The 71,787-nt window shown below is 42.8% G+C and overlaps 2 protein-coding genes, 1 long non-coding RNA gene and 1 pseudogene across 3 annotated transcripts; 1 reads left to right on the top strand and 3 right to left on the bottom strand.

The window, feature by feature from the left end:
• Positions 1–2,412: 2,412 nt before the first annotated feature.
• Positions 2,413–7,246, bottom strand: LOC150006538 (uncharacterized). The gene is made up of 2 exons (XR_016511949.1): positions 7,035–7,246; positions 2,413–2,884 (listed from the first exon to the last, which is right to left on the bottom strand). It is a non-coding gene; the product is annotated as an uncharacterized LOC150006538 (long non-coding RNA).
• Positions 7,247–11,804: 4,558 nt separating this feature from the next.
• LOC150006537 (RNA-binding protein FUS pseudogene) lies at positions 11,805–13,308 on the top strand (annotated as a pseudogene).
• Positions 13,309–28,109: 14,801 nt separating this feature from the next.
• Positions 28,110–36,434, bottom strand: PDCL3 (phosducin like 3). Its single transcript, XM_090281810.1, has 6 exons — positions 36,304–36,434; positions 34,263–34,392; positions 31,684–31,774; positions 31,255–31,398; positions 30,305–30,513; positions 28,110–28,470 (listed from the first exon to the last, which is right to left on the bottom strand). The coding sequence occupies exons 1-6, from the start codon at positions 36,307–36,309 to the stop codon at positions 28,328–28,330; spliced, it is 723 nt and encodes a 240-aa protein (XP_090137936.1). The 5' UTR covers positions 36,310–36,434; the 3' UTR covers positions 28,110–28,327.
• An 11,721-nt stretch (positions 36,435–48,155) lies between these two features.
• On the bottom strand, positions 48,156–62,678 carry NMS (neuromedin S). The gene is made up of 8 exons (XM_090280760.1): positions 62,603–62,678; positions 60,377–60,432; positions 53,278–53,301; positions 53,142–53,195; positions 51,767–51,841; positions 50,739–50,774; positions 50,151–50,192; positions 48,156–48,194 (listed from the first exon to the last, which is right to left on the bottom strand). Exons 1-8 carry the CDS (start codon positions 62,676–62,678, stop codon positions 48,156–48,158), a joined length of 402 nt encoding a protein of 133 aa, XP_090136886.1.
• Between the last annotated feature and the right edge of the window lie 9,109 nt (positions 62,679–71,787).

Here is a 71,787-nt window from a genome sequence, read left to right as displayed (position 1 = left end):
CAGCAGAAAGAAGGAACTCCTGCTTTTTTTGACAACATGGATGGAACTGGAGAGAATTATGCTAAGTGAAATAAGCCAGTCAGTGAAAGACAAATACCATATGATTTCATCTAATACAGGAAACTAATAAAACAAAAAAATGAGCAAAATAGAACCAGAGGCATGGAAACAAGGAACAGACTGAGAGTCACCAGAGGAGAGTAGGGAGGGGGAGAAGGGGAGAAAGAAGGGGAAAGGTCTAGTTAAGGAACTAGCATGAATGACCCATGGACATGGATAACAGAATGGGAACTGACTGTGAGAGAAGGAGGAGGTGGATGGGGTAGGGGAGAGCAATGGGGGAAAAAAGTAGGACAAATGTAATAGAAAAACAATAAAATAAAATAAAATAATTACAGTAATAATAACTTGTCCTCATATGTTTCTTCTTCCAGAGACCAGGCTCGGTTTTGTGCTGTGAACTGGGTGGGATGGTTTAGCATGGAATCACACTCATGACCAGGGCATGGGAACTAACGCCTCTCCTTACTCCCAGTCACCCTACTGTGTGCTGTGACTGGTTCTACAGGTCACCACAGATGCCTGGAGGTGGGCAGGAATAAAAGAGAAAGAGAAGTGGGGAGGTCCCCGCCTTCTCCAGCAGCTCAGAATAACTGAGAATTTGCTGGGGGAGAGACCAGAACTTCCTGCCAGATTCCCCTGTATTAGAGGCATTTAGAGTATGGCATATGTACCCAGCTCACAAAAGCCCTCAACTCCTCTGTGGTTTTCTCGCCTCTGCCCCCCCTCTTTGAGACCCCTACTGTATGCATTGGGTCACTTAGTGAGTAAAACCATTACTGGCCTAGGGGAATAGGAAGTGCCAGACAAAATGACCTCAGATTAAAAGAAAAATAATATCCACGTACACAGATGTGGCTTGGAAGTCAGCCCACCTCTGACTACACACAGGTCTCGAGAACATTTTAACATTATTTTAAAATAGCAATTCCTTTGACTTTATTACCCTTACCCCTGCCCACTGTCAAACAACCAGAGAAATAGAAAATGTCAACCCCTTGAGTTACCTCTCCAATGATACTAGAGTAGGAGCTGGAACATGAAGAATTACAGAGACAGGCAAGAGGTGGCTCCGTGGCGCAGGATGGCAGCAGGAGAAAGGGACAGAGTTCTTTTTGTCAATAGACCCTCCATCCAGCCCAAAACCGTCCCAGTGTCCTTTGAACAGTCACTGAATTTATCGTTGCTGGCAGGTTAAGTGGACTGCAGCCTAATTTGTAGTGTGAGGTCAGCTGAACTTCACTCCATAGTCCCGTAGTCTCCATTCTGCTCTGCAGATTCAGGTCTCTTCAGATGGTTTCACAGCAGTGAATTAAATTTTTTTTTAATAACAAGAAAAAAACACTTTATCCACAGAAGGAAAGAAAATAAATTATAATTGTCTTACTTAGAGAAGGGAGGACAAGGGGGAAGGTAGTGATTTATACATGACAGCAATTTTGGTTATGCAGGGTGCTGGTTTTGTGGTTATAATTTTCAAGTGAGTTAGGAAACCCTTTGGCCACTGGGATGGTTATGGGACACGTGCTTGGCTGATGGAAATGTCCCAAGCATTCGCTCGGCTGCCCTGCATGAGTTCCTGGTTTTGATAAATTAGAAAGCAGATGAACATACATAAAACCAGTGTTTTATTGAACCTAATCTATTTGCTTTTTCTGAATCCTGGTCATAATCACCAATGTCAAGTATCAATGTTTTGCCAATGGGAGCAGGAGGGGCTAAGGGTGAAATTCTAAGGGAGATTGAATTCTGATGCATTTTTATTACAATGAAAGTACTTGGGGTGAGTGTCTTCTTGGGTTGCTTGGATGGGTCTAGTCTCTGATGTCTCTGCCTCCACCTCACACATCTGCCCGCATTTCTTCCACTGCATCCCTCTCTGATTTCCTCTCTAATCTTACAAAATCCACACAGACTGACCATTCTCCATAAGTAGTACCACAGCCCTCTGGCTGGTCCTGTTTCTCCCCGGCAACCTGAAGGGGTAATAACGTTCCTCTTACTTACACTCCTGTGATTGACGTGCACACACAGACCCTCTCATGCCTCCTTGTCTGTTACGGACACGCCTCAGCTCATCAGCGTCACCTGTGTCCAAGGCCTCATCAGCTTCCTCCACCCTCTCAACACCCCTCAGTGGAACCCCTATCTCCTGTCCCAACACCTGCCTTCACTGTTTCTAGCTCCAGACTTTCCTGGGCGCCTTCATTTGCCTCTTTGTCAATCAACATCGTTTATCCCTTCTGAAGCACTTCATATTTTATCCCTAATATAATTGTACTTGGGATTAAACTAGCTGTTCGCCAGTCTGCCTGTCTCATCTAGTGTCAAAGGAAAACCAGAGCTGGGTAGTAAAGTGATAAAAACAGATTTTATTCAGGAGTAAAATAGGAAAAAAGAGACATTGGGACAGAACCAAGTTCAACTCTGAACACATCATGGACAAGTGGGCGCTTACAGGGAGGAGCAGGTGGGGTCAGTGGATGCAAAATCACTGAGGCAACATTGGGGTTAGGAAGATTGGGGTCAAGAAACCGAGCAGGATGCTTCTGAAGGCAGGCCTGTGGGGGTTAGCCACTCGATTAGGTATGGAGAGTAGTCACAGGCAGAAGATAAGTGAGTCCAGCTAAACCACTCAGCAGGATTCTTGCTGAAACTGGAGAGAGCAGACACAACACAGAAGCCTCAAAGTGGAGGTCTCACTGCAGGATGACGCGGCCTGACTATCATGAGGACAGAGTGCTGTGTCCCCTCTAACTGGCCACTGACCCCCGTGAGATGGGGGCTGTGCTGACTTCAGTTGGCACCAACGTCCATCAGGTTCCTGCAGAGCAGTTAAGCTTGTCTTTATCACCCAGGACCTGGGCTCCAAAGTCAGCCCTGGAACCTTCCAGATGCTGCAGCAGTGCCCTTTGTTGTAGGGGCAGGGGGAACTGGAAAGAGGGGCAGAGACCCTCAGGCTCCCTCCCACCTCTCCCTCTCCCAGTGGCTCCAGGAATGATGGGGTCCCCAGACTCAGGCTCTAACCCCTAGAGGTGAACACCTTACTGATATCCTCCTCCAGTGTTTTAAACAAACACACTAAACTGTGAGCCCTTCCCGGGATGACAAAGTGTTATTGGTTTTATATCCCTACTTAGCACGGTGCCTGAAGCCTAATATACACCTGCTGAAGGAATAGCTTCAAATACTACTTGACCATGACCCCATGTGACAGATCACATGTGCTCTATGATACACATCTGATAACATTTTCATAGATCCTGTTAAACATTTCTTAGTTAACTATCCTATAACCCATCTACAAGGCCCCCCTACCAACGGAATTTATTTATTAAAAATTGTGTATTTTATTCTTATATGTTTAAACTTCTGTCACCTTAAAGTACTCTCCATTTGATGCAATACACCTATTGACATGTTTTTCCCCACTGCTCAAACAGTTTTTTAACTCATCGATTTTGATGCCTTTTAAAGCTTCTGCTGTTTTTTGTTTCACCTCTTTCACAGCAGCAAAATTTTTTCCTTTGAGGGCCTTTTTCATCCAGGGAAACAAACAAAAAAATTCACTAGGAGTCAGATCAGGTGAATATGGAGGGTGGGGTATGGGGATCATGCTGTTTTTGGTCAAAAACTGCTGAACACTCAGTACGGTGAGGCCAGGTGCACTCGTAAATCACCCATCATGAAGTGGGCAAATGCAGTGAAAGAGTCTTAAAAAAAAAAAAAATTCACTGAAGCTGAATGCAGCCTCTCACAACAATTCCAGCTGATACTCTGATACAGATGGGTTCCCAGAACCCTCACCTAGTGGGGGAAGCCTGTACTACATGGGCCTGCCCTCCAGAGGGTAATTCCAGTTTTTTGCCCCACCCCCTCAATAAAACATCAGTTAAAAATAAAGATTGCTCAAGAACATTACACATATAGGGCACATGGTTTATTATGAGATATCTACCAGAATACTTAGCAATGGGCATTAAGTATATCATTCCCTAACATGCATCAGAATAGTAAAGACTAGAGGAGTTTCTCTTTTTAATGTCCAAAACAAAGTGAACACTGTGTATAGTAAGTGTCTCCACATAAAATATTAGGTAAAATTAAGTATCATTTGAGTTTTAAAACTGTAACAATATAAATTTTAGGATTGAAATTCTCTGTAAGTAAACTGCCTAATTTCAGAATGGACCAACCCCTACATATTTAGCTTCACAAACCACTTGAATAAGTTAAATAACATTTAATATATTTATTGCACTTTTAAGGCAGAAGATATAGCCACTTTTTAATGTTTACAAAAGAGTTGATTTCTATCCAAAGAAAATTGGCTTCACCTGACGCCTTTCATACCTGGGAAGTGACTTGTTCAATCTGAATAACAGGGACATATAGGGCTCAAACATATTTCTGAGTCTATAAAACAAAAATTTTATATAAAATACAAAGAACATACAAATGATTTTTTAAAAGATAATGCTAAATTTACTATTTTGGACATACTGTTTCTATCTAAAAGTCTGTAAAATCACCTTTAATGAGTAACCTTTTCTTCAGCCTCAATATATTCTATGAAAATCACAGATTAGTTTGGAGTCCAAGGTTTAAAAAGAAAAAGTATGACATTATTGAGGTCTCTTTTTTTTTTTCCAGCCCTTAGCCAGTACATAGTAAATTATAGTCCAGATTTTTTTCTTAACAGAACACACACATATCATTATAATTCAAAAAAGAATAGTCTAATGTTAAAATAATAGTAGAACCATTGGTTCACATTGAGTTCAACAGCTTTCCAGAAGTTTTGTTGTTAAAAATAATTTTTAAAAAAATGTATTTGGCCCTGGCTGGTGTGGCTTAATGGACTGAGTGCTGGCCTGCGACCTGGGTTCCCAGTCAGGGTACATGCCTGGGTTGCAGGCCAGGTCCCCAGTTGGGGGCATGCGAGAGGAAACCACACATTGATGTTTCTCTCCCTTTTTTTCTCCCTCCCCTCCCCTCTCTCTAAAAATAAATACATAAAATCTGTAAACAAAAAAATGTGGTTGTGGGGGATGTGCTTACTTGCCTCAATTCATAAATCCACTACTGCAGCCCACAGTTGGATACATACAGAGATTCAAAGAAGGAAGTGACCCCAGCTAATTCCCTTCTCAATATTTTAAAAATAATGTTCCTGCATTAAAGGAGTGTACCCACTACAAATCTTACCAGTTGCTGTCACCATTCACCTAGCCCTTCCTTCTCTGGGTGGCACGATGCTAGTCATTCCACATAGGTCATTTCACTTACTCCTCAGAGCAACTCTGTAAGAAACGTATTCTCTCCACTTAATAGTGAGAAAACAAAGACCGAAAGAGGATACCAGGTTGCAAAGTGGGAGAGCCTGAGGGCAAACCCCGGGTTGTTTGATTTCAAAGTTCATGCTCATTATATTAAGCTGCACTGTTTTGAGTTCCTCAAAGATTTATTCAGGCCTTGTTTAGGTTTCCCAGGCAGAACAGCTTCTCTGCAACAAATACAACTGTTTGTAGTAATATGCCTATCTACACTAGAAATCAATTCAGTCTTGTCAAAGGATAGGATTTACAAGGAGACTCCAATTCTTGTATCAAGAGAGAATATCAGAAAGTCTGTAGTTAACTGAGCTCATAGGCACTCAGGCTGATCTTTTCCACATCATATAAAAGTTCTAATATGGATACTTAGCCCAGAGTTTTTCCTTATTAATTTTAGTGGTATGAGATACATATTCCATCCTACGAGTCAAAACATAGTCACCTCAAGACCCCACCCCCAAATCATACTACAAAAAAAGTCAAATAGGTAAATTGATTTATACTCATATGCAGCATTCTTCAAAGGAAACTTGGATTTCTGCTCATCTTTTTTCCTTCAAGTCTTACTTATTCCCATTGCTCCATTAGTGCAAGAACTGAGTTACATGATACCTATTTTCTCCAATAAGGGCGCTGTGTTTGGAAATCATCCCTGCAGCCAAACCAGTGGGACAGCTAGCCCCCTAGTAAGGATTCCAGCTGTCATCTCAAAGGTGGAAGAAGCGCTGTCCTCTATCGCTTAGATCATTCCAAACGCACCCTGACCCGCTAAGACTGAGTCAAGGCAGCTCCTGAGCTCTAAATACAGATTGACGAGAATCTTACCGTCTTATTTCTTCCCGCAACCAACCAAACAACCACAGTTTAATAATCCCCCTTGTACTCAGTCACTGCTGTATAAACGCCATGTTGTATATGGGTTCCCGGGGTGATTTCCCTCCCAGGTACCCATTCTCTGGGCCTGGAATAAGCCCAGTCCCTTTCCTGCTTTTGTAAGAACCGCCCACACTCACCCCCACCCCCCAGCTTGAGGCAGGAGCCCTGGAAAAGCAGAGCCCACCACTGCCTGGCAGAATAAATGTGGGGCACCACCGCGGACTGGCTGGCGCTCTGTCCCAAACTTCCACCGTCAGCGCAGCAGCCACCAACTGACCTCGGCCCCGGGGAACGCGTGAAACCCGCATCCGAATGACAGGGGACAAGCTGCGCACCGAATTCGGGAAAGAGCCCGCACTGGGGCTCTTCCTCCTGAGAGGCGACCTGACAGAGCTTCTCAGTTCTCCCGCTTTCTCACAGTCCCACCCTTCGGGAAAGGGAAAGCGAGAGGCTGGAGTTAATCCTCCGGCTGCTCCCACAGCACAAGCCCCAGGGAAACCCCAATCCCCAATCCCCGATAAGCCGAAATTCACTCTTCCCGAGCCCCACCTGCGTCCAGAACGCCCGAACGGAATGAACCCTTCAGCTGTGGACCGCAGCCAATAAGACGCGGGACGCTGCAAGTCCGGCCGCCGACGGGACTAGCACACTCGCCCCCGCCCCCGCTCCCGCCCCCTCCCCGCAGCCGGAGGCGCGGAGGGACCCCGGCCCGGCTTTCAGGCGGCTGACCACGCGGGCGCAGGTGAGCAGGAGGGCACTCACCGCGATGACACTGACGAAGGTGGTCTTGCCCCGCACTGCAGCCCCACGAGCGTCAGCTCCATTCCTCCTTGCAGAAGAGCCAGCGGAACTAGTCCAGCGCCCGCAAATGAGCGCCAGCGGGAGGGCACACGGGACGCGGGGCGGACGCTGGGGCGGGGCTTCTCCAGGACTCCCCAACAGCTCCTCTGCCACACAACACTGGCGGGTGCGGGAGGGAGTGCGGCGGCAGCCAGAGCCAGGAAGCCCAGCGAGCTGTAAGGCTCGCACTCCCCACGCTCGCCCCGCGCGGGCTTTGGTACACGGGGCAATAGCCAGGAAATTTAGGGGCCAGGCGCGTCCGCTGCCTGCAGCGCCACATGGTGCGTTCGGCGCGCAGTAACGCGAGCTAGTGGGCTGCTCCTGGGCTCCTTTTTACCACGCCCTCCTTTGCCTATTAGCGTTGATTAATTCATTCTTTCCACTGTTGTTAATTGGCAGTCTACTTCCTGCAGAAAGACTCAAAACTTAGGGGTTCAGCATAAAAATCCCTGTCCTGCATTTGTGGTAATAGCGAAAGATGGAGGCCATACGTGTTTATCAGGGAACTGATTTAATTATAGCATGCCTCCTGAATGGACTAGTATAAAGCTGTAAAAAAGATAAGGATGTTCTCTATAAACTGATATGGAATGATGTCTAGGAAATATTTTCAAGGAAGAAATGTAAGGTGTAGCCTATGTATATAATGGTATTTTTGGTGTAAGTGGGAAAATAAGACTGTATGTGTACACATATCCAAATATGTGTTATATTTGCGTAAAGAAAAACTGGAAGACTAATAAAAATGATTTCTTATAGGAGTAGTGAAAACTGGACAGCCAGAGGCAGGAATGTCAGTGAGACTTTTCTAGATACTTTTTAATATAATTTTGACTTCCAACCATGTAAATGAACTGTTCAAAAGTTTAACGTAATTAGAAAGTCAATTAAAATATTTGCAAGGCTTTCACATTTTAAAACTTCCCTGCCCTCATGGAGCTTACATTCTAGTCATGAAACATGTAATATAATAAACAAAATATGTACTGTCACGTAGTACTGAGCTTTATAAAGAAAACTAAACAATACGAGACAGGAGTGGCTACTGTTCTAGTTAGGGTCAGACTAGACCTCTTGGCGGTGATGGCCCTGGTTTGGGAAGAGGGGAGCCAGGCACACATCTAGAGGGAGCCTCTAGAGGGCGCCTGAGGATGGACAGTCCTGCCTGTCCTCAGTCCACTTGCAAATGAGCTTCCTGTGACTTTACCTTTCACATCCATGGTTGGATCCTCTACTTGCTTTTTCCCACTTAGTGTTGATGCAATTCCTGATTTGGACTAGAACACTACAAGTTCCTAATATTTAGTCAAAAGAAACCTTGATAAGAGAAGCAGAAAATGTTTCCTTTTTCTCTAAAGCAAGGCAGCCACTGTCCTGGGGCAGGAAGTGGCCCTGGCAAGTGCCATATGTAGACACCCAATTTCAGTGGAGTGGTGGTTGCTATGCCTAGGAAAGTACTTTCAATCTCTAAGCACCAGGAGTTCTGAGGGGCTGTGTCTGTTCCTGACCCGGACTCATAACTGAAATGAGCATGACCTCTGAGAAAGGGGCATTTGGGGGTGCCCTTTAGTAGCCAGGGTGGGATGCTGGCCCTTCTCCCACATACAGTAAGCTGGTGACACTGCAAGATTTCTTAGCTCAAGGAGGAATGTTGAAGTTTGTATCTCAATGAAAGGGGCACAGGAAGTGAAAAAAGAAAACCACAAGGCCCAGGCTGTAACAGCAACAGAACTTTTATAGAATAATATTGAATCTGGCCTTTACTATTGTCAATTGATGGCCGCTGGTGCCAATTCAACTGTAGTGCAGTGAGAAAGTGAACTTGATTCAGTGCAAACAGCTGAATGGTGTTTCAGCTCAATTATGAAGCTGCACAGCATGTCTATGAGGCAACCCTGGGGCCAGGTGGCTCTGGGGCCAGGCCCAGGCCCCTTTCTCTCTGGCTAGATAGCTCTGCTCCACTCTGCTCTCCATGGAGACATCTTCAGTGTATTAGCTTTAGTTGTGGAAATGCAGCCTTCAGTGGAAACAAAAAGTGTGCTCTTCAAGCCAAAGGGAAGCTGACTTCTATAGACAGAAGTCTGTGCCCCAACTCCCAAATGAGGACTCCAGATCCTTGCAGTTTGGTCCAAAAAGCACTGTCCTCATGGCGGCACGCTGTGGAAAGAGTGTGCTATGAGCTTGCACTAATTTCAAGAGCCTTTGTAAGTTCTTTGTGATAAGTTAGGTTTCCTCAGTAAGGCAGGTTTGCACATTATGTGATCTAGTCTCATAGGTCTTCTGGTAATGATTTAAAAGGGGACAACTGAGAGTCCTCGAGGCATGGATGCTCTGTGGTGTTGGAATCTTTTTTTTATTTTTATTTTTATTTATTTTTTATTTTTTTAATGTGTTTTATTGATTATAATGTTACATGTGTCCCAATTTCCCTTCCCTCTTCTCCCTTCCACCCGGTGGCCCCCCTCCCTCCAGTTGTCCCCCCCTTTTAGACCAGGTTCATTAGTTGTGCATATAGTTCTTCTCAACCTCTCTCTGTCTATTCCATTCCCTCCTACCATGCTCCTTAATTCCTATATCATCTCCCTCCCTCTCCCCCTTCCCCCTCCCTGCTGACCTCCCCCCAATATGCTTCCCTTACCTATAGTTCTTTTTCCACTCTCCTTGCCTGTTTAGTTTGCCTTTGTTTCAATTCCCTAGCTTCTGTTGTTGGTTCTTGTGATGCAGTTTTCATTTTAGTGTTCATAGTTTTGATCCTCCTTTTTCTAAACCAGTCCCTTTAACATCTCATATAACAGTGGTTTGGATCTAATGAACTCTTTCAGTTTTATTTTGTCCTGGAAACACTTTCTCTGCCCTTCTATTCTGAGTGACAATTTCGCTGCATAGAGTATTCGTGGTTGTAGGTTTTGGATTTTCATTACTTTGAATATTTCTTGCCAGTCCCTTCTTGCCTGCAGGGTCTCCCTTGAGAAGTCAGCTGATAGTCTAATTGGGACCCCTTTGTACATGATTCTTTTCTTCTCTCTTGCTGCTTTTAAGATTCTCTCTTTATCTTTAACTTTTGACATTTTGATTATAATGTGTCTTGGAGTGGTTCTCCCTGGGTCCAGTTTTTTTTGGAATTCTCTGTGCTTCCTGGACCTGTAAGTCTATTTCCTTCCCCAAGTTTGGGAAGTTCTGCTTTATTATATTTTCACTTAATTTTTCAATTTCTAGTTCATCTTCTTCGCCCTCTGGCAAACCAATGATTCTTATATTGGGCCTTTTATAGCTGTCCCAGAGGTTTCTGATCCTCTCATCATTTTCCTTGCTTCCCGTTTTTTCTCTCTGCACTGGTTGACTGTTTGTTCCTTCTTTGTGTTCTAGTTTGTTGATTTGAACTCTGGATTTTATTTCTTCACCATCTGTCTTGTATGTGGTTTTGTTCCTTTCAGTATGAGTGTTTTTCAATTCTTTCTCATCTTTTTCCAGATCTTTTGTTAATTCTGTAAGCCACCTGATAACAATGGCCCTGAACTGAGCCTCTGACAGGTTTCTTATTTGTTCATCTGTCAGATTCTTCATCTGTTGCCTGGTGAGCTGCGCCACTGGGATTTCTATAGTTGTCTGCCTCATTTTGACAGATGCGTTTTGTTTTCTTGGGCCGGCTGTAGGGGGCAGTGCCTGTGTACTCGTCACGACCCAGCGACCGGCGGCGATCCGCAACCTTTTTCGCTGCGCTGTGGCCCTTTGTGGTCACTACCCAGCGACCGGCGCCTATCCGCAACCTATTTCACAGCCCTGTGGCGCTTTGTATGGGGGCGGGGGTCCAAGATGGATTCACACAGTTATTCCGCTAGGAGACCGGGATCCGTCCTCCCGCCCTCTGGGCCTCACTGTTCAAGGCGATGTGGTGGCTGCTTTCCCCAGCGTTGGGGTTGCAAGCTGCCGGGGGTTCGACTGCAGCCGGGATTGTTCTCCCTGCCGCTGGGATTGTTCTCCCTGCCGCTGTCCCTGGTGCGACCGCAAACAGCACCACCCACTTTCGCTCTTCCTACCTGCCCAAAGGGCGCCGCTGGTTTATAACTTCATACGTTGGGCTTCCGTGTAGTTTTATTTTCTGGAATTTCTAGTTATCTTTTGTTTTGAAGTAGTTGTATTCCTTTCTAGTTGTAGCGGGAGACCGAGCGTGTCCGTCTAAGCCTCCATCTTGGCCAGAAGTCTGGTGTTGGAATCTTGCTGCGCGTCAGCCTGTACACACATGCGCCAACATCAGAGGCGGGTTTAATGGTGGGTGCACCGGGCACACGCCCTGGGTCCCAACTTCTGAAGGGCCCTGCAAAACCCTAAATTTACACTTTTCTATTTATTTAAAAATATGGTTAACATGTATTTTTGTTTTTTCTGCCTCTCTCTTTTTCTTTTTTTAATAATTTATTTGTTTATTTATTTATTTGTAGAGAGAGGGGAAAGGAGAAAGAGAGGGAGAGAAACATCACTGTGTGGTTGCCTCTCACTCGCACCCCCAACTGGGGACCTGACGTGCAACCTAGTGATGTGCCCTGACTGGGAATTGAACCAGCGATACTTGGCTCACAGGCCAACACTCAATCCACTGAGCCACAGCAGCCAGGGCCTCTCTTTTTCTTAAGGGAACCAATATTTTCTTCTGCGCCTGGGGCCTCAACTGACCTTAATCTGCCTCTGGTCAACATGGTCTCAAGTGACTATATCAAATAAGTAACCCAAAGCTATGGGGCCTATCCCACCTAGCCTGGACAAGGCTATTTCAGCAAGCAATTAGCCTTATGGACAGCAGAGTTCTGATGGCCCTAGCAAGTCAGGGGACATTTCAAGCTATGACCAGAGCATGCATGGTTCTTATGAACAGACCCAGAGAACAGGCTATGGCACTCAGTCAGCTCCCCGAGAACATAGCTCCACTGGTGGCCATGACGGTGGCCAGAGTTCTCAGTTGTCTTATGGGCAGTGTCTTGCCCTAGCTATGGCCAGCAGCCAGCTCCTAGCAGCACCTGAAGGAGTGATGGTAGCAGTTCTCATAGCAGCAACTAGGGGCAGCCTCAGAACAAGGTCCGTGGTCAGCAGCCTGGCTGTGGTGGACAGCAGGCTAGCTATGACCAGCAGCAAAGCTCCTATAATCCTGCTCGGGGCTATGGTTGGCAGAACCAGTACAACAGTAGCAGTGGAGGTGTCAGAGGGGGTGGTGAAGGTACCTGTGGCCAAGCTCAGTCTCCCATGAGTGGTGGCAGCAGAGGCAATTAGGACCACAGTGGTGGCGGTGGCGCTGACTGTGGGGGAGGCCAGCAGGATCATGGCGGAGAGGCCTGAGTGGCAGTGGTGGCTTTGAACATAGAGGTCGTAGAGGCAGAGGCAGAATGGGTGGACGTGATCAAGGTGACTTCAATAAGTTTGGTAGCCCTTAGGACCAAGGATCACATCATGACTCTGAATGGAGTAACTCAGACAACATCATCTTCGTGCAAGACCTGCGGTAGAATGTTCCCATTGAGTCTGTGGCTGATTACTTCAAGCAGATGGTATTATTAAGACAACTAAGGAAACAGGACAGCCCATGATTAATCTGTACACAGATAGGGCAATGGGCAAGCTGATGGGAGAGGCAATGGTATCATTTGATGACCTAGCTTCTGCTCAAGCAACTACTGACTGGTTTGATGGTAAAGAATATTCTGGCAATCCTATCAGTGTCTTATTTGCTACTTGGAGAGCAGATTACAATCAGGGTGGTGGCAATGGTCACGGTGGCTGAGTGTGAGGGGGACTCATGGGCCATGGAGGCTGTGCAGGTGGTGGAAGTGGTGGCATGGCCAAGAAGGGATCCTTCAGGGAGGTGGTGGCAGTGGAGGACAGCAGCAAGCCAGGGAACGGAAGTGTCCTCATCTTACATGTGAGAACATGAACTTCTCTTGAAGGAATAAGTGCAACCAGTGTACGACCCTTAAACCAGATGGCCTGGGAGGGGGACCAGGAGACTCTCCCATGGGGAGTGGCTGTGGAGATGATCATCATGGTGGCAGAGGAGGCAATGATCCCCCGGGAAGGCTACTGAGGCCAAGGCGGGGACCATGGGGGCTTTTCAGGGGCTGGAGTGTTACGGACAGAGCTGGCTCTGTGGACTGCCAAGGTGGACTCCAGGGGTAACCACAGAAAGGATCGCAGGGAGAGGCCCTATTAACCTTCCTCCTGAGGTTCTGGAGCAGCTCCCTTCTATGCCCAGTGTTACCCTCATTATTTTATAACCTTCCAACATCTGATCACCCATGTTTTTGTGTGTGTGTGTGTGTGTCAAACTATCTAACTGTAACCATATCTCTGGTTCCCATTAAAAAAACCATCATTTTAGTGAAAAAAAAAAGAAAGGTGGGGGTGGACAATCATGTTCACCAAATGGAATGGGTCTTCAGTTAAGCAATACCGAGGGAATGGCTTTAGGCCAAGGCAGATTAAAAGATTAAACAAGTTTTACGAATTGAATGTTAACTACTTTATCAGTTTGTTATATACAATTAGAGGACTGAAAATGGTAAGTGCAGTGGAAATACCACAATATCAACCGAATTTTGCACACTTGGTGGAGAATTTGTCAAGTAAAATGGGTTTCTTGATCCCTATGGGACTCTGTGGGGTTTTTCCAAGCAGAAAAACCCTTTTCTAGAAGTATTTTAGTAACTGCTGCAGCTGTAGCCCTTCAATGTGGGAATGCTTCCAGCCAATGAGAATGCATACAGATCAGCAACTTATTTTTATTCTTCAGGGGCCAACTGATTGAAATCTCCTTTCAAAATATTAAATAGACCTACTTAGTTTTATCAGGCCTTACTAGTTTCATTTCCCCCTTTTGTAAAGAGAGATTCCCTTATTTTAGTTACCCACTTAATCATCCACTTAAAAACTTCACAAGCATATATAGAAAGTTAAATGGTTATAAGCAAAATTTAGCTCTTTAAATATTAAGGTTTGGTTCACCTAAGCAATTAAAGATCTGATGATGCAGAGAAAGCACATAAAATCATTACTTTCCCATTATAATTTCCTGTTAAGACCATAGTCATAGTGTAAACTTTTGTCCTTTAAGTAGAGAGAAACCCAAGATGCAATACTGTACCAGTGGGCTTTAGAAATTAACTAAAATAAATATGTATGCTCAGTCTTAGTTACTTTGACCATACATAAGATTTCCTTTTCAAGATTCCTTTTCCATGGACCTTTCACAACATATACAAACTTTCAGCAACTTTCATAAACCATTTAGCTTTTGTCTTATCTTAGTCCTTTCTTATTCAAGAACAATAATTTACTTTAGGACAAAATTACTTTCTTTTCCTTCAATAAGAATGTACTTCCATGCCTCATACCATCTTTTGCAAACACACATCTTAGTCTCTCTACGCAATCATTTTCGGTCACCACGCTTTAGCAGTGTCTGGATCTTAATCCGAGGCACCTTGTGCCCTTCTAGCCTGGTGAAACGACACACTAAGGTCTCCAAACTTATTACCTGGGCTTCCCATCTTGTCTGTTGGCTCCAGACTTAGAGAGTAGTAGACAACTGCATGTCCTTAATTAAACCGGCGTCCTTAAATTAGTTTGTATTTACTAAAGGTTGAGCCTACATTATATGTACTCGAAAAGCAATTGCAATAATTTTGTTCTACTATAATTTGTATGAGTGCTCATTTGTTTTAAGCCAATTGAATAGGGCCCATTTACAATCTAAATTTGAATTGCCAAATAAGTTTTGACATACTATCTAGCAATAGAAATATACCATTGCCTGTAACAGACAGACAAAGACACACACTGGCAGATGGACTAGCTTGAGGGTTTGCTCAGATGGCCCAAATTTTTGCATGCTCTAAGAATTCCTTTCAAGATGTTCTTATAGCTCAGTTGGTTAGAGTGTCATACCGATACACCAATGTTGCAGATTCAATCCCCAATCAAGGTACATTTACGAATCAACCAATGACTACATAAATAAATGCAACAAAAAATCAATGTCTCTCTTTCTCTCTCCCTTTCCTCTCTCTCTGTCCCCACTTTTCTCTCTATGAAAATCAATAAGTAAAGAAAAATCTTTAAAAATTGTAACTTAAACAAAGATATTTTTTAAAATCAAAGAATGCATTTCATTGTCTCAGAGGTTTGAGATTCTCTCTTTTCCAGTTTCTCCTTAAGGTGGACTTACCAGCAAAGACACAAAAAGAAAATGGAGAGCACATGTGCACAATAAAGTTGGAAAGTTCAGAAAGTAGAGAGTGGCTCCAGAAGGCCTGAGTTTGAAAAGGGGCAGATTTTTCTGGGAGGGGGTGACTGAAGAAAGGAACGGTGCAGGGGGCAGGCAGTTGTGGGAGGCAGTGCAGTGCTAGTTAAGTGAGGGATCTTCCGAGGCTTCTCTTAGTAAAGCCGGCTTTAGAGTCACAAGCCCAAGGCTCAGAGGAAAAGTTTTCCAGTGATGCCCCTTTTGTTCCAGTTTTGCAGGCACTGGCATTCTTTATAATTTATCAAGGCATTTACCCAATTTTCAAATTACCTTTTTCTGAGGGAGTCGAAAGTAGTCTCTTGATTTTATTTAGAGCTCCCAAGTCACCAGTCTAAAAAAACAAAAAAACTCTCATTATTTATGGAAGGTATAGTATTTCCTTTGTTCGAATTGAGCACACAACTCAACAAACTTTGGGGTTTCACAGGAATCCCATCTCGGCCAATAAAGCTTGAGATCACCTTGTGTGATTTTTGTCCAGAGGCCTTGCTAATTGCGATGCTGTGCACCATCATTGTGGTACAAGTAATCAACCCAAGTCCCAGACAGAGGCTGATGAGCAGGTGAACACTGAGAGCACAAGTTACCCATTTTTCACTCCTGTGAAAGCATCCTTTCGAGTGCCTGTTCCTGTGTGTGTCCTCACAAAACTTACGCACGAGGCCTAGCCCAACATGGAGGAGAGCTTTTCCGATACCAAAAGCAATCGGAGGATGACCTTCCTAGGTGCCAAATGCTATGGAGGAAAGCCCTCCCTGAGGGATACTCTGCCTGGTACCAAGCATGAGTGAAGTATACCCCTCCTGAGCACCAGACCCAAATCATATGGAGGGATCCTCTTGGTCTCAACTCATGAACCAAAGTCCACATATGAGGGCCCCCTACCTAAACCAAATCAAGTTTCTGAGACCTTTACCCCAAGCATGGGGAGACTTGGATCTGAGAGACCTACCTGAGACCCTCAGGAGCCACTAGGGAGAAACTGGAACCCAAGGAGCGTGTGCAAGTGCCAGATGCTTGGGTTTCAAAACAAGGTCAGGATATTGGATCAATTATGAAGCACAGCAGCATGGCTGTGGGAGAGCTCTGGGTCCAGGCCCTTCTCCAGCTAGACTCCTCTGCTCTACTTCAGTCAGCTCCACTCACTCCAGTCCAGCCAGGTGTGCTCCATGCTGCCCTGCACTGGTGTGCTCTGCTCTTCTGCAGCTGGCAAGACAGCTTCGGTGTTTCATCTTCTGTATTTCAGTTTGTCACAGGTGTATGTTCGTGAAACAGTCTTTCCTATAAGTGAGCCAGGTAGTTGCTTGGCCTGCTGCGTAGCCCCGTGCCGAGGAATAGACAGGAGTCACACACAGGAACTAGGCTATTCACTCAGCTTTTACTGAATGCAGGTTCACTCAAAGTAGAGCATCAACATGCATTAATACCCTACTCACACTCTAACAGTCTAAGAGAAATATAACACACACACAGCAATCAATGGGAGATAGTAAACCCGAGTCCCAGAGTTTCAGTCTGCAGGTCTGAGACAGCACAGTGGACAGAGGAGCCGTCAGCATCTTGCAAGGAAGGATCTCCAGAGCCAGGTGGGCAGCAGGGCAGACGAAGTCCTCAGTCCAACAGGACAGAGCCTTTGGTAGTCAATGCCAAGTGACATCGGCATGGCCTGGAGCAGCACTCTGGTGTGTGGAGCCCTGCTGCCTCAGCAGTGGCCTGGAACCTGCCTCAGTTATATGTGAAAAGTGGTGTACTCCACCCTTCTGGGTCCTTTTGATAAATGTCTTGGCACCCCTGATGCCAAGCTTGGAATTTGCCGAGGAACCTATGGGTGTTCCATGGCTGTTCTGCTTGACACCCCTGCTGGCAAGTGTGGAATTTCCCCAGGAACCTATCTATGGGTGGTCCTACTCTGCAGACATGGCTATTCTGATCACATGGGCAGATACCTTAGCTGTTCCTTGCCAGATGTGTCTGTTCTGATCACCTGAGTAGATATCTTAAGTGTGTCCCCTTCCCAGATGTGTCTTAGAGTAACTTAAGCACTTTTCCTCTTGAACTAAAGTGTCATGGCTGACTGAAAGCCATTTTAGTTGACTGAGTGACTTTGTTATATATACGTTATGCTATCTTGACTGGACCAATGTCATTTTATTGGTCCTGCTCTCCACACAAATTCAGCCTAGAAAGACAGTATTCAATGGTAAGGGACAATTCACTCTCCCAGCCAGAGGGGGCTGGCTTATATAGACCGAAGTCCCTGCCCCTGAGACTTTTGCAAATTGAGGTCTCCAAATCCTGCTTAAATAAATAAACATTGCCCCTCCCACAGACAAATAGGCCTTGGGGAGGACCTGTAAGGAAAGTGGGGGTGATTCCCCCTCCCTGCTGACTTTCAAGGGACATTTAAAAAGCAGCCTCCAATGTTGTTCTTCATCTAGAGCAGAAAAAGCTGGCCCAGTGACCCTGAAGGCTCAGCTGTGTCCCCACTGGTGATGACAAGGTTCCACTGCCCATCTGGACACTCACTCACGCCTGATGTATTTGGCCTTGAACCCCCTGATGGCCAACTAGGACTGCGGCTCCAGCTGGCAGGACAGGGTGTAACTACAGGACGGAGTGACACCTGTGAGCTCCCAGGAGCCACACCTCAGGTGTCCCTCCCAGAGTCAGGTGCCACAGAAGTTGCTACACAAGGGCTGGGGCTGACCAGGGAGCCACGGACTCACATTCTCCGACTGGCCAGCAGGGATAGTCCACCCCTGCCCTTGCCCAACTCCTGCCCGGCCTCACCTCTCCTTCTCACTGAGCCGCTCCAGAGACCAGAAGCAGACCCAGAACTGCACCTCAGGTTCAAAGTGGTATTGTTCAGCAGCCCGCTGCAGCAGCACTGTCTCCTCCATGATCTCGAGTTCCTGGGGCCCTCGGGAAGGGGAGGATGCAGACACTGGGGGAGATGGGGATGAGGGAAGGACAGAGGACCGGTCCTGGGCCTTTGCACACATGAGCACCCTCCTTCCCCCTAATTCCATCTAGGCCCTGCCTGTGCTCAGAGGTGGGCATCACCAGCCCCTCCTGCAGGAATTTACCCTTGACGCCATCCTCCTACCCCAGTCAATGACCGAAGGGGTCTCCCACCTCTGGCATCACACTCTCCCAGTAAATGTAAGATGCAGGGGATGGAGCCCAGGAGTGTGCTGGTCAGGGCATCTCTGACCTCCTCTCCCCTCCCTTGCCCCGCAGAAGGTGCCAGAGCTTCTCACCTTTCTCTTCTCTGTGTTTTTCACATGTCCCTGGAAGGCAGATGGCCAAAGTCCATCAGAAAGAGTCCTCCCCGGCGGCCATGACTAGCATGTTATGTCCACCCCTGCTCATGTAAAACTACAGCCAGAACCCAGGAGGGGGCGGGACACACACAAACACAGGACTTGGACTCAGACCAGGCTCTGGGCTCCAGAGGAGGGGCTCATGGATCCCTGTGATGGGCATGATGCCCCCGCTCCCAGGGACGGCTGTGCTGAGAAATCAGGGCTCAGTACGGGGGCTCTCTCCTCCCCAAGTGGCAGCCCTGGCCACCCGAGCCCAGGCCCCAAGTCACCAATCTCAGGGTAGTCTTGTACCGCAGTGTGCAGCACCCCCAGGTCACTCAGGAAGATTCCAAGAAAGGGGACACACTGGGCAATCGGGGTGAGCCCCTGCTCTCAGGTGCCCCCACAGACCCTCCCCTGAAACACTCCCAACCTCACCCACATGGAGCAGCTCAGGACCCTTAGAGCCTCCCCTCAATTCCCCCTCCCTCACTCTCCAAGAATACCAGACTCTGCTAATCACCTCCCAGGACCCAATTTGGCAAATCACAGGGTCTGTGGTCCCAGGCCCAGCCCCACCTCCACCTCCACCCTGCACCTAGTTCTTCCAGGTCCTCCTTCTGGTCACTTCTAATGGAGAGTTTCAGGTTCTGTGGGAACAGGAGGCAGGACTGCAGGAGAAAGTTCTCCCTCTCTTGAGCTAGAGGCCTCCAGCTGGGAGGGCAGTGCCCCCTCTCCTGGGACTCTCCCCCAACCCTGAGCTCCCAGCAGACAGGCTCACTCACATTCTTCTGCGGCCACTTCTGAGCTCCCCGGAGGTTCAGCATCAGAGCGGCAAACCTGGAGGGCCGCTACTGCCAGGTTCAGGTCAGGGTCACTGAGGCCACACTGCCCTCACCCCATTTCAACCCACCACCCCTGACCTCAGACCCTGGACAACGGACCCAAGCCAGCTGGTACCAGTGCTACTCTGACTCCTGCACGCTCTGATTCTAGAACGCTCCCAGCTACAACACCCACTCGGTGTGTGACCTTGGGCCTGGGGCCTCGCCTCCTGGACCCCTCTCCTCCTCTGGCAAGTGTGAGAGCGCCACAGGCTCGCAGGTTCTCTTGAGGACTCAGTGTCAGATCACTGTCATCACGGTTCTCGCCCTCAGCCCTCCAGGTGGAACAGGGCAGAGAGCTCTGCTCGGTCGTTTCCTGCCCTCAAGCTCATGGTCACCCTGTGGGGCCTGCAGCACAGGATGGTCATCCCCCCACCATCACTCACGAGGACACAGACACCAACCGGGGACAGTGACTGGCTCAGGGGCCCACAGAGGAGAGGCCGCCTGCCCCTCCCAGCCAGAGGCTTTGTCCCGTCTGCCCTCACCTCACCCCCAGCCCCACCACTGACCAGAGCCCTGTCCTCAGGGCTCTCAGGTTGTTCCCAGGCCCCCACCTGCTCAAAGCCATGGATGGACAGGCATCTCAGGAGCCTGGTTGAGCGGATCCTGCCAGCCCGACCCCACTGGAGTCTCTGCCCACCAGGCTGGAACTGAAGCCATGCCAGCCTTCATCTCCCCACGGAAGCCCAGCACAGCAGCCTTTCCTCATCCACTCAGGGACAGGACCCTCCAGGTGCCCTTAGTGATTGGCAGGGTACGGGGTGACAGGACACCTTGCCTCCTCACCGACATGAGGCTTCTGAGGTCTGTTCAGGAAGGATCCACTGAGAATTCATCAGCATCCCAGTCACTTCTCAGAAGCCCCCCGGGCCACTGGTATCACCCACTGGGCACCTCGGGAGAATCCTGACTGTGACTGACCAGCAGCGAGAGCTATCGGGGCACAGCGGGAAGTCACGGAATGTGCACTTCCGTGTCTCTGGTCCAGCAGTCAGGACCCGAGGCTGAGCAGCCCTTTTGTTCCCCTGGCTGGTAGGAACCCCCTGCAGTGCCTGTCCCTGTCCACCTTCCCCGGGGCAGCAGGGTGCCCTCCACCCGGAGGTGTGGTGAAGATGGAAGGAGCAGCAGGGGATCGGCTTCATGAGGACAGACTGGACTGGTTTAGGGAAGAAGGCTCCCCATCCTCCCCATTCTCCCAACAGCCTGGTAGAAGCTAAGCGCCAGCGGATGGATCAGCATGGAAGCCAGGGACCCACTCACTCTGCCAGCTCAGCATCCCTGTCCCAGAACAGCCCAGCTCCCACCATGTTATGCCATGACCGGGGCCTCCTGCCCCTTAAAATGCCCCCACCTGCCCATGGACCAAAGAGATCCGTCTTCCTGTTAATCAGACAGAGAGGTTGGACATTTTCAGAGAATCTTGAAGTGACAAACTAGCAAAGCCACATCCTGCACAGTCCCCCCTCCCTCACACCCTCCTCTCTTCCCAGACCTCCAGCCTGGGCTCAGTGTTCCTGCTGCTTGGTGGTCATTCCAGCACGGATTATGAAGTTTTTTCAATGTCACTGAGCAGCTCCTGAGGAGGAGGAGAGAGGGAAAGACAAGGTTAGGAATAATGGGGGCTAGGGAGGGGGTTGTTAAGGGAAAATTCCTTTGTACAAACTAAGGTTTCAAACTGCCCTGGTGAGGGTTCTCACTGGGCTCCTCTGAGCAGGAAGGTCTTTGTGGGACGGGGCAGGGCCCTGATGGTGGTCGTCTTGGCCTCTGTTTCCATGTTTACTGAGCAGCTCTGCTTTGACCAGTTCTGGGTTCAGCTGGGCACAGGGTCCTGTGCTGTAAACACCTGAAAATCTCCAGTGAGCTCAGTGCTGCTTCTGGCACTTAAGGAAACAGGTTCCTGAAGCAGAGCTGCTGGCCTGAGGCCCCAGGGAAGCTTAGAGACCTCACCCACGAGCCCTGTCCCTGTCCCCAGTGTTGGCTGCCTCCCAGAAGGTGCCAGATGCTGAGGGGACATTGGGAGATACATATGGGAGACCTCTCACCATCCTCTAATGGGGGAAGTCCTACCTTCTTGGAAACTTTGTCCCATGTCTTGTTTAATCTGTAACTGGGCACGCTGAGCAAAGCTGTTAAGATTGCGTGCATGAATGTGAAGTTCCCCATGGTCCTGTACTCCTGGGGCGGGAAGGGGCGGGGTATGAGCTGTGAGGTGGGGAGCTGGAGCTCTAGCTTTGGTCCCCTCCATTGACACCCCTCCTGGGTGGGACAGAGGGCGCTGGGTGGGTATGTTTAGGACCCAAAGACCAACACTCACAGAGAGGAGGGTCTTAGTTCAACCCAAGGAAGGAGCCAGGTGGGAGTGAGCCTCCCACCACGGGGACCTGAGAGTCAAGGTCAGCGTGCCCCTGGCAAAAAGGACCTAGTAACTGTGCTGGGGCTCAGGCCTCACACCTCCATCCTGAGAGCTGATAAAGCAGTAGAGGCATTTTTAAGGCCCTGGAGAGGGACTCCCCTGGACTTCTCATAACATTCCTTGGCCACCTTGATCCAGTGCTCCACCGCTTTGGCCCTGTCCTGGGCCATCATGCTTGGGTCCCCAAGGCAGGTGCTGATCATACAGGTGACTAAAGAGTTGAAATGTGTGTTGTTGGCACCGATGTGGATGTCATGTGCTTCTTGCCAGGTTGTCCTTCTGGGACCAGATGGGGACCAGGCACTGGTGGGGCAGTACCTCCATGAACAGCTTTTGCAGAGAAAGCGGAGTGTCAGCCATGCTGGCCACACCCCAACTCAGTCTCCCCAATCTCTGGCTGGCTGGCCTAAATGTTAGGAGTAAATTATGTCAAGTTAGGAGTGGAAGCCTCAAGAAGGTAAACCCTGAGGGCATTCTTAGGGCCTCCAGGCCTCTCCCCCTTTCCTAAAGGGGAGGTGAACTGCAGGCACCTGACCCAAGCCAGAGCCACGGGGGAGTGGAGGGGCACTGCCTCACCCAGGGCCTGTCCAGCCCTGGGCATCTGCACATTCTGTTTCTTCCATCTGGAATGTCTCCCTAGCCCTGTCCTTGCCACCTTCCAACCCACCGTTAGGCAACTTGATCAAGTTAGGTCGAAATCACTACATATAAACACTCTGCCATGGGTGTCCCATTGACTTCCATTGCTGTGCTGGGATTTTTAGAAGCCTGTTCTGGGCATCTCAAAGTCTGCAGCTGTCTGCCACTGTCAAGTGCATTTCAACCTTTCTTGTTTTTGAAATATTCTTGCTTCCTATGTAGCGCATCTCAGAGGACTTGCCTCCAGTTCAGTTCTGTCATTGTTACCGTCCTAGCTAAAGTAATAGTTTCTGCAGAACTAGGATTATGTAACTAAACTTTTCCCATTTTTGGCATTCCACCTGGCCTGTAAAAACAAAAAGAAAATTGTCAAAAATGCTTCAAAGATAGCTTCTAGTTGTTAATTTCTAGATTAAAAAAAACCAAACATTAAAGTTATTAGACAAAAACACACCCAAATGTATAAACTATTTATTAAATTGGTTCATATTTAAATTTACACATAAAAATATTTGAGTGACAACTAATTATATGTCACACACTGAACCAGGTGCTGGGATATAAGAAGCAAGTCTCCGCCTGGATGAAGCTTACAATATAGTAAGGAAGCAGGCAGCGAAAAAAATGGACAGATCTTTTTATTTTTTTCTGTAATACCACCCTGCCTTCCTATTAATTTTAACTGTGTCCTCTTCTTCCCCAATTCCATTGATCTATGCTATTCAATTTAGGAGGAGAAATTGGCAAAGTTATGTGAGCAGTTCTGCCTTACGAGCAAGGGGCTATTATCATCCCCATTTTATAGGTTGGGATATAGAGGCACAAGAAGTTTAATTAACTTGCCCAAAGTCTTACGTGCAAACTAAATTTGAATCTAAGCCATCTGACTCTTGTTCATGTTCTAACACACTATACTAACTGCCTCCTCTCAAAGGATTAATATCACACACACTCAGTGGTCGACAAGGGGGACCACCAAAAACTGGAATTTAGTTATAAAAAAATTGTATATTTCTTACATGTTTAAACTTCAGTCACCTTAAAAAGTACTCTCCATCTGATGCAATACACCTATCGAGATGTTTCTTCCACTGCTCAAAAGTTTTTGAACTGTTCAATCTTGATGCCTTTTAGTGCTTCTGCCATTTTTTGGTTCACCTTTTCTGTGGTGGCAAAATGTTTCCCTTTGAGCACTTTTTTCATGGGAGAAACAAACAAACAAAAAATGTAGAAAGGGTGAGAAACAGGGATCGTGACGTTTTTGGTCAAAAACTGCTGAACACTCAATGCAGTGTGGGCAGGTATGTTTGTAAATCACCCATTGTAAAAGAGTCTTCAAAAAAAAATTCACTGAAGCCGAATGCAGCCTCTCACAACACCACCAGCTGGTACACTGATACAGATGGGTTCCTAGAACACTTACCTAGTGGGGGAAGCCTATACTACAAGGGGCCTGTCCTACAGAAGGTAATCATTTTATTTTTTATTTTTGGGTCCCCCCTCCATATGTGTGGAACTGGGGCTCCACCTTGGGGATCATCTCCCTTGTTAAATTCACAAGAGACAACAACCAAGGCCTGGCCTTCTGGCCTTCCTCAATATGCATTAAAGACAGGAGCTTCTAAGTTTATACCTCAAAATAACAGGATCTGTGAGGAGAACAATCTATTAGAAAACACGTACGCTGTCATGATAGTCTATAATGTTATTACCGATTTGCTGTCTGAACCTGTGAGAAAATTACACTTTTCCACTTCAGTAACATTAGGCTTGGCCATATGATTTGCGTCGTTCAATGAAATGTGAGCAAGAGACATGCATCATTAAGTTTTAAGAGCCTTGTTACACTCTTTCCTCTGCCAAGAAAGTGGGATTTCCCAGATAGGAGTGCTCTTTTGGTCTAAATCCCACTGAGATTTTGGGTTTAGTTATGCTCACAGTATCATATAATAAAGGCTGAATGATGCAGAAGACCTGAAGCTAGAAAAATTGAACCAAGAATTAAAAATAAGCATGATACAGTACTTAAGGAGATATGGCAAGATATTAGGAAAATGAAGCAAGAAATCATAAGAAAACAAAAGATAATATTAGTATAAAATATACCATAAAAAGACAATAGATAGAATAGGTAGGTGAAGGTCTATTAATGAGTTGGAAGAACAGATTGAAGATTTATTTCAGAATTCAGTAAAGAAGAATATATATATATATATACACATATACATATTTTAAAAGATAAAACTAATGAAATAAAAAATAGAGATATTTAGGCCATAACTAGAAATGTTAATATTTTGGAAACTGAAATGTAGAAATATTTGAAGAATATGGACAAAAATAATGAGCCAAACTCACAATTTTAAAAATGAATAAGTAATTCTTGAAAGGTTTTACGAGGCATCAGTATCATCTAAAACAACATCAAAATTGAATGTACTTCGCTTACTTTCTTCTACAGCTTCATCTACTGTTCAAGCTTGGGTTATTTTAAACATTTAGTTTTTCAAGAACAGAGTAACAATATCTTCTTTCCATATTACACCAAGAAGTCAGGTTCATACACATAAGTTTCATAAACTATGTAAATAAAAACCCTTTGTTGTCTTCTGTAAACATTTAATACATTTTTAAGGTTTTAACAGCCAGCACTGTTTATTTTGTACATCAGTTCGAGAATTTATAATGCTGACATGAAGTTTTATTGTTGTTAAGGTTAAATGGTTTCTGGTGCCTCTCAGGCCCGACCCAGAACCTCCTGCCCTTCTGAGGGCTTGTCATTGCAGATGCTACCACCTCTTGCAGAAGTGGGAGCAGATGAGTTGGCTGCACTTGGTCACTGGAAGGCTGTGCCCAGAGTGCCCGCGGAAGGCGGAATTCCATAGGAGACATTCTCTGCTCTACCAGAGATGGATTGTAATTTGGGGGATTCTTCAAGAAGAGAGGATGAAAGATGGCCGACTGCAGGAGAGGGCTGTGGGGTAAGGAAACAAGTCTGGAGGTTCTAGAAACCTGAAAACACAGAGTGGATCAGAATGCTTGATTTGCATGCTGTTGAGGCTGCCCTGCCCTTTCTAACAGGGATCAAAGAGGAAAGGTCCTGGGCCCTACCCTACACAAATTAATCCTTGCTCAGATAAGAAGGGTCATTTACTTATATTTTTCAAAGAAGTTCGGAGTAACAACAACAGAGGGAAGGTCTTAGGAAGTGTGTCAGGAGGCTTCCTGCAGTTCTGGGCAGTCCATACCACAGGCTTGGACCCACCTGCTTATGGACTTTGTGTGAACAGCTTTCCCTGCCCCTCCCTCTTCTCAGTTCCCTTGGTGATATGAGCAGAATCCACAAAAAAGTGGGAAACTGAAGACAGAGGTCACACTAAACTATGGAAAATTTTGGTCAAGTGTCAATTATTTTTTAAGTATATTTTACTGATTATGCTATTACAGTAGTCCCAATTTTCCCCCCTTAGCCCCCATCTGTCCAGCAACCCCCTTCCCTCCAGCAATCCCACCTCTTTTTACACAAGATCAGTCTGCTCAGGGCGATATGGCCGAAGAGAGTCTCTCTCTTTTAAATCAAGTTCAGTCAGCATGACTAAATAGCAGCCTGGGGCCTGGGGCCCCTGTGGCCAGACGGGGCTCATAAGCCAGGTCCATTGGCCCCTGAGCTTTCATTGAGCTTAAACTAAGTGCCTTGCTCTGGCCTGGAGGTAAGATCATGTGGCAGTTTACACACTTACATAGCTCAAAGTGGCACAGCAAATATTTAGAATTACATCTGGTGTGTGCTCCATCACTGTGGACACTGCTCACCCTGTCCTAATGTCCAAACATAGTTCTGCCTTTTCCTGGGAGCTGTGTAAACTGTAGCTCTTCAGCAGATGCAGCACTCCACCTTTTCACCTTCTTTCTTCCCATAGCACTTCCATTCAATGTCCACTAACAACAGAAAACCTAAGGAAGCAGGTCTCCTATAAAACCCACAGAACCAGCATTCAAGTGATAGGATCGAGCAAGCTTGTATCAACCCTACAAAATTAAAATTAAAATTTCACAAAAAAATTCTTTAAAGATAAACCATTACACAGAGTAGCTTTTTTATCAGCAGTGCTGGTTCTTAGGTGTGTAGAAAAACAAATATTCACTAACACAGACACTTCTGACAGATTAAATAGGTCACAGTTGCTTGTCATTCTTTGAATTACAGCAAAAATAAATTTTACAGTATAATCTGAAGGAACTCTGTGCTGATTCATATTTTAAGATTCAACCCAGCATTAAATACATCACTCACCACAAATATTAGGGAATAATATTTGCCCTAATTATTTTGTTAATGCTGATTTTATAAGTGAGAAATGCTAAGAGCATTCTAGGCAGAAAAATATCTTGATGTTTTTTATTGAGATTCTGTTTAATCTACATGCATGCTTATGTTTATATCCAAAACAAAAAAATTAAGGTAGCTTTTTTCAGTAATTGAGATTAGCTGACATCTCAACAGTTTGAAAAAAAAATTATTTTAACTAGAAAATATTTAACCCAAATGGCAGTATGTAGGGGACCGCTCCTTGTGGTTTCGGGAATTGTAGCTCAAGCCATGAGACAGGGCACTGCCCCCAATCCCCCACCTCTCCCACCCCTGCCTCCCTGGGGAGGCCTTTAAGATTCAGTGGAAAACCGGAAGGTTAAGAGGCAGATAGGACTGAAGGCCACTCAGAGGGTTCCCATGGGAATTGGATTTAAAGAATGCATATTATGCTTTAGAACTTGCTCTGCTTTTCTTACCTTAGTTAACTATAAATAGTATATAGCTAAAAATGTATGAAGCCTTGCACCTGATGTTAGCATGGCATTGGGATATTTAGCACACCCTGACTGGTCACTGTGTTCTTTACATTAATATCTGTAATCAGTAACTGTCAACTGTAACCCAAGCATCTAAAAGCTTATTGATGATTCCTAAGTCTTGACCTTGTATCTCCCAAATCCCCTCCTCAAGAAAAGGCACAGGAGACAAAAGTTCTGTACTATTTTCCTCTAGAGAGATTAGCTACCTCCCATCCCTCCAGACAAAATACAGAGTCCTGGATAAATTTTTTTTCCAGCCATGGTCCTGAAACCTGTGCAGGAAAGGGAGTTTCCCACTAAGCCGGGGCGTTGGAGGCAAGACAGCCTTAGCAGTAAATTGAGATCTTTCAGTTATTGCTTTAAGAAGTGTTTGTTTTTATAAAAATTACCACCTATTTCCTCAAATAGGATAAATACTAAGATTTTTTTCCTATAAATCACTCAAGTTATTAATCCTGCTACTTTTATATAATAAACAATAATGTAACTGAGAAGTCTGCAATTTTTCCACTGTATAAATTACTGGTATTATTTTTAAAAACCCCATATTCCTTTTTATGTAGCTGTATGTGAATGAATAGTAAATAATTATATAAGTGAGTCAGAGACATTTGCCATACCAACAGTTGGTTTTTATTTTAAGAAAATGTTATTAATTGAAAGAGTTCTAAGAAATTCAATAGGATTCCCAGCAACGATATTTCTGAGATCTATGAGATTTGAAACATAATTATAAAAGACTAAGAACCAAAGGATTCATCCCTACTTTTTCCTTTTCAAAAGAATCCAGATGATTTGTGACATCAAGAAAGTTCACACGCTACCCTGGCATGGCCTCAGTCATCCTCAGAGTCACTGTTCCTCCTCATGGGGACAGAGCACCGCACTGAGGACAGCAAGGCATCTTCAACTGGTTTCTTAGGATTTTCCTCCAGGTCTGTCTTGATTGCTCCAGACTCAGACAATTTCCACTCCAACTCTAAGCGATAAAGTAAAACCAAATTACCTAAGGCAGCCTGCACTGGGCCCTAACCCTCAAGTCTATTAAGTTGTTTTTTTTGCTATGTAGAAATGACAATCAGCAACATTTGATGACAACTTAATTTTAGTATCACAATTATAAGGTAGCTAGAAGGAAAAAAATCAGACCTTGAAGAAGGAAAACAAAAATACTTTGAAACACACCCAGAAGATGAGATCAAATGAGATATTACATACATTGGGACCTAGATGGTAATTAAGAGACTAAACCCGTCTTCTAATGACTTCAGTTTCTCAGACTGCACAATTTCCCAGGAAAGAAATCAGCATGAAACATTTAAAGGAAATACATATTTTTCACAGTCCCATTGACTGTCTAATCATTAAATCTAATTTTAGTTAACAAAAGGAAATTCTTAAACCTCATGTCCAATATCTCAATCTATTAGGGTCAAAGGATAAATGTATGATGACATCCTTGAACTGATACATTTGTTCCAACTAATAATTTTTTTTTAAGTACCAGAAAATGAAGAATCAGTTACTAAAGGCTCAATTCCTATATTTCACTCTCTTATAACCAGTGAAACTCCACATCAGTGTGAGATCTTGTGAAGCAAAATCAAGTAATGTACTTTTCCACTGCAGAGAGGGTCGATGTAGAATTAAGGAACTGGATGAAAGATTCTACAACAAATAGTCCGGGTTAAAGTGATGCTCTGTTAATCAGGTACTTCCATTAAAGTCTGAAAACCAAATTTATTGAAGTTATAGTAATTTAAAGTGCTCATTGAGATGAATAACATTAGTATTTTCAGCTCTGGGTACTTCAGTTAAATGTTATGAAAATTCAACCAATTTCTTTAAAAAAAAAAAAAAATCCAAAAAACCAAACTTAAAATTTCTGATTCTTAACTCAAAAATACATTTAAATCTATACAACATCCATACATGTAAGTATGTGCATTTAATGTTATTGTTCACTCATTTGCAGTAATCATTGTTTTAGTAAGTTCACTAATCCTCAAATAGACTCGTTCTGGAAATAAAGACTGTAACTACTATTGTTCATTTTTCTTTCTCCCCTCATGGAACAGTCAAAAGACCAAAATATGCTGCAAACATGTATTTAGTTTAAAATGCTGTATGCCTTTGAACACTGGAATAATGAATAACTAATGTAACATACATGTGTATATATATGTATGTGTATATGTTTATACTTTCCCCAGTTGAATGTCTTACACAGATTTATAGAAAGTAGTATATAATCAGATTTTTAACATGCTTTTAAAACTATTAAAGTATAGTTAGGCATTATTTAAGTAAAGAAATAAGACTTTGACTTAGCAGGAAGCCCTCAGACTTCAGTCTCACACACAGTCTCTGTGTGTGTATATATATTTTTGACACCTCTATGTGTAACAGGTAAAAAGGAATAAAAAGACATCCGTCAGGAGTTAAGAGGCAGAATTAAATAACATTTTAATTTAATTTAAAAGCTACTAAGACGATCAACTGAGAAAACAGTTCTACATATATATATGCATCTGTCCTAATATGTTCATGTGAACTAAACAAAAATGATGTGATCTTGAGCTACAACTTAAAAATATTCAAATATAGGGACAAAGAACACATATTAGACATTAATATTAAATACATATATTTCAAAGTCCATTGGGGCCTCTTTGCACTGAGAATTCTTAGAGCCTGGTTGTATCTGCCCCCATTGACTGGTCTAAGATGAGAGATTAAATATGCTTCTTCCCATCTCTACCATGCACTGGCCATGTGTCATGTGCCCTGGACCATCTCAAAGAGGCCCTTACCATCTCTTGTCAGGTTCATGCCACCAAACACTAGTGGTCCAATAAACTGAGCCTTGATATCACCTTCAAGGTAAACAAATATGGTGGGCAGATTCCTATCAGGATAATTGGGTATGCAGGTTGTTGAAATGGCTTTGATAAACTTGACGTCAGGAAACTTCCTGGCAAGTCCACTCAAGTGCTGATTTATCAGGGCACAGAGGGGAATCCTATAAAATAGAAACAGGAAACAATGGTGAGTGGGAAAATCCTATAAAGCAGAAATAGAAGCAATTGTGATTCTGCATTTGTGCAAAACAAAGGTCAGCCATCTATGTAAAACCTTGCAAGTTGTTCTGCTACTCCAACCAAAAAGAATTAACATTTTTAAAAAACCTTCTAATATGTTTAGGGAAAATGTAGAACTCAAAATCCAAAATTCAATTTAATTGGACCCAACAATAAGTCAGAAAAACAGCTTCAATGTAAAAGATAATTGTTAGGCCCTTATACATGACAAAACATTCAAGATTTGAATGTGTCAAACAGGTCAGAAAACATTTCCTACTCTAAAGAAACTCCTACACAAGCTGTAGACTCTGCAGCTGAGGAAAAGCCTGGAGGTGAGAAGCCCTGGAGAACCACTGTACCACCTGCCATGGACAATCATCACAAAGGTCACACTTGCCACCTACAAGAGTGATTCATAACATGGAATTTTGAAAAGCCAGTTTCTCTAGTGGGATAATAACTTAGAAATTTATTATCAATAAAAGCCAAGACTTCATTGTCAAAGACATATGTGTTAGTCACAAATATTAATTTGAAAGTCTTAAGACAAAAATTAGGTATTAAGATTTGGGCAAATCAGCACCAAAAACAGATAAAACCCCCTACAATGTGAATTAAACCCAAGATATTCAAGATATAAATCCAAATGAGCATTTGAAGACAGAGCATAAATCACTCACCCTTGTTTGTAAAGGTGCAAGATCACCCACAAGCCCTCTCCAGCTTTGGTAACTTCCTGAACATAATCCTTTCCTGAGATCTCCAAAACTTCTCCAAATTTACTCTTCAGTTTAGTTGCTTTCCACTCAGCTAGTCTCTGCTGCCTGCACAACAGGAGGGGAGAGTCATCTCTCTCTCTCACACACTCACACACACACACACACACACACACACACACACACATTATTCAGACAGCAACCTTCATCAAGGTCCAGGCTTATTTATTTGCTGCATGGCAAAAGTCTAAGATCAGTCCACTGAAATCTGAAACATTATTATTTAATTATGGTCCTTTCCAAATGTTATCTCAGTCAAAAAGTTCTTTATTCAAAGGACACACATTTTAGTGCCACATAAAAAACCAAACAGTCCTTCTGGGTGGTACTAACCTGTACATTTCAATAGCTCGTTCATCTTCCTCATTAAATTCGTCCTCATTGTCTTCCAATTCTTCCAAAGTCATATCTTCATAAGTTTTCACTGAATGTAGTTAAGTTAGCGAAAACCAAAAATTTAAAGGATGAAGAAACATGCATTTTGTTTTTTTCCTTCACTTTTTTCATAAAGATGTGCATGCAAAGATTCCCAGCCCATCAAAGCCAGAATACAAAGTATTTAAGGTATTATCCTAATAAAAAGAAGTTGAGGGTGTTTTAAAAAGATAGAACTAGTATACTGACATCTGCAGGCTTGACTCTCTTACCTACATGCCATAGTAAAGATACGAATGAGAAGTTTCCCAAGTTTATAAAACAAACACTGCATTTGCCTGAACTCACCTGGTCTGATCATCAAGCACATACTACTGGACAGTGTATCACAGTTTTATCACTCAGGAGATGAGAGGAGACCAGTGGGTGTCCTTTCACAGCAAGCACAAGAGAAGACTATAACATCTGTACTTCGTTTTTATTGCCAAAACACTTTTGCTTCTTTCCATCAAATCAGGCTCTTGTTCCTGACATCTACCCCATCACTACAAAGAACTGCTCTTATCAACCTCAGCAATGACCTTCATTTCTTGACTGATGAGCAGCATGAAATCCCACTCATCACTGCCTCCTCTGTGAAAGACTGTCCCCTTCTCCTCCCACTGTAAGGCTGCCCTCCTTTGGACCCTTTGCTGGTTTGGCTCCTTTCCCTCTTTATCTACACCCACTCCCTTGGTGATTGCATCTCATGGCTTTAAATACTACCAATGTGCTGGCAATTCCCAAATTTATGCCACCAGCCCATATTCTCTGATTTGCAGAAAAACATACCCAAGGGCCACTTACTGTCTCTATTTGTCTAATAAAAACCTCAAAGTTACTATGTCCCAAACAGACTTCCTGATCCCACCTCCAAACCTGCAATCTCCAAGTCCAAGCCCATCTCAGCTGGGGTAACTCCATCCTTCCAGTGGCTCAAGCCCAAAGCCTTGCAGTCATCCCAGACTTATTTCTCTCATACCCCTTATAGGGTCAATCCATCAGCAAATCCTGTTGGTGCTACCTTCAAAATATGTCCCAATCTGATCACTTCTCACCACTTCCACCACCACCACCACTCTGGTCCAAGCCAATGGTACCTCTTGCCTGAATTACTGCAGTAGCTTCCAGATTAGTCTCCCTATTTCCTGCCTTGCCCCCCAATGTCCATGCTCAGGAATGCAGCAACAGTATGGTGCTGTCAACATGGAGGACATGTGTCACTCCTCTGTTGAAACTTCCAATGACTTCCAACTCATTATATAAAATTAGGGTCCTTAATTAGAAGCTGCAAGGTCCTAAATGGTCTGGCCCCTAGTTACCTCTGAACTTACTACTCCTCTCTCTTTATCATATTGGCCTTCTTGCAGATTTTCCAACATGCTTTTCACTTGCTAAAGTAGCTCAGTTCACTTCTCTCAGGTCTACCCACACGTCATTCCTAGTGATACCTCTCTGACCCTATCTAGAATTATACTCACCTCTCCTCTGAGCCTTTCAAGGCCCTTTCCCTGCCTTATTTTCCTATATTTCACTTAGATATTGTTTATTGTCTGTCTCTCACTACAATGTAAGTTCCATCAGGACAGGGACTTTTGTCTGGCCTGTGCGTGACTAAAGCCCCACTGCCTAGAACACCTGGCACTCAGCAATCATTCAATAAACACTCACTAGATAAAGGCTTTGTAAAAAATCCTTCTCTAAATTAGCTCTAACATGTAAATAGGGGACAAAAATACTGGCCTCTGTGATCAGTAGTTCTCAAATTCTGGTGTGAGTCAGAAATCCTTTGAGGCACTTGATTAAAATGCAAATTCTTAGGTCTCACCCCCAGAGAATCAGATTCAGTAGGAACTGGATTTTTTACAAACATCCTAGGGAATCTAATTCAAGTGGTACAGCTACCTTTGAGAAAATGCCTTTCTCAGACCCCATATTAAGCTTCCTCAAATTAAGGTATTTAAATATTTTCAATACAAGCACAAAGAGAATACAGTATAAGCTCAGGAGGAAGCTCAGTTGATTAGAGCATCCTCCCCAGTCAGGGCACATACGGGAATCAACCAGTGAATGCACAAAGGAGTGGAATAATAAATCAATGTTTCTCTCTCTCTCCCTCACTCTCTTTCTCCCTCTAAAATCAATGAATTTTAAAGAAAAAATAAAGAGAAGAATATAAACACTATAAACTTTGGGCAAATTTCCATGACATTATCCAAAGTGAATCACAGACCAAAAAGTCAAGTCTTCAGGGTTATCATGTGCTTATCTGATACAGACAAGAAACTGTGGCCACTGAAGTCCCCTAATTATACAGTCCAGGAAGTTGAAGGCAGACACCTTCTGTGACTTGCTTGTGGCCCCAGTGTTCATTACAGCGCTTCAATCCCTGGCTCCCTGATTCTTGCTCAGAGCATACTTCCACCAAAGCGGTTCAAGGCTTAGAAAGTTGTTTCCTATCCAGAAAGACACAGAACAGAAAATAAAAGCAAGCTAACCAACTGACTGCTGAAGGACTCGCTGTTCTTCCTCTTCTGCCTCCTTTTCCAGTTCATTCAAACTTTTCTTTGAGGGCAAGATGCCCTTTTTGCGTAAGATGTCATTCCATTCAGTGTCTGCATTGGGGTCCTAAAGCAGGGGAACCAAGGATACAGACCATGAGTACAAACTCCACTATGGAAAGTGTTATGCTGGGCAAGGGGTCAAACGGGAAAGGTGGTAGCAAGAAAAATTCAAATTATTCTGTGACCTGTTTCTGAGAAAGTGTCAAAAGACCCACAGCCCCTGTCCCATTCTTCCTGTCTTCCCCTCAGTCCCCACATCTCCCACCCCGCCACCATTGAGGAGTTAGTCTTGGGGTAAAAATCAGGATATGATGTACAGATCTGCTTCAATGCTGGGACCAAAGCTCTGACCTGGCTTTTGTCCAATATTCAACAGATATTTATTAACTATGCACTATATGTAAATTATCGCAGTAGTAGGGAAGAGTGGTGGATGCCGGACCCATCCATTTTACAGTCAAGAGGAAGAGACAGGCATTAAACAATCAAATACATAACAAACTGTGGCAAGTGCAATGACCAACAGGCTGCTGACTTAGAGAGTTACAGGGGGACTGAATTCCACAGGATGGGCAGGGATGATCCCCCAGAAGAAGTGACATCTCTGGAGGGTGAGAACAAATCAAACATGAGGAGTGAGAACTTAGGAAATTATTTTCCAGGCAGAGAGACAAGAATGTTCAAAGGGCCCAAGAGCAGCGATACTCAGTATCTGTAAGTCCTGTGGCTGCAGTAGGATCAGGAGGAGAGCCTGAGGCTTGGCTGACAAATTCTCTAATGGCCAAGCCTGAGAGAGACAGAGCTGAGACCCCATGGAATAGCTCAAAATGGCTAACAGTTAATGAATTCTATGTGCAGGATACTTTTCTAAGCCCTTGACCTGTAACTACTTAGTTAATCCTAAAAAGCCTAGTAGGGGCACAACACTTAGGAAGCCGTTGTCATGCTGGCACAAGTCAAATTTACCAGGATCAACGTCAGGATACATGTCAAAGTGGGCTCTTAGCTGCAGAACCCCGCTGCTCAAACACTAGTTTTGCATAGCTTGGCAGGGACACCGCTAACCAACCTGGTTTGAAATTTGTAATCAAGGAGTGCTGTGGAAAACAGCCCTGGAACTTCCTCATCACCATTTAAGAGGGTCTGGTTTGTGGCAGAGACACTGTTTTTGCAGAGGAACATCCTCTCCAGCCCCAACCAAACCCACACTAACTCCATTTCCCATTCTCCACTGAGCCAGAAATCAGAAATCAGAATTCCTGACCACAGCGAGTTCTAGAAGGCAGCAGAATGATCTTTGGAGGACCGTCCTGTACAACTCAGTTGTTGCAAGTCTTTGTTCATAAAAGCATCCATTTCCATTGCGTCTTCATTCATTTTCTTTCACTTTTCTTTGGGTTTTAGTCAAATTCCAGAAACAATAAAAGGGCAGTACTGTTACTAGGGGCTCCTGTTTTAAGACGGAAAGTAACTGAGGGGAAACCATCGGGCTGAGCTCTGGAAGCTGGGAGAGCCCGCCTAAACCTGAACACCAACGCGTAACTAACCCCTCCCCCAGCTCTAAGTGACGTCAGCGACGGGGGTCCCACCACTATTTTGTTATGGGACCCTCCATCTCTCCAAGCCTCAGCTTCCCGATCCGTGCAAAGGGGTCCATAACACAGATGCTCAGGTGCTCACTAAGAGAGTTAATAAGTAAGAGGTAACTCTGTCAGTTGGAATACGATCTCAAGAAGAGGTAGCCACAAACGTAGAAGATTTGGGGCTGGGCTACACCGATGTGGAGACGCCCAGCCGGCGGGACCACGCCCGCCCTTCCGCACTGCGCCGGGCCTCAATTAGCGAGCTCTCCTCCGTGCCTGTAGGGCTTGTCGCTTCCCTCTGGGACGGAGGGAACAGTCCACCGCCGGCGCGGACCCAGCGGGGCAAACGGGCGGCCGCAGCCTCCAAGCCTCGCGTCCCTCAGCTTACTCACCTGCATCTTGCTTCAATTTCTCAAGCCAGGCCCGCCACAGCGCCCGGGCCCCTCAGTTCTCTTCCTGAGCATGCGCGCAGCAGCCGCCCGCCTCCTTTCCCAGCCGGGCTTTCGCCCCGCCCGCCAGAAGTGAGCTGGGCGGAGCCATGGGGGAAGCGAGGCCTCCGAGTCTGCGCGCGCTCCTCAAGAAACCAGCGCCGCTCTCCGCACCGGGGAGACAGGAGACGCCTGTGTTCTGTCTGTGCTGAAAGTCACGTGACCAAGAGCCAACCCTGGTTAGTGCCTTATTAGGGTTGGTCTGCGGCCTTGGAGCAGTGTGCTGGGTGGAGAACGTACCAGTGGTACTGTACTTTATCTATCCAACCCTAGACCTAATTGTGCAAAAGAGGTCTAGACTCAAGAAATCAGAAATAGAAATGTTTCAGTGACGCAGTGTTACAATAAAAAATGATACAGGGTCACCTGGAGTTAAAGCTATCACTTCAGCATCGGATAAGGCAGTTCATTTATGACATATTTATTGAGGGCCTGCTTTGTATCGGGCACTATTTTAGGCTCTGCAAATATAGCAGTGATAACAGACAAAAAAAAAATGGGTGAGGGACAGTCATTTCACCTGGTTGAGCCTCAGGCGATCCATACATGCAAGAGTCCTTAGCCCTGTATGGGCACACAGGAGGCACTGAGTAAAAAATCAGCAGCGTCTGAATCGTAAAATGCAGGTGTTTGGCTCCAGGCTTCTGCCTACACAGCCCTACGAATTTGAGTTAAATCAATATTTTCCCTCAGACACCTGGGCTGGTGTTGCCAGTCTTTGAGATTTTTCGCTTCCCTCCTCCTCCTGGACAGAACCTCTAAGCCAGTGGTTCTCAACCTTCCTAATGCCGCAACCCTTTAATACAGTTCCTCATGTTGTGGTGACCCCCAACCATAACTAAAGCATAGTGATTAATCATAAAAACAATATGTAATTATGTATGTGTTTTCCGATGGTCTTATTCGACCCCTGTGAAAGGTTGAGAACCACTGCTCAAAGCCATGGAGGCTCTGATGCTGGAGCTGGAGCCTCCATGACTTACAGTGGGGAATTCACTCTTGACTGACTACCCCACCAGATCCTCCTTATAGAGCAGGAGCTGTGTGTGCGTGTTGGCGGTGAGCCAAGGTAGGTGTGGTCCTGGAAAGTGGTCCCATGCCAGGCTGCAGCCCCTCCCAAATATATCCCCACTATGGATCTTCTGTGGCACAGATCTAAAGAGGATGAGATCTGAAATTCACTGGTTGCCAAACACACCCATCTTTAGCCCTAGAAAGCTGGGCAAGATGGGAGCTGTTATTCATCTGTCCAGCCCATGATAGCATCTCTGCTGTGACACAGCTATGGTGGAAAGGGAGGTTTTACTCTTTATTGATGCTGAGAACTGCCACTTGATTACTGAGCTCATTGAAACAGTTCTTCAATAAAGCAGAGTTATGGGGAGACTGATTCAGTCTCTAGCTTCCGTACCATGGATTTTCACTGTTCCAACTAAGTTTCCATAGATTTTGTTGAACTGATGTTTCTCAACCTGTTTTAAACCCTTGATCAATCTCTAAAGATTTTGAACAGTTGTCTTTATTATTTTTCATCAGCTTAATGGGTGTCTCTCTTGGGCAATGGTTTCCCTGAACACCTCATGCTACCATTCTGGAGGTTCTGCCTGGTGTAATTTGTTACATGGCCATAGCTAACTATGTAATACAACAGCCAAGCCAATAAGCTAGAACTTAAATTAAGACAAGCAACCAGTTATATGCAGAGCAGGGAAGGCATTTCAGGCAGGAGGAACAGAAAATGCAAAAGTATGGAAGGTGGAGGCACTGAGGAAGAGTTGAGTTAGAGAAGTGGTTCTCAAAATGTGGTCCTTGCATCAGCATCATCAGCTGGGAACTTGCTAACAATGCGAATTTTGGGTGCCACTTCAGATTTACTGAATCAGAATCTCTAGTGTTGGAGTACAGCAATCTGGGTGGTCTTCAGCAAGAACTGCAGGTGTTTCTGAAGTACATTAGAGTTTGAGAACCACTGGAATATGAGTTGTTTCTCATCAACTATAGTAGCTGGGTCTTAATATGTCCAAACTCTCAATGGTTCTTCCTTCCTTCCTTCCTTCCTTCCTTCCTTCCTTCCTTCCTTCCTTCCTTCCTTCCTTCCTTCCTTCCTTTCTTTCTTTCTTTCTTTCTTTCTTTCTTTCTTTCTTTCTTTCTTTCTTTCTTATTTCTTCTTTCTTTCCTTCTTTCTTTTTCTTCCTTCCTTCCTTCCTTTCTAAGAACTGAGAGAAAAGGAGCTAATAAGTACTTCCTTTCAGTGAATGCTTTAGGACCTTAATGGGGAAAAGTTACCCAGTAGCAGTCACATGAAGGTGGTTGTGTCACAGCAAGTATATGTTCACCCTACTTTTGCTAGGAATAAGTCACCTCTGATTTTAGTCTGAATTTCATTTAGCTCCATTTTTTTTTTACTGAACCACTGTATGGTTGTCCTGAATGTGCCACCTTAAACTTTACAGGATTTTGCTCCTGTGTCTGGTTGATGGTCATAGCTGTAGAGGGCAATGTGGACATTTGGCTTCAGTGTGATTTAAAACGGAATAATTAAACTTTGGCTAAATCTAGTTAACTGGAAGAGCTAAAACTTGTCTGAGGCTGAAAGACTGAAAATAAGCACTGCCATTAACCAGGCTGGGAGGGGCAGATTCATATAAAGCCACATGAAAAATCACAGTTCACAGAGAACAGTCTTTCTCCCAAGGTCTGACTGCAACTATGAAATGCCATAACAACGCCCACTTTGAATGACCACTGCTTTCTTACTAATGATGCTCCTGGACCTGCCTTACCACACCATCTTTTACTAGGGATTCCCAAATGTTGAGCCATCCTTGCTCATGGTGGAACTCAATCCCTAGTTAGTCCCCACTTCTCATAATTCTGCCTCGGCAACTGCAGCCAATACAGCACTGATCACCACTTCCTTTGGACCTTCCTTGGATCCCTCAGCAGGAGACTTGACCTTACAGATCTCCTCCTTTTACTGAGAAGCACTTCATGGCTTCTCTGTAGTACCTCCCTCATGACATCAGGTCGATAAATCTGATTCTGTTGGACTGCAGGCTTGTCCCTGGTAGTCTTTGTCTGATTAAGCTTTAATGAAAGAAAATGGTCCCTTGTCTTGTATTTGTTTGTTTGTTTATATTTGACTTGATTACCAATTTTAGATCTCAGGTCACAGAAAGGAACCCAGAGACCTGGCCATCATGAAACTGTCAATGATTACTTCTCGTCACATTTCAAATCAGTCCCTATCTCTGCCTCCCATAATCAGTAGATGTCTTGTAAAAGACCCACACAGAGATCTAACATTATCAGTCATGAATCAAGTGGGGTAACCTTCATTTAATTGAGTTATAATCTCTAAAGTTATTGATAATACCAGCTTCCTCTACCTAAGGAACATGCACCAATAATTACAGCAAACAAGAGATAAGAGCATTGTGACTTGATTGCTGCAGTCTCTCTGAATTATTAAGCTAGTATATTACTTCAGTATCCCAAATATGGACTAGGCACTTACCTTTTTACATGTTCCTTTACCTATCCATTTACTCAGACACTTTTTGAGAGCTTTACTGTAAGCCAAACACTCTCCTGGGTCTCAGAACTTAAAATGACTTAGACATGGTTTCTGCAAATGCTTGCAGTGAGGTTGGTGAGAGAATCAGTGAGCAGCCAGAGTGAAGAAATAAAAAGCTCTGTTGATGAGAAGGTCAAGAACTCTAAGCCCAGAGTGTCAGACAGATGTCCACAGCAGCTTTGGTGCCAACCTGGATGACACAGGACATGGGGTGGAGAGGAGGACCATGAACACATGACCAGATCCCTTGAGGGAAGAGGAAATGCAGCCAGGATGTCTGTAGATGACAGCACTGAGGAAGGGTAGGATGGCTCAGCCAGAAGAAACAAGCTGCCAAGAAGTGTGGAGGTTTAGGGGAGGATGGAGAACAAGTGGCCTGGAATACTTAACTCAGTGTGTGAGATCTCTCCTCAAGGTGTCCTGGAATCCCTGGTATGCTGGACACTGAGCAGCTCTTCCAGCCCACCCCCTTCCCAGGAATTCCTCAGGAAAGAGAAAGGAAGTGGAGGTACTGCATTAAGGGAAGAGATTGCACATAAACAACAGTTTTTATCCAGGCCCAAAGGTTCAACAAGCCTAGAGGAAGAGGTGGCAGTGGAGAAGGGGGAAGCAATTGGAGACTATCTAGAAGAAAAGGATTCTAGGGAAGTATGTTCTTGTCTCTGTTTTAGTGGAGGTAGTAGCAGCTAGCAGTGAGTAAGGTGAACACATATGTGGGTAGTGAACAAGCCTGTGGCTTGAGCTGGTTTGAAGAGTCCTGACGGCTGAGACACTGGGCTGGGTTGTCAGTCTGAGCAGCTGACAGCAGTGATTGGCCTGGGTGGAGCACTCATAGCCTGGGGAAATCAGGTGCCCTGTTCAAATCCTGAGGTTGATGCAGGCAGAGGCCAGAGGTGGCTCTGAACCTCTGGAATGTTCTGGCTCCTCTGGGAGGGATCTCAACTGCATTGGATGCCTGTCCCTTCATCAGCATCATCACAAGCCATTCTTTTATTGAGTACCTACTGTATGTTCAGCATGTTTTAGGAACTGAATGTATAGCATTGATCTAGACAGTTGAGATCTATGCCCTCCTGCCCCCAGGGTGTTTTAATATCTGGAAGAGAAGACAGACATTAAATCTGGAATTGTAAGAGTAATAAGTGGTACAAGGGTAAAGTACGGGTTACTAGAGTCAAGTGTCAGGGGAAATTTACTTCATGTGGGTCAACAGAGTCCCTTCTGAGAATCCCCTCATTCAGCTGGATTAGAGAATTGTAGCCCCACAGGGTGCTCCCCCAACTCACTCTACAGTGGAAGAGGGTGGAAGAACCCATTCTTAAACAAGTCACTCACACACCCAGGATTCAGGAGAATTTCAAAGCTGTTCTTTACTTCAGATTCCAGTCATGCCTTCTCATCCTTTTAGAGAATATTCACAAGAATGTCCAGGAATAAATTCTCTCTACCATTCAACTTATTCTCTCAACCAATGTCTCTTCAATAGACATGGCCTTCACTCAGCATCACAGGACAGCTCCATGTATCTGACCCTTTTTGTAGTTACTGGGCCACAAACCCCTCCCCTCCAGACCCTCTCTCTTTCCTCTTTGGGGTAGTTTCGCCCACAGGATCCCACCTCTTCTCCTTGATCTCCTCTTGGCCTCCAGGTTCAGTAGGAAGCCATTAAATTCATCAAATTCCACTTGGATGAAGTGGGAAAGAGGACCTATTGTATCCTGCTGGTAGAGCATCTACCAGCCCCTGACAGGCTTTTGCACTATCAATGCCCTGCACCCCCCAGCATATAACAGCATTAGTACTTTGCTGAAAGAATCCCTTCCCCTTCCTCAATGCTGAGTTCTGTGTTAGTCAGCTGGTTGCCCACCAAGAACTCTTCTCCTCCTCTTCTAAATATAAGGCAGCAGGGCTGTAGTGAGACAAGGCTACCCAGGTATGAACTACATCCCCTGGGTGTGGTCCTATTGCTGATTTCTCCCCAAGGAAGGGAGGCGGTATTTGCCATTTCCAGGCCCAGGACTTAAAACATTGTGCTGGAGCACAGACTGGTGGCAACCCAGCTTTAATGATGCAGGGTATAGTGAGGCAATGATTTTCGGGGTCCTGTCCTGAACAGCTCAAAGAATAGAGGTGCTTTACTGATCTGGGTCATCTACATTGGGACTTTAAGTAATAATACAAGTCCCATTACTAAAATGTCTCTTTGTTTTTTAGCTGAGTGAGAAGGGACCCTAACTCCTGATAAAAAAAAAGGTACATTTTACAATGATGTCCATTGCTTACGTGCTGATCCAGCATAAAATTACTCTCCAGTGGCTTTCCTTCCCAAAACGTTCCTCATTCTTCTTTACCTGCTTGAAGTCATGGTGAGTTTCCCTCAGGGAATGGTGATAAATGGTAGCTCTCCCCTTGGCCACCTCTTTTTCTGAATCTGCAGCCACATGGTCTGCTGTCCAGCTGCGCAGCACCCCAGCATCTTTGTAGCTTCCCTGCAGTGAATACCTCTGCTCCTGGGCTCTGCTTTATTACAGTAATTCCCTACATTCCATTTCACCAATGTCTGGAAGACTGAGCATGTAAATAAAATAAGTCCTATGACCTTTTCCTTTAGGGTTTCTATTGCTTGTGATAATCTCTTGAGGCAAATTGATGATTTAATATGAAGCTGAAATACCAGGAGTCAGCAAAGAGATCAGAGAATTGAGCAAAAATAAAATTGCCCAGAGTGGAATTTTTCCAGCTCTCTGAAGGGGTTTGTTTGGTCCAGGCATATTTGTTCTTTCAAGTATTGAGATACACAAGATAAATACCTTCAGAAAGACTAAGAAAACCAGAGCATCTAAACATGTTGAATTGAAAAAGAACCTGGAACCACAAGCAGAGGTGAGAAAAGATCTCTGCTTCACTTCCCCCAGTTCATCCGGTTGCCCCCTCACCCCAATCAGGCACGGCCCTGCATTACTTGGTGGTGGTGACCTATTGCTTCCCTCTGTTTTTGCGCTGGTCATCTCCACCTAAAAAATCAAGGCTCAGGTGATAGGGCTTGTAGCTTTGTAACTTCATGTACAACTCAGCCATGTACCCTCATCCCATTCCACTGCTGCCCCAGCCAAAGGCTAACTGTCCCTGGGAGACAGCCTGTGCTGGTGAAGAGCCACAGATACTGGGGTCAGTTGCACCTGGGTCTGAATTGTGACGGACATTTAGTGAAAGACCTTGGGCAGGTATTGAATTTCTTTTGAGTGCCAGTTTTCTTGTGCCCTAAGTAATAGCTCTATTACAGCAGAGACTGACCAGCTGCTCACCGAATCTGCCTCTCTTCCAGGCCACACAACTAGGTTACAGTTCCAGCCTCCTTTCCAGTCAGACATGGTCATATGGCTGAGTTCTACTAGAAAGAATGGCCTGGCCCATAAAATCCTCCCTCCTGTCAGCATCTTATTTTTCCCTACACTCAGTGTCTCCAGAGGGCTTGGAGGCCCTTGAGCCCATCCTGGGCAGAGTGAGCTACAGTGTAGAAAGGAACTTGGACTCTGAATTGAACAAGTGGGCACACTTGCAGTGGACTCTGTGAGAGCTGGAAACAAAATTCTACTGTGCTGAATTGAAGCCAGGATGATTGACGTTTAGCAAGTGTGTCACTCTCATGAAATGTTGTCTCTAGGAGCCTCTGCGGCGGGTTGCAAAGATGTTGCCTGCAGCGGCATGGACATCCTGAATGCAGCTTAGAGGCATCTCCCTGGCGCCAGGCAGGAACAGCTCTTAGACTCGCACCTGCTCTCTGGTGATGACTGCATGCCCCTTGGGTTCTGCCTACTCTTTCTTGGGAGCCATGTCTTCCAAGTCAGGTGCGTGCTGCCAGCCACCGTCCTTTACAGGTCTGTGGTGCACAACGCGGGTGCTGTGCTGGGGCTCTGGGCCACAGGAGGACTCGGGACTTTGGGGTCACTGCATCACAGTTTCATTTCTAACTACATGACACTTTCCAGTCACAACACAGTCAACCTGCTCACCAGTTTTAGCATCTTCTTGGCCATTTTCTATCCAGGATGTGGTACAGCCTCCTACTTTTTGAGTCCAGAGACTCCCTCGTCTCTGCGATGGTGTCACAGGCCTCCTGAGTCTCAGAACTGCTGTGGTCATTATTTGTCCCTTTCACAGTGCATCCAGGGGCTCAATCTTGTTCATCACCAGCTGGTGTACAACAGCTGGTAGCCAAAGAATTGGGCCAGAGAGGAGACACGACTCATTCCAGCAGACAAAGTAGAGAACACCAGTGACAAAGACATCCCAGACTGTACCCCCAGTCAGCCAGGACTGGCTGCGTAGACTTGACCATCACCAATCCACTTGAGGGAGCCATAGCTTTGAAACCTAGACCCATCACTGAGGGAGCTCAGTCCCACCCACAGCCTCTGCTGCCAAGCCCCCAGCACAGTGCCTCTTGCAAACTAGGCAAGCGTTCAATGAGTGTTTAATGATGACTTCACAAACCCTTTGACACTGCGATCACCTCAGTTCCCCTGCTCTAGCCCAGTGGACTGTCAGTCCACAGCCCTAACATTTGCGAAGTCCTCCTGGGCCTGATGTGAAAGCCGACAGGAGCCAAGCAGGTGCTGTATGAATAGGAGACAAGGAGATTCACAGAGACAGACTCAGGAGGATGACTGAACACAGGGACTAGAGTCGCAGGACTGGGACTGGGGACAACCCTCACCCAACTCACAACAGGTTGGATAGGTGGGTGGTTGATGGGAAGAGATGGAGCTCCCCCCAATATCACATTAAATTCAGGGTTTTCAATTAAAAAAAAAGGAAAAGAAAAGAAAGGAAGAAAGAAAGAAAGGAAGAAAGAAAGGAAGAAAGAAAGAAAGAAAAAGAAATGTGGCCTCTACACTGATCATGGAACTTAGGGCTTTTATAGTGACATTAATCAACTCCATAAATACAAACATCATAAAAATGAAATTCTATATATATAAGCATTCACAGTTACATAACATAGTAATGTAACCTTTAAACATTTTACCAAGCTTGTTTTGTTTTGTTTTTGGTTTCTAGGAGTTTACAATGTATAGATATTGTCAATTGGGTCACCAAATTAAGTTTGAATAATCTAAGCATAACCTCTAAAAGTTAAATTGCATTCTGAGAGCCTCTACATAAATCACATTTTAAAAAAGTTTATGAAACTTTCAGTCAGTTAAATTTTGAGATATATGTAATGAAGAATTTGGGTAAAACATTATTCAGTCTCTATGAAAATAAATGTATCAACAGCATTACTTTAATTAAACCATTATTGCAGGATAGTTTATAGCGCTATAGATAAAATTTAAAGCAGAGGTTAAATTAACTCTAAAACTTAAGCCCAAACTAGCTGTTAGTGCATATATGGTATCAGTCAACTATTTAATCTATAAAATGAATCTTCCAACCTTGTAGCAACCTTCTTTTCCTAGGAAGACAACTAACTGTCCAGTTTTTATGTAGGGTGAGATTCAGGGCTAATATTATTTTGATAATACAAGGCCTCTTTGTAGGAATGGGAGGATGAGGAGGCATAATACACCATTTATCTTATCAGAGAGTTCAAAGTGGTTGTTTCATAGAAGTATCATTTCTTTACAGGTGCTTACCAAAATATGATAGCATGTACTTTAATCTGCTGATGTGAATCCATATGAAATCAACATAATTTCCCATCTCAGGCTTATGATTGCTTCCTACTGATTCAGTGGCATGTGTTACAATTTTGTTTTCTATAAACCTTTCTTTTTCTTAGTCAATATGACAATGCATAATTTTCTATGCCTGTTGTCTCCTTGAGGAGCTTACATTTTTAGACAAATGGAGAAAATCTAAAGAAGAGTATTACCAATACATAGGTGCCTTAATAAGAAATAATGAGGCAAAAAGGAATGGTGAAGTGTTCACAGAATACCACCAAATTTCTTTATACTTGAGGAAGTATCTGGGCCGAGTCTTAGAATATAGCTATTAAATTTAAAAAAAAAATCAGTTTTCCTATAAATATTTCACTGCTGAACAGTGTAAAATATTAGCTGTTTTAAGACCCAACTGAATAAATATCTGTAGAGCTATACACAATTCAGTAAAGCTTTTAAACAAACAAGATGTATTTTATTTCCATCTATCAAAGCTCTTTTGGGGGAAAAAAAGGTTATAAAAATGTTTATTTTACTATTGTATTAGGCAAATACACTTTCTATAATACAAGTAAAAGTAGTTATCAATTACATGAATGATATAATAAAACATATATTCAGAAAGTTTGTTAATGTTTTCACTTCATTTTGAAAAAAAATCCTACTGATTAAGCTACCAAGATTCTGAGATTTACCTGTTGTAGAAACTAGCATTACTCTAACACACTACTTTGCAGGATGGTGAAGATTAATAAAAGCATCCACTTCCAATTTAGTGCTTTAAAAGACTGTTCTGTGCACTTTAGCTTCATCATATGTATCATTAGGGTCCCTTGTTGCATTGTGTACCTATCTTCTGCATCACTGTCTACTACTTCAGATGATCTTCGGGGGTCTGGAAGTCAAGTGCTATTTACAGAGGAAGAGCCTGAGAAGGTAAAGGCCTGAGCCCTGTGTCATCTTGAGGAGTCTGGAGTTATTATGCATGAACTTAATGCTGTGACCTCAAGCCTCTGTTCAGCAATTAGAAGCAGCTCTCATTAGGACAAGTCCCTTTGGTATCATTTGTGTGATGAAAATCATCTTTGAAGTATAATTAGAGTCAACACAATAAAGTGCTCACTATGTACCTCCATGCTAAGCCTTTTACATGGACCATCTCTTCAGTCATCTCAAAGACTATGTGAAGGTGCTATTATTACCAATCCCATTTTACCATGGAGGAGCCTGAGGCACAGGGTCGGGAAGTGACCAGCCCAAGGTCCCCCGGCTACAAAGTACAGGAGTCAGGATTTGAAGGCAGCCCATCTGTCCCAAGCTTGTGCACTAAATTCTCAATAATAACAAGATAGTTGAGGCACGCTAAAACAATATCCCAAAACGGTACTTTTAAAATACACATATTCCATTATTTTAAAAATAGACTGATCCCTGCCCCAAGACTTTTCAATAGGAAATGAAAATGTGTCAATGCTACTTTATTCTTTATACAACTGAATATGTTAGTAAATATAGAACAATAGAATTATCTTTAAATATTGTGCACAGAAAGAAATTTGACATTTGTTCAAAATAATTGCTGGGTTGCCTCATTTGATCCAGTTTCCCTGTGCCACAGAACTCTGAAAAAGAAAACATATAACTCTGATGAAATCATTCTCTGATGAGGCCCATGGGCATGTTACTATATAACATGTTAAAATTATACCTCAATTTGACATGTCATGAATGCCCATAATCGCTACTTAAAAGGTTTGCTTTTGCTGTATCCAATTAGACCATTAGGCCTGTGTTAATGCTGTGGCCTTAGGGAACACATCCCGCTTTTCACCTAGGCAGTTCTGTTTCCCTGTGTCTGGGTAGCTTTCTCAGGAACCTTGACTTGCTGGGGCCCTGACCACTGCCAGAAGGTCAGAGTTGGGCCCCAGTAGGGAGGCCGCAATGCCTTCACAGGACAGTGGCCTCATGTCCCTGGGACCACATCATCATGAGAGTCAGAAGGAGGCTCAAAGCTGCCCTTGCACAGGGACATCTGCCTCCACAGGCCCGAAAGCCAGGAATCTCCCCAGATTGAAACTCTGGTCTCAGAGCATCATTAAATGAAAGGAATGGCCTTGTCTGGCTATACTCTGATATGTTCCCACTACACCTCCACTCTGCCCCCAAGCATCCCAGGATAGCTTTTTCCTCATTAAAAGGGCCAGGTGAGAAGTCACAGAGTATCAGTTGGGCCAGATGGAGATTTCAGCCTCTCGCAGCTACTGCTGAAAACAACCAACTTGCAAAGGGCCAGCATGAAGTGAAAGCTGCAGTGTTTGTTCAGGGCACACTGGACAGAAGCTCTGTGGTGCTGAGAGTAGGAAAGCAGATGGGGCAGAAGGTCCTCACGGGTTCCACATGGCTCCCTTTCTTTGAACTATTGCCCCTCTGGCTGCCTCTCATTCCCCCGAGTCAGACTCATAACATTTGCTTGGAGGGATAAAGCTGCAATGAGCTGACCTTGGACTATCCTACTGGGTGTTATCTTCAGTGTTTCTTCCATTCCTTGGCTGGAAAAAAAAAAAAAAAAAAAAAAAAAAAAAAAGCAGCAGCAACTTAGAGACACAGAGAAAACTGCCTGGATCCTGTTTCTTGGCTTCAGATCCTTTCTTTACAGGCCCTAAGGCCTTGTTCTCCTGACCAAGATTATAGCCTTCTTGGGGGGCTCACTGGGTGAACCTTAGCCTCATTCTAGTCTGTAGGTCCTGTAGGGCAGAGCTCCAGGACCTTTGCTGCTCAGACACTGGCCCCACTCCTCCACTGCACCCCTTAACCTCTGTTTGTGTGGCAGGACAATCCTCAAACTCTCCATCACAGGACTTGTCACCCTAAACACATCATGGAGACCCGTTGTTTCACAAAGTACTTTCCTAATAGGTCATGCAGATTAAGAAGGTGTACATGGGGTGGCATGAGGGGGTGGGAAACATTTCCATGGGCAAAAAAGTTTGGGAAACAGCCTATGATTAAGTCAAGTGAAACAGGTTGTTTTCTGCCAGACACAATGGTGTGCGTTGTAAACCTTCAGAATGTTGGGTGCAGTGTTTTCCAGTCTTATCTGATCTTTGCATAGCAGCTCTTAGCACTGAAGGCCCACAGAATGCAGTTTGAGGGGCACAAGTCTGGCTGATTTGCACATTTTTCTGATGCAAACTTTGAGTACCTAGGGGGTAATGCATAGCTGGTGATTGGTGGGTCAAAAACTAAGATAACTTTCTGACTCTGTGACCTTTGCAAGAGGCTCCAAGTCCCCTGGGGAAGAGGAGAGGATGGTGCCTAGACTCCTCTTGCCAGTGTGTTTTGGAGCCAGGTGTCCAGACCTTCGTGTTCAGCGGCAAACTCAGACTTCGGTTGGCTCTCATGGCTGTCCATCACTAGCCATTTGAGTGCCAACGTCGCTGTTAGAGATGCTGACAAATTTTCCCAAAAGTGCCAGTGTCGCTCCCAGCGACTCTTTTTTCGATGGCTATAAATGTAAATAACAATGGAATAATTTGTATTTTATGTCTTGTTCTCTTTTTTTGTACCTCATGTTATATATTGATATAACTTTTTCTCATGCTGATCCAAATTTCGAATTTTTATGATTGTTCAAATACTGATATATTGTTATAATTTTTACTTACATTTTAAATGGTCCTTTTAAGTTCATTTATCTTTGCAATAATCATCAAAACTCTATGCAATGTGCATGATAAGGAAGCTTTTGCTAATGGACATTTCTTTGCTTCACCGTATAGCGTTAGCATTTTGTTTATAAACTGTTTTTCACTGTTTATATTGATATACATCTCTAGTGTGAATGCCATTTGTGTTCTTTTTTGTCTGTTATATTTTCCTTTTTTTCAAAAATTTATGCAATATTTGGCATACTTCTTGCTTGTTATCCATGTTGCTATGTGTTTTTTCAAATTATAATCATAGGTTTTATATTATGCCATATATTATACTTCAAAAGCCATGTTGAAGGAAAGAATTTATTTTTTCTAAAATAATTGTTATAATAAAATAATATTAATGTAATGAATTTTTCGCTAAATCGTATCAAAGAACGCTGCTTACAAAAGAAGAGTGTATTTACTATATGTTGTGAAATTTTCAGCAAATTATTATGAATAATAATGTTTTTGTAGACATTTTCCATAAACTCTGCATTTCTCAGCAAAATAGCCTGGCATTTCTCATACAAGTTTTAGCAATTATGTATGGCACTCAAAGGGCTAGAACTCCCACTTCCCACCCCTGTGCTCCCAGAGCCCTGGTGCTCTCAGCCTGTGTCCTGGAGGGTGGACACTCCTTTACAAGCATTGACTTTGAGTCACCTCAGAGTAGAGGGTTGGAGAGTGCCCACAGTTGTTCACCAGTTCACTGTGGGGCCCTGGCTGTGCTCATTCCATGGGAACTCCGTAAGTGGGGTGACAGGAGGGAACTGAGGTTAAAAACAGAGAAAAGGAAACATGTTTTACCCTGAAAAGAAAAAATGGTCGTCCCCAGGTAGCAACGTGATCCTGCAATACAAAAACACAAACCATTATGCAACCACGTTGTGCCCAAGGTCTCTCAAAGATGTCTATGGCAACAGTTTTCCAAGTGTGGTCCCCAGTCCAAAAGCGTCAAGTACACCTGGGAACTTGTTAGAAATGCACATTCTCAGGCCCCTATTGACTCTCCAGATTTTAACAATGTACCCAGGTATTTATGGTGCATGGTTAACTTGGAGAAGCACAGGTATATGGGGTCTGTGCCACTTGCAGTACCTCTCCCCAAGTTGGTACAACCAGGAACAGACGGCCCCAGGTGACTCATCCGCAAGGCTGGAGGTGGAATCTTCCCAGCCAGAGAATAGTCCCACGATTCATTTTGGTCCCAGATCAAGCCTAGGGAATCGCCAAATTAAATGCTCGTCCTCAAAGAAGATTTCCAGGGGCATACTGTGACAGCCGTTTTTTCAGGAAGTGGTCTAAAGAGCCTACAAGGTGGTCCAACCCCAAGCACTTCCCCGTCCTCTCACAGATCTTTCCTGGGGGCTTGTGTTCTCCGCAGGGCTCACAGACCTTCTTGGTAAAGTCAAGCGCCGCAGCTCCCGAACCCTGCGAGGGAAAGAGACACAGGTTAATTTAATGGAAACCACATCCTTGAGGCTTGCTGTTGTTTGCTGCGATCCTGTACCTCCCTGGTTCCCCTCTAAGAATGCCGGAAGTCAGGTGCAAAAAAGCAGTTCAAGGGAAGAGCTGGGTAGCGGATTTCCGTTTCCTGTTGAGGGAAAGCAAGCATGTTTTCTTGATTGAGTTACCATTTGTGTCTAGGACAACGTTATAATGCTTTTCTCAACAGACTCAACTTGAAATTAAACTCTGGTCTAGGCACATGTTCAAAATAAGCCATTTCGGCTTCTTCAGCTTGTGTTTGCCTATGGATCTGACATAACAATGGAGGCAGATTGAACCTGGAAAGCAGATCAGAAAAACTGTTCTCCGCGCTTAGGGTGACCAACATATTTCTCAGGACCTGAGCAGTTTCCTGTGGGTCTTGAGATTTTCAGAGCCAGAACCAGGAAAGTCCTGGGCATACTGGGATGAGTTGGTCATCCTACTTGGGTGCGCAATGTTCAAAAGAAGTTTTCTTTCTTTCTTTTCTTACAACAAAACCTTGATTAAGATTTTGAGGTTCAGCTATTACTGAAACTGGCGATTTCTAAACTTAATTTTTTTTTCTTAGAAAAACAAAGCTCTGAGGTTTGGTAAAAAGGGCAGGTGGGCAATGCGAAGCAGAGGCTCTCACCATGGCAAATATTCATGTCAAGAGAAACAGGAAGACAACACAAAAGCTAAACAAAAAATGTGGGTGAGGAGCTCAGCAGAGGAGAGGACTGACCCCTGCGGGCCAGTGGAGGAGACTGAGGCAAGGGGGTAGGTATGTTAGGTAACTCGTGCAAGGTCAAAGGGCCAGAGCGGCCTCCTCCGGGGGTGGAGACTTAAATTCAGGAGAGAATGCAAATGAGTTCCAAGGCTACCACATGCGTTTACCCTGCTTAAATGTACTTTTACTGGCGTAAAAATATGGCAGAAGAAAAAGCACATACGTGCAGTAGAAATCTTTTCATCCTTCCATTGGCAAGCTTGGCAGCCAGATGCATTAAAGGGTGCACAGGAGGAAACTGCAAGAAAGGGGAGCTGTGAGGGTCAGAGGCAGCAGGCAGCCATAGCCCAGGGTTATGTGCATCCTTTCCACTTGCTCCATTACAAATGGGTTTAATTTTCAGAGTAAAATCATTTCTGAGCCTCAGCCTCAAATTTTATGTGTTCAATAAAGAATTGCCTGCCTTGATAGCAGGTTTTGATTCCAACACACCACTTAAAAATATTCCCTTAGGGTAAATCAGACTTTTATCTGCATTGACCCCAAGTTTTCTGTGCTTCTGGTCTGGAGTGCATTGTCCTGAAGAAGCATCTCCACCCAGATGCCTTCTGGCTCCCCAGGTGTGCTCTCCTAACCTAAGGCAGGAACTGGGAGGACAGCACCCCTAACCCTCTCTCCAGGCTGTATTTTATTTTCCTGGACTTCTTGCCTGTGACTGTCTGCTCGAACTCAGACATACACCTGTGTCTTATCTAGTCTTTGTGAGTCCTCCGTAAGTAGTCTGGCTCCGTGTGAAAGTTAATTTGTGTCACAGACTATCTGTGTTTATCTTTCCCCTTCCATGGTCTTCCTTTGCAGTGCCCACACCTGTACTACTGATGAATCTTTGCCTCTTAGGGGAAACAAACAAACGAACAAACAAAAAACTTAGCTGGGTACAGTTTCATAAGGGTGTCCTTGAAGGCTTGGAAAGCCTTGATTATATAAATAAGTGACTTTCTAATGGTAAAATTTCAGTTGCTGTGACAAGTCACCTGAACTAATTTTATTCTATGATCTTCCTAATAAGTCTCAAATCATACCCTGCAGAAATTCACTCACACAACCTGCACTCAAGAGGAACTCAAGTTTATATTTAAAAAGTTAGAGGTGATGCTTATTATTGGAATAGTACACACATGCCATGATGGTTATGGATCACTCTTGGGGGTATGGTGTTTTACACTTCACAAAACACATTTCAGATTTTTTAAAATAGAGGGTAACGTGGAACAATATAAATGGAGCTCTGTGTTTGCCAGGGTCTTCTTGTATCTCTGTATAAGTGAATAATAAAAAGTTTTTTTCTTATTTTTCCTTTTTTATAATTTATTCTCTGCCTTTTAAATCTGTCAGCCTCCTCCTACCTCCACTCCAGGAAGGGAGACACATCATCCATGCAGCCCTCGAAAAAGGCACCTAGGAAGCGACAGTGTCACACAGAGAAAGTGTCAGAGGGTTCCTGCTTTTCTACTAATCTGCACTTACTAATTAGGAAGGGATAAGGGCATTCAGAAGAGAGGGACTTTAATAGAAAGATATTACGATGCAATACTAACCCCAGTTTTAACCGCATGTGTTGGCTCCTGAGTTCTGGAGTAGTGAAATAAAAACTGAATAAGAAAAAAAAGTATTTTAGTATTGTGTCATTTGCTATAATGTGGAAATTGCATGCCCTTGCTGGGCAATGCTCACCCTTTTGTATATGTCTTGATTATCCTGGGAAGAGAATTGCAAGGGTAAGTTAAGTGGAATTTTATTGTAGCAGGAAAGTGACAAAGTTTTCAGTATATATTACACCATAAACTTATCTAGGATTTAATTTAATATTATGAAGTAAATTGCCAATCTAAAAAGAAATCCATTACACAAACTTAATAAAACTAAATTAAATTGATGCAGGATCTTATAAAAACAAACTTGTCACCAATACACTATCATTTTAAAACTTAATCTCATTTTACCTTTTCAAGCTTTGGAGGAAAACATATTCCATGATGTATAGAAATGATACCCTAATCTAATCCTAGAAAACCAGCTGAATAAGAGTTGGAATAAAATAATGATTGCAATTTTTAATTTGCTGCTGGGCATACCCTAGAATCAGCTTTTTTAATGGTTGGCTCCAATTGATCAAACTCTTTTCCCTAAAAGCTTTCAACATAAATCACTGTTCTTACAGAAAGCACAGTTTTCCATTTCCAAGTCCTTGTTAGAGCACCACCTCGCCCTTGTTTGTACAGATGACAGCCTGGAGAAAGCTGTCTGGGCAACATATTCTATTCAAGGATGCTGTGACAAAGGGGTCTCACAAGATGATAGGAAGGATCCCATGTCTGTATTTTATAGAATTGCTAGAGATGATTACTGTGAATGCTCTTTTAAATATGCTGATCTGGCTATTGATCATTCATATCACATTCACATTTAAACCTTATTGAATCAGCTCCAACTGCAATTAAGACAGAAATGAAAGTTTTTAATAACAGTTCTAATTTTGTTGCTCTTAATATGATTATATTTCCTGTAACTTTTGTGGAGAGTTTCTGCAGTAGCTCATACCTGTGCATCCTCTCTTTCTCTCTCTCTGTTGTGTACATATATGCACACATATGCATATGGGCATAGACACACACTACAGGGGGTGGGAAAAAGTAGGCTTACAGCTTTTTGTATGGAAAGTAATTTAATAGTTAATAAAAATACAAGAATAGCTCTGTGTTTCATGTACTCACAACTGTAAACCTACTTTGGCCCACCCCATATAATTATCCAATATTACTAATAGTAGAGGTTCTGTGGAGATTTGCTCTATTCCATTATAATTATTACTTCTAAAATTTACTATTCTTACAGCTTTTGGTCTCTTTGTCAGCATCTGTTTGCTCTGTGTGTGGGTTCTGAAGATTTACTGGACAAATAATTGTGTGGGTTTTTTTTGTACCATGTTTATCAACTTTATACCTTTCAGACCAAAAAATTAAATTAAAAAAAATAAAGATTTTTTCTAGCTGCTAAACACCACTCTCAACATTTTATATGTACCTTCCTGGTTCAGATATTTTTTCTTTTTAGAGAAAACATATGTATTTTGAAATATACATTTTAATCTTGTTTATTATTTATTTCCCTAACTAGAATATAAATCCCATAAGAACAGGTACTTTTCCCTGTTTTGATCACTAGTGTATATCCCCAGCACCAGGCAAATGGCATGCTTTCAATAAATATCTTTTTTGAATGGATGAATAGTAGGAATGTGTTCACAAGAATCTGTTGCCCCTTTTTGCATAAAATTCTTCTGATTTCACATAGTGACCAGAAACACAAAACACGAAGAGTTTTTCAGTTTGCAGACCATGATGCTTTCTGAATGGCCTCGTAATAAAAGTTCCCTGGAGACACAGACCTGGAATCTTCTGGAGACCAGAACTAGAAGTGGACTTAGAGCCCAGGTAAATCATTCAGACATTGGGTTGTAGAGGAAACCAAAGCCCCAGGAGAGGAGGTGACATGTCAAAGGTTACACTTCAAGGCAGAAGAGCCACAGTCTCTCTATTAATAGCTTTAAAATATTGGTAGTTTTATTCATTAAGCAATGCCTTGCTCTTTTGCAATTGGAAACAATGAACAGCATCAGCTATGAGAAAATGGAGAAGATGGAAAGAAATTCATTCCAAGTGGGCCCCTGCGCTCGGGGAACCACACAACCCAATGTAATACTGAGGGTAGCATATGTGACAGCCACATTTCTACTTCCTCTGCTTATGCATGGGACACCCACACAGTTTTCATGTGAGGGATAAGGAAGTCCCTTTGGTATGAGGTGAGAAGGCAGAGGCAAGGAGATGGAGAACTCTGAGTTCTCACTTTGAATTTTTGCTCCAGGTACCCAGGTTCCCAGGTTGTAAAGATTAGTTTTAAAGATGAGAGAGGACAATTATCTTCAAACATATGCATAATGGTAAACTGAAAATAAGGATAAATGTTCATAATATATTTATGAAATTTAGGAGAAAAAATGATGCCTGAGTCTTGAAGAATGGAAATTAGTTGCATCAAGAAACAATAAGGACTTCCGGCCAAGATGGAGGCTTAGACGGACACGCTAGGTCTCCCTCTACAACTAGAGAGGAATACAACTACTTCAAAACAAAGGATAACTAGAAATTCCAGAAAATAAAACTACACGGAAGCCCAACATATGAAGTTATAAACCAGCGGTGCCATTTGGGCAGGTAAGAGTTAAAGAGGGCAGCGCTGTTTGCGGTCGCACCTGGGACAGCGGCGGGGCAGCGAAAAATCCCGGCTGCAGTCAAGCCCCTGGCAGTGCGCGACCCCAGCGCTGGGGAGAGCAGCCACCGCATCGCCTTAAACAGTGAGGCCCAGGGGGGCGGGAGGACAGATCCCGGTCTCCTAGCTGAATAACTGTGTGAATCCACCTTGGACCCCCGCCCCCAAAGAAAGCACCACAGGGCTGCGAAATAGGTCGCGGACAGGCGCCGGTCGCTGAATTGTGACGCGTACACAGGCACTGCCCCCTACAGCCGGCCCAAGTAAACAAAACGCATCTGTCAAAATGAGGCAGACAACTATAGAAATCCCGGTGGCACAGCTCACCAGGCAACAGATAGAGAACCTGACAGATGAACAGATAAGAAACCTGTCAGAGGCTCAGTTCTGGGCCATTGTTATCAGGTGGCTTACAGAATTCACAAAAGAGCAGGAAAAAGATAAGAAAGAAGCGAAAAACATTCATAACGAAAGGAACAAAACCACATACGAGACAGATGGTGAGGAAAAAAAATCCAGAGTTCATTTCAACAAACTGGAATATGGAGAAGGAACAAGCAGTCAACCAATGCAGAGAGAGGAAATGGGAAGCAACAATGAGAGGGTCAGAAACCTCTGGGACAGCTATAAAAGGCCCAACATAAGAATCATTGGTTTGCCAGAGAGTGAGGAAGATGAACTAGAACTTGAAAAATTGAGTGAAAATATAATAAAGGAGAACTTCCCAGACTTGGGGAAGGGAATAGACTTGCAGGTCCAGGAAGCAAGGAGAGTTCCCAAGAGACTGGACCCAGGGAGAACCACTCCAAGACACATTATAATAAAAATGTCAAAAGTTAATGATAAAGAGAGAATCTTAAAAGCAGCAAGAGAGAAGAAAAGAATCATGTACAAAGGGGTCCCAATTAGACTATCAGCTGACTTCTCAGGGGAGACCCTGCAGGCAAGAAGGGACTGGCAAGAAATATTCAAAGTAATGAAAATCCAAAACCTACAACCACGAATACTCTATCCAGCGAAATTGTCATTCAGAATAGAAGGACAGAGAAAGTGTTTCCAGGACAAAATAAAACTGAAAGAGTTCATTAGATCCAAACCACTGTTATATGAGATGTTAAAGGGACTGGTTTAAAAAACAGAAGCTAGGGAGATGAAACAAAGGCAAACTAAACAGGCAACGAGAGTGGAAAAGGAACTGTGGGTACGGGAAGCATATTGGGGGGAGGTCAACAGGGAGGGGGAGTGGGGAGAGGGAGGGAGATGATATAGGAATTGGGGATCATGGTAGGAGGGAATGGAATAGACGGAGAGAGGTTGGGAGGAACTGTATGCACAACTAATGGACATAATCTAAAAGGGGGGGACAACTGGAGGGAGGGGGGCCACCGGGTGGAGGGGAGCAGAGGGAAGGGAAATTGGCACAAATGTAATATTTTAATCAATAAAACACATTAAATCTGAAAAAAAAAAAAAAAAAAAAAGAAACAATAACAGACTTCCGGCCAAGATGGAGGCTTAGATGGACACGGTCGGTCTCCCTCTACAACTAGAGAGGAATACAACTACTTCAAAACAAAAGATAACTAGAAATTCCAGAAAATAAAACTACACGGAAGCCCAACGTACAAAGTTATAAACCAGCGGCGTTCTTTGGGCAGGTAGGAAGAGCGAAAGTGGGCGGTGCTGTTTGCGGTAGCATCTGGGACAGCGGCAGGGAGAGCAATCCTGGCTGCAGTCTAACCCCGGCAGCTTGCAACCCCAACGCTGGGGAAAGCAGCCACCACATCACCTCCAACAGTGAGGCCCAGAGGGCGGGAGGACGGATCCCGGTCTCCTAGCGGAATAACTTTGTGAATCCATCTTGGACCCCCGCCCCCACACAAAGCGCCACAGCGCTGCGAAATAGGTTGCAGATCGCCACCAGTCGCTGGGTTGTGACGAGTACACAGGCACTGCCCCCTATAGCCGGCCCAAGAAAACAAAACGCATCTGTCAAAACGAGGCAGACAACTATAGAAATCCCGGTGGCGCCGCTCACCAGGCAACAGATGAAGAATATGACAGATGAACAAATAAGAAACCTGTCAGAGGCTCAGTTCAGGGCCATTGTTATCAGGTGGCTTACAGAATTAACAAAAGATCTGGAAAAAGATGAGAAAGAATTGAAGAACACTCATACTGAAAGGAACAAAACCACATATGAGACAGATGGTGAGGAAATAAAATCCAGAGTTCAAATCAACAAACCATAACATAGAGAAGGAGCAAACAGTCAACCAGTGCAGAGAGAGGAAACAGAAAGCAAGGAAAATGATGAGAGGATCAGAAACCTCTGGGACAGCTATAAGAGACCCAATATAAGAATCATTGGTTTATCAGAGGGCGAAGAAGATGAACTAGAAATTGAAAAATTAAGTGAAAATATAATAAAGCAGAACTTCCCAAACTTGGGGAAGGAAATAGATGTACAGGTCCAGGAAGCACAGAGAGCTCCAAAACAACTGGACCCAGGGAGAACCACTCCAAGACACATTATAATCAAAATGTCAAAAGTTAATGATAAAGAGAGAATCTTAAAAGCAGCAAGGGAGAAGAAAAGAATCATGTACAAAGGGGTCCCAATTAGACTATCAGCTGACTTCTCAAGGGAGACCCTGCAGGCAAGAAGGGACTGGCAAGAAATATTCAAAGTAATGAAAAGCAAAAACCTACAGCCACGAATACTCTGTCCAGTGAAACTGTCATTCAGAATAGAAGGGCAGAGAAAGTGTTTCCAGGACAAAATAAAACTGAAAGAGTTAATCAGATCCAAACCACTATTATATGAGATGTTAAAGGGACTGGTTTAGAAGAAGGAGGATCAAAACTATGAACACTAAAATGAAAACTGCATCACAAGAAACAACAACAGAAGCTAGGGAACTGAAACAAAGACAAACTAAATAGGCAACGAGAGTGGAAAAAGAACTATAGGTATGGGGAGCATATTGGGGGGAGGTCAGCAGGAAGGGGGAGAGGGAGGGAGATGGTATAGGAATTAAGAAGCATAGTAAGAGGGAATGAAATAGACAGAGAAAGGTTGAGAAGAACTATATGCACAAACAATGGACATGGACTAAAAGGGGGGAACAACTGGAGGGAAGGGGGCCACCGGGTGGAAGGGAGCAGAGGGAAGGGAAATTGGGACAAATGCAACACTATAATCAATAAAATACATTAAAAAAAAAGAAACAATAACAGCTAGCACTTAAGTGCTGTCACTTTCCATCTTGTAGACACTGTTGAAAATACTTCACAAACATTAAAACAGTATTATTGTGAGGCTACTACAACTGTTATTCCCATATTACAGATGGTGAAACTGAGACACAGAGTGATTAGGAAACCTACAAAGGTTAAGTACATGTGGGCTTTGAACCCAGGTACTTTGGCTTTAGGGTCTTGGCTGTTAACCACAGGAGGCAAAGGCATTTTTGGGCTAAGGGAAAGCCTGTGGAAAGACATAAGGGCATGGTGCAGGTGGGAAACAGTAAGAACTTCTTTGTGGCTGGAGCATGGTATACTGTGAGTCAGGGGAGGTGAAGGAGGAAGAGGAGATGTAGCTTAAGGTGAAAACATACAGTCTATGCTAAGAATCATGGACTCTACCTTGATATTGCCCTCTCCTACTTTAGAATGAATCAACATTTACTTTGTAGCCACTGAAATATTTCTGTCACGATTACTATAGTTCCTATGAGGTCCTTTACATGAAATCTATTATTTTGGAGAACTGCCAAATTATAGTATATCAATTTGTAATATATGTTATACTATACCATAATGTAGTCAACTAATGTAATTAGGTATGTATATGTTATCATAATAATTGTAAGAATGCAGGTGAACTACTAATATCTTAGAGTAATTAATATTTAAGAGATTCACTTGTAATTTCCCAAAACTATATTCTTACACAAACACATATACACACAAATTCTCCTGTAGGTATCAAGATAGTGCACTTATTACAGATATAAATAAACATGTGTACGGTTGTAACTAAAAGAATTATCATATGTATATTAGTTTCTTTTTACCTTAGGTTGCTAGAAAGAGTTGCCTAATATGCCAGTCACTAAAATAAATGAGGAAAATGAATCAAAATTAAGTATAAATTACTTAGTTAATAGCACTCTATTACAACACATATCATTCTAAAATTGTCCCATTTATGAACCTTGTATTATCTCCTCACACAGTAACAATGAATTTCAATCCAACTCCCAGTATGTTGTTAATGAGGCCATAGGATGTTGTTAATCAATGAATTTCAATCCAACTCCCAGTATGTTGTTAATGAGGCCATAGGATGTTGTTAATGAGGCCATGAAAATTACAACAGTGAGTCCTGCTGCTGTCAAGAATCGGCTCTTGAAATAGTTTTAAGAGAACATTATCCATATGATATTTTCAAGGCCAAGACTAAGTAAAAACCTCGCACAACTGAACAACAGTGTACCTCAGACTGCATAATATCCAAGCCATCTGGGGAATCATCTAAAGGTCCAGAATATCCTATTGTGAGAAATCATAAAAATATCAATTAGGAGAAAAGAGGTCATAGTGTTAACTTTTAAATATTTACCATGAAAAACATATAGAGATTTTATAAATATGGTATTGTTAAAAAGGATTAACAAAGAAAATACACTCTACCTACCACTAGCAATTCTGGGATTTGTACCAAAATTAATTAAAAATAGCAATTTTTAAAATTTACTGAGAGTTAACAGTACAAGAGTTAGCAAGTCCGGAAAAAAGGGCAGAAATGCCCAGGTAACAACCTAATTTGTATTTTGATGGAATTTATGAGGATGGAATGTCAGGAAATGTTGTCGACAAGTATGTGCATCAGAGTCACTCTGGGAACATTTGAGAAATATGTATGCCTTCTCTCTGCTTCACCAGTCTCTTTGGGAGTAGGGTTGTGGGGAAGGCTGCTATTAGCATTTAGATGGACCCCATGTGGGTCATCTGTTATCTGACCTAAAAAAAGTCTTCATTCCATTTGCATGTCATACAACACTTGGAGGAATAGCTAATACTGCAATTGAAAGAATCAACTAAATTGGTCAAAACTAACCAGGTGAAATTAAATGGGATAAATATAAAACCCTGAACTTAGATTTTTAAATGTGAGATAGGGAATATCTGGCTCAAGGGTACCATATATATTTTTTAAATCCGAATTTATATTTTGTTCCTTGAAATCTCTCTGAGCCAAGAAAAAGCTAAAAACTAAGGCAATCTTGTGCTATATTCAAATAATTGTGTCCAAACCTTGAAAGGTAACAGTCCTACTTGAAATAATAGGATATGTAGAAGGAACTGAACTGTTTTTATTGGCAAAGAGAAAAATTAAGAAGTGCATATTAACTACCTTCAAATATTTTGAGAACTGTCATAAGAGATATTAGTCTTATTTTGTATATCCCCAAAGGAAATAACAAGGGTTAATGGTTAGAAGTTACATGTGATCTCATTTTTGCTTAATGTAAAGAAGTTTTTGATGATTGGTACCATTCAAAAATGCAAATTAATTCAGACCTGTCTTATAAGAACTTATTAAAAAGTTATGTATTAACAGTACAATGATAAAGACCATAGAGACCCTACCCTCAGGGAACATAAAGTCAAATTAAAAAATGAGGGAGATGGATATAAATATATAGACAGATAAATAAAAGGTAACAAATTTCCAAAAGTGTAATATAAACAAGATTCTATTGGAGCCCAGAGGAGGGAGCTACTGGCTGTCTCAGGCTGGTAGTGAGTTGGGTGTTACTGGAAGTAGTCACACGGGAACATCATAAAGGCAATCTCTGTTCTCCATGAGAGGTCAATCAAACAACTTCCACAGTTCTTTGAAATACTTAGGTTTTGTGATTATACTATAAGGCATAGTTAAAAAAATTCTGCTTGAGATATATTTTGTTTAAATATATTTTTGAAGATTTCTACTCCCCTAAATCAAAATTCTAAATAGTTCATGCTTACAGTTGTAGCTGTTTAGCCACTACATCCTTCCCTGTATCATATGGAGTGTTACCTGAAGATGAGCAACGGATTCCAACCATTGACCCATCCATACCTCAACCTGGGTTCCCTACAAACGCACTGGGTCTGGGAAGTTGATGAAGGGACGCCAGTATCCTGTCAGCACGTTGGACAGCGCCCCGCTCTGGACGCTGTAGGACCTCCGCTGGGCTCTCAGGGATCCTGCCTGCTGGGAGCCCACAAAAAGGCTATGAAAAGATTCCTTTTTCATTTGCGCACTCCTACCCCGCCCCTCTCTAACTACCCTCAATCTCCAGTCTTGGGGACTGTAATCGAAATTCTATCTGTAGTTCTGTCCAGATTTCTGGGAGCATACATGGCTAAAGAAGTTAGGATTTCCCCAAATCCCATTCCCCAGTTTCAGCGGCTCTTACTCAGAGCAGCTCTGCGGCAGGAGCTGTGTAAGATGGTTCAGTGGGCAAAGTTGCCTCATTTGGTGAAAGGCTGTGACATCTAGCTCTGTCCACCTTCTCTTAAAGGTCATAGACAAATGAGAAGCCAGAAATTGAAAGGGTGGCAATGGGGATAGGTGAGGGAATAAAGTTTGCCTCCTTCCAGAAGGATGGAGGAGTGTCTCAGTCTTTCTTAGAGCTCCGGCCAGCTGGGGTCTGATGAAGGGGTCCCCTACCTGAGGAGGGATTCTGTAGCAGGCAGAAGCAATAGATGACTAGGGTGGAAGAGAATTGGGGAAGAAGATGTTTCATCTTCAAAATCCAGTCGCTCTTTGCTGGCCGCAGATATGTGCTGCTTGGGCAAGAGGTGAGAATTTCCTGAAGTCCCACAGGCAGAGGCAACCCTCTGCCATGTGTCTGATTCTGATAAGCCCAACAAAAAACGTGCCTTTATTTGCAAAGTCCCGGAGTCCATTGGCTGAGCACCAATCAGCTTTGCACAGGAGGATCCTGGTTTTCTCATAAATGTCATGCTGGGCCCTTGTTTGTGGAGTAATATCCTCCTGGTGTCAGCATTGTGGAGAGTCATCTTTTTCAACTTAGTAATAAAAATAAAAAGTGGAGAGTCATAATTGTTATTCTATAGTGGTTTAAGAAACATTTCTGACTCAAGATAGACTTTTTCTATTCTTTTAATTAAAGAACTGGACATAAATCTATAAACTCTTGCATGCTAAAGTCTTGTTTCCAAAGAAGATCTTTCTTTTCCATCATTAAAAAGGGATGGTTTGTAGTCTTTGGCGCACCTGAGAGGAACAAAATTTGGAGTCTGGACTATATAACATTACAAAAAACTCAAAAGTTCAATTAGGTTTTTTTTTTTTTTTTTTTTACGTATGGTTGAAAATCAGACTCTTTAAGGTTTCTCCAGATTTATGTATACAAACAAGTTAAATCAGCATTCAAGAAGACATGACAATGTTTAATAGTAATACTCCATCTGCTAAGCTTTTATTTGTTTTAGATATTTCACATAGGTTATTTCATGTAATTCTCACACATGAAAAAGACCCCATAGGAAATGTGTTGCCACCTTAATTTTATGAATGGGGAAATTGAGGCCGGGAAAGATGAAGGAACTTTTCCAAGGTCACCAAGCCATCAAAGATGCAGATCAGGATAGCTGTTATTTTTTTTCTATAAAAAGTCTCCTTGAGAGTGGATATGGGATAGAAATAAGGAGCAAAAGTGAAGACACACACACACACACACATATATATATATATATATATGTATATATATATATATATATTTACAAAGGAGGAAACATATATGGCATACATTAAATAAATATCTTCGGATTTTTTTCATCATGTGTATCTTTAAATTTTGCTCTTTTAAGGGCTAACAACTGCTAAGTGCCTACAATATGCCTAAAACATGTTAATACTTAAGTCATATTATATAATTTTTAAATGAATTAAAATTTTAAGACTAATTTTGGAGAGGAGTTGCTGAACATAGACTGTTTATGACTTAAAATATGGTATTTTGCCCCAAATTTCTAATTCATAACAGAGTGGGAATTATAAACTTCTTTATCACTATAATATTTTTCATACTTCTTTGAACAGTGAGAAATAGAGATTTCTATTTATTACAGAAATTATCATTTTTGTTCAAGGAGAATGAGTTAAGGTCTTTAACCCCCAGGCAGAGATTGTATATTTTGTATAAAAATATACCCACTGCCCTCAAACAAGTCTTTACTAAATGAAAGAAGAAAATTAATAAATGTTTTTTTAACATAATCCACTTATATGGTATTAAATACAACTACTTATGGACATTTTAGACACACCACACACATAATGACAAAAGTTTTCAGCAGTTCTACTAAGTGTCAGTCAACAAGTACTTTCTAAACATATGGTCAGTGTCTACCAGTGAACTAGGTGATCTATACACAAACATACTTTTTCCAAATAAACCTCTGCGATAACTCAGATTTGTCCCAAATTTATTTTGTTTCCTTTGCATAGTTTGCCCATATTATTTCTCATATATTCAGGATAAAAAAATTAAAGTGTTATTTATTTATTTATTTTTTTTATCATGTATATTGTCAAGAATATTGACATTTTTTTTTTATTTTGGTTTTTCAATTACAGTTATCCCCTTTTCCCCCAATTTCTCTCCCCCACCCAGCCCACCCCCTCTCCCGCAATCATATCCCTCCCCGTTGTCTATGTCCATGAGTCTTTTATACAGGCTCTTTAATTAAACCCTTCCCTTACTTATCCCCCTTCTCTCCCTCTCCCCTCCCCCCTATTGACTTCGATTCTGCTCTTTGTTCTATTTAGTTCCTTTGTTTGTGTTGTTCTTTAGTTTCCTGTATTAGGTGATATCATATGGTATTAAAGTGTTATTTTTAATGATAATTCAGAAATGGGAAAAAGGAAACAAGAAAAAAATCTGCATTCAATGACCTTACTATAGATAGAATTGTGTCCCCCATCCCAAATTCATATGCTGAAGCCTTGACCTCTCATATGACTGTATTTGGAGATGGGGCCTTTAAAGAGGTAATTGAGGTTAAATGAGGCACAAGGATGGGACCCTAATCTGACATGACTAGTGTCCTTGTAAGAAAAGGAAGAGATACTAGAGCTCTCTTTCTCTCTCCATGCATACAAACAGAAAAGGCTCAGAGAAGACACAGTGAAAAGGCACTGTCTGAAAGCTGAGGAGAGAAGTCTCATCAGAAGCAATCTGGCTGGCACATTGATCTTGCACTTCCAGACTCCAAACTATGAGAAAATAAATATCTGTTGTTTAAGCCACCCAGTCTGTGGTCTTTTGGTATGGCAGCTTGAGCAGACTAATATAAATATAGGAATTTTTAGCTGATTCAATGCAAAAAATTTAAAAAATAAAATAATGAAATAAAAAGTAAAAGTTAGAAACTTCCATTGTTTCAACTGGTAAATTATTAGAATGCTTAGGAGTTTACCAAAATGACCAGATTTAAAGAAAACTATTTTCAGGAACAATCTTCTTAGACACAAGCAAAAATGAATTATAAAATGTATTAGAAAATGTAAATAGCTTTAAAAACTATAAAATACTGAGAACTAAACCAAAGAATAAGTGTGCAATATATTAAAAAAAGATAACTACAAAATTTTACTGACATAAAGGGCATAAAGCAATATGTGAATAAATGAAAAAGCATATAAAGACCCTTGACAACAAGATTCAATGTTGTTAAAAGTTTAATTGATGGGAAATTAATCTATAAGGTCAGTGTAATCATTATTAAAATTCTAAAATGCCTTTTCATGGAATTTAAAAACTGATTTTGAAATTAATCTGTGATAAGAAATAGTCAAGAGTATTCAAGAAATTATTGGGAAAAAAAAGAATGATACTTTGTCAATGTCAAAATGTAGTACACAGTAGTGGCAATTGTTATATTGTAGTAGTCATTTTGTTATTGATCTAGTAACAGATTAGTAGATCAATGCAATGGAATAGAGTCTTGAAGCAGATTATTTAAATACAGAGTAAAGGTCATATTGCAAGCCAGTGCAAAAATGATGAACTACTTGATAAATGGTGTTTAAGACAATTGGTTCTCCATTTGGCAAAAAAAGTACTATTTCACACTATAAATTAAAATAAATTCCTTGTCATGGCTGGTGTAGCTCAGTTGGTTGGAGCATCATCCTGTAACTAAAAGGTTGCGGGTTTGATTCCTGGTGAGGGCACATACCTAGGCTGTGGGTGTTTCACCAGTCTGGGTGCACTGGGGAGGCATTCAACCATGCTTCTCTCTTGCAACAATGTTTCCTTCTCCCATCCTTTCTTTCTAAAGAGCAATAAAAATATGTCCTCAGGTGAGGATAAAAAATAATTTCAGAGGATTAGTGAATTACAGCTAACACACACACATATATAAACTGCTATATTAGGAAAAAGTAGAGTATGTATTTGAATGGAAAATTGCTATTGAGAAAAACTCAAAATAAGGAAGCCATTAAGGAAAAGATTGATGAAGCAGATTATATTTTGAAAATATCTGTATAAAAAGAATACCTTAACCAATATTAGCAGAGAAAATACAGAGTAGCGTATTTGCAACAATTCTAGAGATACTTATAGTACAAAAAGAGAGAGAAAGGGAGGAAAAGAAAGAGCAGGGGGAGGGAGGGAGAGAGGAAAGAAGGAAGGAAAGCAGCAGACGGGCAGGCACAACCTAGCTGTCAATCACAGAGGGAATATTAAATAAACTATGGAATATTCATAATATGAAAATTTATGCAACTGTTCAAAAGAATAAGATCTATATGTATTGAGAAGTCAAACTCTTCCAAACATAATGAATAAAGAAAAAAGCGATCAAATTACACACCATATTGGTCTAGTATCAGTTTGATTCTGTTCATAACAAACCCCTCCAAAATTTAGTTGTTTAAAACAGTTATGTATTTAGCTCAATTTTTGTAGTTGTGTAATGTTGACTGGGCTCAATTTGCCATTTTTAATGGTTTGGGTTGGGTCAGCTAATCAGGTGAACTCACTTAGGTATTTGAATTCATCTGGTAAATACACCAGGTGTCTGGAACTTTTTACCATTTAATCTCTCATTCTTTAGGTGACTAGCCCAGGCTTGTTTTCATGCTGGTTTCAGAGTTCTAAGACAGTGACAGTGGAAGCCACAAGGCCTCTTGACTCCTACGTTTAGAACTGGCACATCACTTTTGCATTGTATTGGTTAAAGCAAGTCACAACGCTAGCCACATTCAAGGGGTGGGAAAAATAAACTCCATCTGTCAGTGAGAGGAGCTGAAAATTGTAAGGCCAATCTTACAACCTACTAACCTCAACTTATGTACAAGTTTATTCAAAATAGCACATGTAATTCCATAAGCACCTATGGAGGTAAATGCAAAGAAAAAGAGTGGGATGCTACGAACGACACAAAAAGCAGTGATTCTAAAGAAATGGATTGTGAGAGGGTCATAAAAACTTGTTACATTATCTGTACTTCTGAATTTTTGCATTAACTGTTTATGAATTACTTGTACAAGTAAAATGGAATTCAAAAAATTTAATAAACTCTAAACAACATTATTAGTAAATGTATTAATATATGTAAAGACTAAAACTTACATACTCATATATGAAAGATCAATCTTCTCTTTTAAATTACATTTATTTTTCCAAAGTGCTTCATTTGTTAGGCATTATTAAAAAGATTGTGACCAGTGGATTTGTCAGTGCCAAGCCAATTTAATGGGATATAATTTTTAAAATTAAATGAATTCACCATTTGAAAGAAGCAAACACCAGAGAATTACACTAAAAATTTCTTCTCCTTCCCACATTAAATTAGCTTCCACTTTATGAATGGTTATTATGATAAAACTCAGCAGGCTTTTAAGGAACCGAACTTTAATCTGTAGGATATAAAAAATGGAATTTCAAAATCAATTATAAGCTTCTATGTTCAAAGTATAATTCCCCAAGTTCTTGTAGTACCCAATGCCCTTCAGCAACCCTTGGAGTCTAAAGTAAATTATGATGCAGGTACAAGAATTAATGTTTGAAGGCATCTGTCTATGTAGCAGAGTTTCATAGAAGTAGTGATAGGTTTATTTCAGAGGCTGGTTGTCAAATCCTCAAAAAGCCATTTGGTGTTGGAAAAGGCCAACCTCCCCCATCTGCTAACACTGTCCCCACTCACTTGAATACAATCTTCTTTGCTATTTAGTAGTGGCAGGGGATGGGAAAGCCATCAGGAGAGCCAGGATATGCTAAGAGACAAGATCCATGAGAGTCAGAACCATGACTTTACCTATTTCATGCTTTCCTTTGTCAAAAGTTGTGCCAACCACCTGCCCACTAGTCTTCAGCTCCATAAATAGCTTTCCTTAGTCTCCTCTGATTATGGAGAGCTAGTAACCTACAAAATAAACTTTCTTCCCAGTTGGCTTCTATCAATGGAAGAGAAATTTGAAAGATGGAATGGAGAGACATTTATTTTTTTCTGCTTTGGACAATGTCTCCACCAGAGATGGTAGTTGAAACAGCAGTCCTAGTAGTGGCCACTAGTCTTAGTGGCCAAGGAACATGGGCTCTGTGAATACCATTTTTCTATGTTCCTCCAGCCTTATGGGTAGACTGGACTTCTTGTAGTTCCTAATCTCTGGGAAATGTCACCTTTTACCATTTTGTACTTCCAGCCTCTTTCCAGGATGATTTACTTATAGTTTTGCTGATGTACCCTGTAAGTATTTGAACTGTATAATTTGACAAATTTTAATATAAATCTGTACACTGTGACACCATCATTACAGTACAAATAACAAACATACCACCACCTCCAAAAATGTTTCTTGCTCCTTTTTAATCTGTCCCTCATCTTCACATGTAACTGATTTGCTTTCTGTCATTACTGTTTGAATTTTCTAGAATTTTATATAAATGGAATCATACAGTATGTACTCTATTTTAAAATTTGAATTCTTTACTCAGCATAATCAAGCTGATCCAAGTTCTTGTGTTTTTAATCATTCATTCATTTTTATTGCTGAATAGTATTGCATTGTATGTATGGATCATAATTTGTTTTTTCATTCAGTTCTTGATGGACATTTGGGTTGCTACCAGCTTGAGCTATTACAAACAAAGTTGCTATGATCATTTGTGTATAAATCTTTGTACTGATATCTGCTTTCGTTTCTCTTGGGTAAACACCTATGCTTGGAATGGCTGGGTCATAGGGTAGTTATATGTCGAATGTTTTAAGAAATAGTTAACTAGCCTTCCAAAGTTGTATTATTTTAATTCCCATCAGCAGTGCATAAAAATTCCAGTTGTTCCATATTCTTATCAACACTTGGTATGGTTAATTTTTTTATAAATTTTTGCTATTTTACTCTTTCCAACACTTTTGTAACCAAGTCTCTAAATTAAAGTTCCTCTGTTTAAAATACATAGAGTAATTTCTTTTTTCCTTGTTAGATGCTGACTCAGTGTAAGGATTGAGTGATGCAACATTCAACACATATTAGATGCATGAATAAATGATGTTGAAAGGAAAGCTCTCTGGGCTACGGAAGCATAAAAAATCCAGAATCATTTCTAGACAGTCCATGACCAATGATAAAACAAGAATATAAAGATTCCATTTGGGACTTCCGGCCAAGATGGAGGCCTAGACAGACATGCTACATCTCCCTCCACAATGAATAAGGAATACAACTACCTCAAAACTAGAGACAACCAGATTCCAGAAAAAAGAGCTGCACGGAAGTCCAACAAACAAAGATATAAAGAAGAAATACTCAACCAGACAAGTAGGAGGGGCAGAGCTGGGGCAGGAAGGATGTGGTATGGTGGCGGCGGCAGTGGTGGCAGCGGCGATGGCAGCAGGCCAGCAGAAAGCACAGTCAAACATTAAAAAAGGTAGAGAGGGGACACCTGGGGAGCACTCCCAACATCAGACCAGACTGCACAGTTCACAGTTCCAGCACCAGGGACAATAAGCCTCATTGCTTCTGACTGTGCAAACCAGTAGGGGTTGGGGTGGAGGAAGAAACTGCCAGTCTCTCAGCAGAGTCTACTTGTTTAAAGGGCACCCACGGTCCTAGAACATCCACAGACCCACCCACTCTGAGAACGATAGGCAGGTCAACACCTAGAGAGGTGCCAGGCCCATATGGAAGTGGGAGAAGTGCCTGGAAAAGGGGCGAGTGCTGCGCAAGTGGCATTGTTCCCTCTCAGACCCCTCCTCAACACACAGCACCACAATGTGGTTAAATGGGTCACTCTGTACTGATGAATACCTAAGGCTCTGCCCCTTACAACCTAACAGTGCAACAGCTCTACCTAAGACACAGAGGCAAACAAACACAGGAGCCTGTCAAGATGAGGAGACAGAAAAGTATGACCTAAAAGAGGGAACGGATCAAGGTTCCAGTGGGAGAACTAAGTGACGAGGAGATAGCCAACCTAAGAGCTGCAGAGTTCAAAACACTGGTGATAAAGATGCTTACAGATTGACAGATATGCTTAAAGATGGCAAACGCATAAGAGAAGAAATGAAGGCTATGTTAAGTGAAATGAAGAAAAATCCACACAAAACCAATGGTGAAGAGAGGGACACCAGGGTTCAAATCAATGATTTGGAATATAAGGGAGAAAAAAAAGTCAGCCAGTACAAAATGAGAAAACAAGAATTGAAAAAAATTAGGAGAGGCTTAGGAACCTTTGGGACAACTTTAAATGTGCCAACATCCGAATCATATGGGTGCCAGCCAGAGAAGAGGAAGAGCAAGATTTCGAAAGCTTATGTGAAAAAATAATGAAGGGAAACTTCCCAAATTTGGTGAAGGAAATAGGCATACAAGTCCAGGAAGCACAGCGAGTCCCAAACAAGCTAGACCGCAAATGGACCACACCAAGACACATCATAATTAAAATGTCAAAGGTTAAAGATAAAGAGAGAATCTTAAAAGCAGCAAGAGAAAAGCAGAGAGTTACCTACAAAGAGGTGCCTATAACACTATCAGCTGCTTTCTCAAAAGAAACTTTGCAGGCAAGAAGGGACTGGCAAGAAGTATTCAAGGTGATGAAAAGCAAGGATCTACAACCAAGATTACTCTATCCAGCAAAGCTATCATTTAGAATGGAAGTGCTTCCCAGACAAGATAAAACTAAAGGAGTTAATTATCACCAAGACATTATTATATAAAATGTTAAAGGGACTTATTTAAGAAAAAGAAGATCAACACTATGAACATTAAAATGACAACAAACTCACAACTATCAACAACTGAATCTAAAAAATAAAAACAAAAACAAACTAAGCAAACAACCAGAACAGGAACAGAATCATAGGTGTGGAGATCATTTGCAGGGTTATCAGCTGGGAGGGGAAAGGGGGAGAAATGGGGATATGGTGCAGGGATTGAGAAGCATAATTGGTTGGTACAAAATAGACAAGGGGAAGTTAAGAATAATATAGGAAAGGGTGAAGCCAAAGAACTTATATGCACAACCCATGGACATGAACTAAGGGGGGTGGGGTTGCTGGAGGGAAAGGGGATACTGGGAAGAGGAGAGCAAAGGGAAAAGAAATTGGGACTACTGTAACAACATAATCAATAAAATATACTTAAAAAGAAAGACTCCATTTGAAGCACAGACAAAGAGAAGCAAGAAAAGAATCTCTAGCAAACACACAGGGGAAGGTTCAGAGGTATTGAATGGGAAATATTAAAGGATAAGAGAAAAGAGTCATTGCTAGCATTTGGAAAGAGACTAAGTAATATGAGAGTAATTTAGTAAGCAAAAAAGAGTAAATAGGAATGGAAAAGATAATGGCTTATATCAAACAGAGTTTTATGTAAGG

The sequence above is a fragment of the Furipterus horrens genome, unplaced genomic scaffold, assembly GCF_987537825.1.
Source record: "Furipterus horrens unplaced genomic scaffold, mFurHor1.1.pri manual_scaffold_6, whole genome shotgun sequence".
Taxonomy (NCBI): domain Eukaryota; kingdom Metazoa; phylum Chordata; class Mammalia; order Chiroptera; family Furipteridae; genus Furipterus; species Furipterus horrens.
Note: the sequence above shows the minus strand (reverse complement) of the source record. Positions and strands in the feature narration are given on the sequence as shown.

Bases quoted from the DNA above. Each gene is read 5' to 3' on its own strand.
- PDCL3 (XM_090281810.1), bottom strand. The intron at 31,775-34,262 runs GTTAGCTTGCTT...AACTACATTCAG, and splicing joins AGTCCTTCAGCAGTCAGTTG to TGAAAACTTATGAAGATATG. The intron at 28,471-30,304 runs GTAAGGGCCTCT...TTTATCGCTTAG, and splicing joins CATGAACCTGACAAGAGATG to AGTTGGAGTGGAAATTGTCT.
- NMS (XM_090280760.1), bottom strand. From the start codon at position 62,678: ATGAAACATCTTCTTCCCCAATTCTCTTCCACCCTAGTCATCTATTGC. The intron at 53,302-60,376 runs GTACACTGTTGT...TTCTCTTCCCAG, and splicing joins TGGATATTATGCAGTCTGAG to GATAATCAAGACATATACAA. The intron at 50,193-50,738 runs GTCTGTGAGCCC...TTTGTATTGCAG, and splicing joins CGCTTGACTTTACCAAGAAG to GATCACGTTGCTACCTGGGG.